Source organism: Momordica charantia (genome assembly GCF_013281855.1).
Source record: "Momordica charantia cultivar OHB3-1 chromosome 8 unlocalized genomic scaffold, Mcharantia_2.0 BLBB01000008.1, whole genome shotgun sequence".
Taxonomy (NCBI): Eukaryota; Viridiplantae; Streptophyta; class Magnoliopsida; order Cucurbitales; family Cucurbitaceae; genus Momordica; species Momordica charantia.
In genome coordinates, this window is record NW_028275166.1 from 11,953,744 (window position 1) to 12,012,429 (window position 58,686).

Here is a 58,686-nt window from a genome sequence, read left to right on the forward strand (position 1 = left end):
TCGTCCTTGAAAGAGTGTGTAATAACTCATTAATCGAGTGTTATTGTGTCAAAGATAAACGGGACTCTTTATACATTACAAATACTTCGTCATTGTGCGATGAAAATCCAAATTTAATTTTGATGACGGAATTGACTAAATTGGTACAAATTTTAAACTACATGGATAAAATTGTTACCAAAATGAAAATACAGGGACTAAATTGATACCATATTTTTTTACTTGTTTTTTTTAGTTCATAGGGTGGTGATCAAACTAGTAATGTATGTTCTTATCATCTTTGGTCGTGCTCTGATTGGTTGCTAAATATATGTTTTAGTTTATAATGCTAAATATATGTTTTAGTTTATAATGTTGGAGTATTTCTTCAAATTTTTATGTAATTTTAACATTTTCCAATTTAATCATCCTATTTGGTAAATACAAAAATGTACACATGATGTAATTGGAAAATATGACATTTATTGTGGTTTTTTTTATAACGTTCCGTTATAATTTCAAAGAAATTTGTAGATTTCATCTCGACCTTTCTTATCATCTAAATTTCTGATAACTTAAGTATGTATGCTATAAATTTATCATCAACAAATTTTAACATTCACCACCAACTAGAAATTAAATTTTGAAAGTTTAAAACGTAAAGAACCACTTTGTATTTTTTTTAGATACCACATAGAATAAAAAAACCATCCAAATATTAGGGATTAAAACATGCATAGAAATTAAAAAAAAAAAACTACCCAAATATTACGGATTAAAATATGTATAATTTTTGTCGTTTGAATTGTGACGGATGGCTATGTGGGAGTGGATTGTGTACTTATGCACGACTGACTCGTGGACATCGGGAGCCATTGAAGGGCTCGGAACACCCGGTTGCCTTTCCGGATAATATCATTGGTTGTACAATTTGAATCCAGATCATTCCGGTTTCCGGTCGGCACTTTAAATTTTAAAGTTAATAAAATCACATTCACTATATTTTATATACATTGGCATCAAACCTTTATTTTTAGCCCAAACAAAGTGATGCAGCGTAGATTTGGACCAACATTTATTAGAGGTTAATAATTTCTTACGTTAACCAATTGAGTTACTCCCACCTATATTAGTTATATTAGTCCGAGGATAATTTAATGGATAAGACACATGTTGTTATGTTAAAGATGGATGGTTCGATCATTTGTCTCATAATCATTGAAATAAAGAAATGTTAAAAATACACATCTGGTCCATGTACTTTCGCTGAAATAACAATTTAGTCCTTAAATTTTAATATGTAACGAAACAATTTAGTTTTTAAATTTTAGTATATAACAACTTAGTCTCTGTAATTTAAACTTTGTAACAAGTTAGTCCATATTGTGAAAAATCTTATCAAAATTAAGTGTAGTTTTCATCCTATAACGATTTAGTTTTTATAAGTTATAAATTCGGTTGATCTATATTGATCTACATATTTAAGTTAACAAAAAAATTTCACAAGGACTGAATCTTTACAAAAGTTTAAACTACGGATAAACTTTAGGCTAAACTTCAGGTCCTATTCTCACGGACTAATGTGTTACCACCAATGTAAAAATATAGAGACTTGATTGTTACAGGCTAAAGTTCAGGGACTACATCGTTATTTCAATAAAAGTACAAGAACAAGAACAAAAAAATATATTTTAACATAAATAAAATATGTTATAGTATTTATATAAACTAATTATGTCAACGTGATTATCTATCAAACTAAAAGATTATAGATTCGAATTCTCACGCACGTCATGTTCTATAAAAAATAAAAGAAAATTTTGAAAAAACTAATTATTTATACGTGAGGTTTTTTTTTTTTAACATGTGTCTATCTCACACATAAAAGCTCAATTAATACAACTAGGGAGTTAATTAACGATGTGGTCCAAATTCAATGATTAAAGAAAAAGGAAATCAAAGGGGCAAACCAAACTTCTTTTTGTGGTTTCTAAAATTTGGACTTCGTTTTTTAAACATTTATCAAACTTTAGAAAACAAGAAATGGGATGAGTTACCAAATAGTTTTTCAAATAATGAGAAAAATGAAAAAAAAATAGAAATTGAATGTTACCAAAAGGGTATTTATAGACTAAAATAGTATCGTCTTATAATTACATGAACAAAATTGACGCTTCAAAATAATATTTAAACCAACTATTTATTATACTTATAATCAGGTATACACTTAAATACCATCCATAGAATATCGACATGACATATTCATGTTTAGGTGCATGTTACATCGTGTTTAACTCAATGACATTTATCTACTCATTTTTGTACATAACTCACGTTCTAATAGTGTATCAACTAATTAAATTGTGGGCATTGTAGAAAACGGGAGAAATCATACAAAAATGTTTAATTGTAATGTGTTAAGTTCACTTACTTATTTTCTTATTCCCGAGGCCCGAGATAACATGGGGCATTAAACAAACTTTAATAGGAGGTCCTAATATAGAATATAAGATTTTCAACCGCTATAATTCTTGTTAATATTTTATTCCAATGATATATTTTTATTAATTAATTCTTGAACATCTTTATCAATTGTTTTATTTTTCAACGATGTAATTTTTAAATCAATCCAAACATTTATGTTAAATATGTTATCATTACTTGGATTCATGACTTTTCGGCGACAACTGAGGCTTTTCCAATCTTTAACTCCTTAATTTCTCCATTGAACTGTGTTAGATTTAGTGCCAAATAACTCACCACAAAAACAATAAAATTTATCAAAAATAACGAGCTAATTTCTATCCTTATAACTTTTTAGTATAGCGAATATAAAATGCTTAAAATTTTCATCTTTTGGAAAAATTATAGACCTTCTCTAATGAGACATTTTTCTACCAATAAATCAATTAATTTAGAATCAATATTTTTTCATCTTCTTGTTTTATATATATTATAATCAGAATGAATATATTCTAATTTCTAAGTAAAATTTTCATATATATTACCATCAATTTTTCTAATTCATCTTTTCTTATTTTCTACTTAAGCTTTAGTATCCTTATTCATTTTTTTTTAGACATTCTGATATTCTGACTAAGCAAATCTAAACAAATATATTAAGATATTGAACAATCAACAATATAAAATATTAAAAAAAAAAGTAAAATAATTTGAATGAAAAAGACATGAAACTTTAAAACCGCTAGATTGATTTGAGCAAATAATATTTTATTTATATTTTAGCAATTGTAAGACACGCCGATCATCAAGATAAAAAGTTGAGACTTACGAGAGACTCTAGAGGAGGGAGAGGATTAAAGTTAAAATTAGTTTAAACTACCTAATATATATTTATGGAGTTTATTAAGAGGGGTTAAAAAGTTTTAGTTGTGGAAAAAAAATAGAATGTCTCCCAACCTAAGCTCATTTTAAGAATGTTATATTAATGGTTGGGATTTTTTTAAGGAAATTTAAAGGAATTGTGAAGAAAATATTAATTAATTTCAAATGTCAATCAAAACCGAGAGAAATTTATGAGCTATTGATTATGAATTTTTCATTTTCAAGAGAATTATATATGTTATTAGTTTGTATTTTCAATATTATAAGAAAAAACTAAAATAAATAGATAACTTTATATATATTATATATTATATGAAAAAATATGAGGTCCTATTAAAATTGGGGGTATTATATGATAGTCTCACCCGTCTGTAGCTTAAACTGGCCCTACGTATATATTTAACATGCCTAACCTGTATTGTCATTTTTATATAATAAATTATTAATTCCATGTAAATGTTTATTAATAAAACAAATGTAGTGATTTTAAAAAATAAAGTTTAAATACTATTTTGGTCATTGTACTTTTAAAATGTCTATTTTGATCATTCTATTCGCAATTTTTATTTTTTTAGTCTTTGTAATTTGAAAACATCCATTTTTATTCATGTGCTTTCAAAAAGTGATCAAGTTGGTCTCTACTTACAAAATTTTAATATAAATTTTATACATAATGGAAACCCTTCAATACAAATTAATTTATGATTATATTTCAAGAAATTGAGTGTCATGCTAAGACCGTGATAGCAGAAAATGAGATAAAATTTAAAAATAAAATGACCAATATTGTCCATTAAAAGTACATGAACAATGAACGTTTTGAAATTACAACTATAGGGATCAAAATGAACGAGAATTGAAGTACATGAGCCAAAAGATGTTTTTGATATTATAAAAACCAAAATAAACCAAAATGAAAAGTACTGAAAACAAGTTTTGTTAGAGGTAGATTTTAGCGTACACGTGGCAGGTGATGAGTGGATGCGAAATGTGACAAGTGGCTCATGGATTCATTCCACACAGAAGCTAAGTATATATGTCTCGACTCATTCCCTTGGCCGAGTCGATTATCCTTAGTGGCCAAGCCGAACAAGTCTGCTAAAGATCGCGCTCCCATACTACTGGCTGAGCCGGTTGACTTATCTAAGCTCGGTCACACCTCTAACATACTCCACAACAACACGCCACGTTTCACGGTAACCTTAAAGAGTCGTTGAGGCCTTGTCGGGAACACTGTCGGGTGTTTCGCCTATAAATAGAATCATTTCGTTCATTTTAAGGTATGCGAATAATTCGATTCTCTCTCTATTTAGTTCGAACTTTTGCTAACTTTGGCATCAGAGTGCTCACTCTGTTTTGCAGGTCTGCTACCTAACGTTTGAAGCTCACTACCCAGCTCATCTAGTCCGAGCCGACGTTCGCGAAGTTAGTAGATTTCTTGATTCAACATTTGGCGCCGTTTGTGGGAACATTGCTTTAACATTTTCAAGCCGTTTTCCTACCGAACAACTGAAGCAAGCAATGGCAGGTCGAACACGTTTGTAGCTGTCCCACACTCCTAACCCTGCTGAGGGGTGGGAGGGAGAGCGCCGAATCTATGCCCGATGGACTTACTCCCAAGTGGCGGGTACCTCTAACGATCGCGTTCTGGATGGTGAGCAACGCAACAATGCGGAGCATCCCCCAGCTGGTGACAAGCCGAATGGCCCGCCCGTTCCTGATAACCGGGGAGAGTTCCCCCCTCTTCCCCCATGCCCATCGACTGTCCCGGGGTGGGGGCATGTCTGCGCTCGCTCGGGTCAGAGCGTCGACCCAAGCATAGTAGCCAACGCTTGTGAGACACACCGATCATCAAAGAATAGTAGCCAACGGTTCTCTATGGAGCTATATACTTCTCGACTCATTCCCTTGGCTGAGTCGATTATCCTTAGTGGCCGAGCCGAACAAGTCTGCTAAAGATCGCGCTCCCATACTACTGGTTGAGCCGGTTGACTTACATCAGCTCGGTCACATCTCCGACATACTCCACGACAACACTCCACGTTTCACGGTAACCTTAAAGAGTCGTTGAGGCCTTGTCGGGAACATTGTCGGGTGCTTTGTCTATAAATAGAATCATTTCGTTCATTTTGAGGTATGCGAACAATTCGATTCTCTCTCGATTTAGTTCGGACTTTTGCTGACTTTGGCATCAGAGTGCTCACTCTGTTTTGCAGTTCTGCTACCTGACGTTTGAAGCTCACTACCCAGCTCATCTAGTTCAAGCCGACATTCGCGAAGCTAGTAGATTTCTTGATTCAACATTTGACGCCGTCTGTGGGAACATTGTTTTAACATTCTCAAGTCGTTTTCCTACCGAAAAACTGAAGCAAGCAATGACAGGTTTATGGCTGTCCCACATTCCTAACCCTGCTGAGAGGTGGGAGGGAGAGCGTCGAATCTATGCCCGATGGACTTACTCCCAAGTGGCGGGTACCTCTAACGATCGCGTTCTGGCTGGTGAGCAACGCAACAATGCGGAGCATCCCCCAGCTGGTGACAGGCTGAATGGCCCACCCGTTCCTGATAACCGGGGAGAGTTCCCCCCTCTTCCCCCATGCCCACCGACTGTCTCGGGGTGGGGGCATGTCTGCGCTCGCTCGGGTTAGAGCGTCGACCCAAGCATAGTAGCCAACGCAATAACTGAGATTGCGGAAGTCAAGGCTCGCCTCTCTGCAATGGAGCGAGCCGAAGGCGAGTTGACCCCCTTCATCGTCCGCGACCCGCATAAGGGGAAAGGTCCTACTAACCCGAACCCTAAGAATCGGGAGAGAGGATTGCCTGATCTGCTAGGGGCTACATCAACCCCCCTCGCCGTCCCGAAGGAATCCATATTGGTACTTCACCACCTGTGGCATGTCGGGGAGGAGAGAGTCTCACCTATAGGGACAGGGCCAAGGACCGTACCGATCGTTACCGTCCGGCTCAACGTCCAAGGATGAAACTCCCTAAGATTTTTCCTGAAGACTCCATAGGGAGCCATGATCTGCGTGGCGTACTCAAGGTGTTGTAGGATCGAATGAGAATACTAGAGGGGGTGAATAGGGTTGCTTGCCAGTTCTTAAAAATTAAAAATAAATTCAAAGTAATGAACAATTATGCAATCAATAATAGAAGATTAACCAGAAGCGGAAATATTGAACAAAATATTTAAGTAAACCTATATGCAAACTACCAAGATTAAAAATAGATAAATACTGAATTTAAAAGAGAGTGGTTACATCGAGAATTTTTATAGTGGTTCGGAAATTCCTACTCCATTCCCCAAGACTTCTTCTTGGGTATTTTACTGCAGTGGCCCTCTTACGGGTGAAAACAAAATCGATCAACCCTCTTTTTGTCCTAGGCTAAAGAGAAACCCAAAATCTTTTTTTACTAGTTTATGATCCAACCAATTTACTTTTCTCACAACCCAAGGTTTACCCACACCTTAATACAAAACCCAATTTGAAAATAAAGAATTCAAAAACAAAGTGGATTACACAAATTTTGCACCAAAGTAATGGCTAAAATGCCACACTCTAATGAATCTCTCACAAAAAAAATGAGCAAGTTATGTGTGGGAGAGAATTAAGATTTTGCAAAAGTTGAGAGGAGAATTTGAAAGCAAAAGACTTTGCTTTGATAGTTGGTGTGTAGAATCGTGAAATTTGGTAGCTTTAAATAGAGTTTCAATGATGAATTTTGGTCATTGGATTTATGGCAACAAAGGATGAATGATGTAGATTAAGAGGTAAGGTAAGAAAATGAAATAAAAACATAATTATGGTGATTAAAAGAAATTGGTGGAGATTGAGAAATCATTGAGATTGGGAGTGATTGAGGAGATTGAGAGTGATTGAGGAGATTGAGGAGATTGTTAGAGATTGAAAGTGCCACATGTCATCTTCTCATTGTTCGATAGTTGGATGCCACATCAGCATAAATATGTCATCTTGATGAAATATGTCATCTTAATGCCACATGTCAACTTCTGAGTGGTCCACTTGTCTATGTCACCCACCATGTAGGATTTGTCCACTTGTCCATGTCACCTGCCACGTAGGATTTTTTTCTTCACTTGTTTTGACCATAACTTCTTTGTTTAGACTCTGATTTGAGTGATTTGACAGGCATTGGTTTTGTCTTTTCGAGCTCTATGCTATGAACACTTTGAAACACTCAAATTGTTAGTTTATACTTGGTTTGTGATCATCAAAATATTTGGTTTGATTGAAGCTATAAAGCTAAAACGTCACTCCGACCTGGAGGCCTTGCGCCACAAGAAAAAGGCTCCGGGTGACTTGAGGTACCTATCGCCTGATGTGGCAGACTCGAAGTGAGGAGGTCAAAGATCATCGGGGTCAGTCCCGAATCGACTCATGCATCAGGTCCAAGATGGACCAGCTCAGGGAGATGATGCAGAAGGAAATCGAATACCTCGAAAATAACTATAAGGCTCCTCGCCAGGTTGACTTCTCAGAACGGGAGAAGCCCCAGTTCACTCAGGACATCCTGGACGAACCGATCCCCCACAAATTTAATGCCCCTATTATAAACCTGTATGATGGGTTGGGAGATCCTATCTCATACGTGGAGGTATTCGAAGGAAAGATGGAGTTTCTCGCAGCAAGTGATGCCATCAAGTGCCGAGCCTTCCAGATCGCTCTAGAAGGCTCGGCTCGGTTATGGTACTAGCAGTTGAAACCGAAGTCTATCAACAGCCACCAGCAGCTCGAAAGATGTTCATCAATCAGTTCTCTGTGAGACAGTTGATGAAGCTTCCAGCCTCTCATCTTGGAATGGTTAAACAGCAAGATCGTGAGTTCCTGGCCGACTACGTCACGCGGTTCATGGACGACATATCAAGGTGGTTAACTGCACCAACTAGATGGCAATAATATACTTTACCATCGGGTTGAATGAAAGAAACATGGTGATAAAGCTCGACAGCAAACTAGCCACCTCCTTGAATGAGCTACTCATTGGGGCAAGGTGGTACATTGATGGCCTCGAGCTATGGCAGGCCAATGGCGGGAAGCGGTATAATGGCCGAGACGACAAAACTCAAAAGAAATGGGAAGATGACCGTATTTCTAGTCGCCGATCCGATGAGAAGTCTTCCGAATAGCAAAGTGATGCCTAGAAGCCGAAGAAGCCAAGGTTCGACAAGTACACTCTGACGAATAAACCTATAGCTGAGATTCTTGTAGCCGTGGAGGAAGGTGAGTTGGAGAATTTACTCTCACCACCATGGAAGATGCGCAAGCCGAGCGACAAGAAGGACAGAACAAAGTACTGTCGCTTCCATAAAGACCACAGCTTGGACATCTCGGCTTGCTGCGCATTGAAAGACCAGATCGAGGACCTCATTCGACGTGGTTACCTTAAAAGGTACGTTGCCTCTCGTAACAGAGACGAGCCGACCACATCAACCAAAGACAACAGGGAGAGGTCCCAAACGCCACTTCGGTGCACGGGTGACCGAACCCTAATAATCAACACCATCGCGGGAGGGCCTAAAGATGGGCAGTCGGGTCAGAAGTGCAAGGCGCTGATCCGAGAGGCAGCACATTGTTGGGTGTGTTGCCCTAAACTCGTAGTTTGTATTTATGTAAAAACAAATGTATATTCAATAAAGTTTTATTCAATAAATTTGTTGTTGAATTCATAGCATTGCAATGTCCAAAATCCAATAAACTAAACATCTGAGGTTATTTTAGTGCATCGGGACAGTATATGTACTGGGTATATATTTGATATACTCCTGATATACAAGGTATATATTTGATATACCCTGATATACAAGTGGATAATGTCCCGTGAATAACCTAAAGGGTCTATAGTATATGGATAAGGCTGGGTACCTTATCCTGACAACACTATGGATACGGCCCACTCTGTAAAGGTTATAGACGACTCGATCCAGGTCGTTCGTGTGGAGACATGCGAGTGGGGGTATCCTATACAATGAGTTTGTATAAGACCGAACCACGAAATAGCCAATCTTTAGATGTAACACCGTTAACTAATAGATTGCTGTTTCTTAGGATGACCAGACAACTCATTTTCAATCCTGAGTGAGTTATGGACTCCTGCCCGTGAGGGCTTGTCCTTTGATCTATATGGGTGAGAATGACCCAAGTTGCAGACTCAACATTCCTACCATTTTGGGGACGAGACCGAGTGGGGAGCTGGGAACATAACTTCACAAGATGGAATTCACTTCTCTCCGACTTTAAGGGAGTAGATGAGTGTTCCCTTAAATGCTGACTCCGGGACTTGAACAAGGGGCCCCACCCTCTCATTGGCCCGAGAGGGACTTCCGGTTATTGGTCGGACCATAACCGAGTTGTTCATTAGAGGAGCAGTGATTTTTAAGGAGTAAGATGTAACTTAGGGGTAAAACGGTAATTTGACCCAACTTGAGTTACGAGCACTCGTGAAGGATTGAATCGTCATTAATGGTCATATATCCATGGACATGAAAACATTCTGCAGTGAGAAGAGTGCAACTGCGGGTCTTTAGTGGAATGACCCGTAGTTACCGATTAATCTTGCATCGTTGGAGCTTCTGATCTGTAGATCCATTAGGTCCCCTTGCTAGCTCATAACGGGTAAAACGAGGATCAAGTTTTTGAAAAATTTTGAATTGTTCAAATTACTTAAAGGATTATATGTATATTGATACATTATAATATATAGTTAATTATAAATTAAAACTATATATTATGAGTGAAATTATTTGAATGAGATTCAAATAAAATTAATATGAATAAGATTCATATTAAAACTATAGGTTAAAAATAATGTACATAAGATGTACATTAGAACTATAGGTTATACGATAGAAATGTTATAAAATATGATTCTATTCATGTGATAAATAATTAAGGGTTAATTACTCAATCAAGCTCTCTCCCTCAACTCTCCTTCACATTCCAAATCGGTGCTCCCACAAGCACGCTCTCGAGACCCAAGAGGATAGCGAGGAAGACTCGGTGGTGGTGTTCGGGTGGAAACCGTTGAAGAAAAGTTCTTCAAAGGTAATGGTTTTCCTCTGTATTTTCTTCTTACTGGTTTTGATTTTATTTCCCAAATTTCACGAACAACGGTCCGCTTCCGCTCCGGGATTCACATCCCTTCACTCTCTATGTCAATGGTTCCTCCAACGACAAAAGTAGTGGGGCTGGTATGCTCAGGTGGCCCGGGTGACCTAAGGTTCGAGTATGCACTTCGATTCAGCTTCAGGACCTCAAACAATGAAGCGGAGTATAAAGCCCTGATAGATGGGTTGAGAGTTGCGAGGGGAATGGGAGTGAGTCACCTCCTCATTCTTAGTGACTCGCAACTCATTGTTAATCAAATTAATGACGAGTACTAAGCGAAGGATGGTCGCATGGAGCGTTACCTAAGCAAGGGGAATGAACTATTCGGCCAGTTCGAGGAGTGCGCAGTCTGCCAAGTGCTGAGGTCGGAAAATTTGAATGCCGATGCGCTCGCCCGACTAGCTTCCGCATACGAGACTGAACTCTCCCGCTTGGTCCCTATGGAAATGCTTAATGAGCCCTTCATCGACCAGACCAAGCTGGTAAATGTCGAGCCAGCCACTCTCACGTGGATGGACCCTATCAGGACTACTTGAATGGGAAAATCCCCGAAGACCCAGTCTGAGGAAAGGAAGTTGAGCTGCAAAGTCGTCTACTATATCATCCAGCAAGGGAAACTCTACAAACGAGGTTTCTCCCTTCCTCTCCTCAGGTGCCTCGACTCAGACGAAGCTGACTATGTTTTGAGGGGAATGCATGAAGGAGTGTCTGAAAGCCACTCCGGTGCTCGGTCCATGGCGTTCAAAATAATTAGGCAAGGCTACTATTGGCCTAGCCTAGACCGCGACATGAAGCAGTTTGTCAAAAAGTGTGACAAGTACCAACGCTTCGCCATCATACCGCACCGACCTCCGGAGCTGCTCACACCCATTTCGAGCCCATGGCCTTTTACTAAGTGGGGCCTGGACCTCATTGGACCTCTCTCCACCGACAAGGGTCAGGTCAACCATGCAATTGTAGCCACGGTTACTTCACCAAATGGGTCAAGGTCGAGCACCTGACGAAGATAACCGAGTAGAATATCATGAGTTTCACCTGGAAAAGTATTGTCTGTCGGTTCGGCATACTGTATGCTCTGATCACTGCCAACAGCAAACAATTTGACAAGCTCGTTTCAACAAATTTTGCGAGACCTCAGCATCAGGCACTTCAGCTCGTCCTCTGCTCATCCCAGGCTAACGGGCAGGTTGAGACCATCAACAAAATCATAAAATGAGGGTTGAAGACGAAGCTGGAGGCGCTGAAGGGTCGTTGGGCCGAAGAGCTCCTAGAGGTCCTTTGGTCGTATCGAATTACGACCCGAGGATGAACTAGAGAGACCCCATTCAGCCTCGCGTTCGGCTTGGAAGCAGTGGTACCAGTGGAGATCGGCCTACCAACGTTAAAAGTGGAAAACTTTGACCAAATGGTAAATGACGAAGCGTTTCTGCTTAATTTGGATCTCCTAGAGGAAAAACGCACTCAAGCCCAGCTTAGTAGGTCAGAGTACCAAAACCGAATGCTTCGATACCATAATGCCAAAGTCAAGCCGCGCTCGTTCAAGCATGGAGACCTCTTCCTCAAAAAGGTACTAACGCATGTGGGAGCATTGGAGCCAAACTAGGCAGGCCCATACAAGGTTCACGAGATAGTTTGGCCCGGTAAATACATTATTGCCGACCTGAACGACAATAAGCTACCTCACCCTTGGGACGCTCAACATCTACGTGTTTATTATCAATAAATGTAAAACAATCTAAGTATAACTAGGTTGTATGTATCAATAAACACTGACCTGTTTTGATCTAAGTCTACCTCGTCTTAAAAGAAGCTGAGCTAAACTTAAATGGGGTCGAGCAGTGATATTAGAGTTTCAAGTAAAATTATTCACTAAGCGACTCAGATCATGCTTCCCTCATTCATTAGTGGCATCATAAAAATTACATACATATAAACTTTTTCACGTGCTAAGGATTCAAACAAGTTGGTTAAGGCAAAGAGACGAACAAAAATAGCAACAATTCAGTTTCATTAATTTTTTTTTTCAAAATGAGGCTGAGGCGTGTGTACCTCAGCCATTACAAGATTGAGCTGAAGCAGTATCGCTTTGACTCGACAAAATTAGAAAAAAAAAAGGTCAAAAGAGATGGCAGCGGGTGAGGCACTTCATTCTTTGGGGTTCGGGTCAGACTGGCCGACTACCGGGTCAACCACCTCAACTTCTTCTTCATCCTCAGCCTCATATTCCTGGTATATTGAGGTGAGGTCCAAGTCAAGCGCCAAATTCCGCACGACATCGGTGGCGAAGTCAAAGCCCTTGTTGGCCAGCACTTTCACCACCTCATTAAATTCTGGCATCATCTTAATCGCGTTCTCCAGGTCGGGATAACTCGACCATTTCTTCTGGTGCTCAGCCACTTTGGCCGCCAGGTCCGCCTTCGCCTTGAACCGTAGGTCCACCTCATTTTTGGTTTGAGCTTCGGCGTCCTTCACAGCAAACGAGCTCGGCTCAGGTGATTTTTCATCGCAGTACGCTTCTTCTCTTCCACGACCTTCTCCACCTTGAGCTTAGCAACCTCAACTGTGAAAGCCTCTATAATCTTGGCGGCCTCGTGCCCCGTGAAAGGCTGATCTTCTTCGCGGTGAGCTCCTTGCTGATCAGGGAGCCAGTGAAGCAAGTTGTGAAGTGCAGGTCGACTAGCTGGTCGATCAGGGCCTGCACGTAGTCAGCAGGCTTCTCCAGGAAGGACCCCTCACTCCGCTTCAGCGAACGAGCCGTGCTGTTGTGAACGACCGTGACATCACTCTCCCGAAGACACTGGCAGAGAAGCTGAACTTGAAAGGATAGTCAAAATCCCTCTTCGGAGCAGAGAGAGGAACCTCATTTTCCGATGTGATGTGGATTGGAGGAGGAGACCGAGATGAAGCTTCATCCGACCTGCGCGTCCTTTGACTCGAGTGTTGCCCTTTCTGGTGAGACCCCGAACGAGTTGACGCCAGGGTCTGTAGAGGCTCAGCTCGGAGTGGCAAAGATGATCCTGCCGATGCACGTGCCCCCTGGGCCGATGTTCCTTCACCTTTAAGCGTTTTTTCATCATTGCTGGCGGTAGGAGCATCTCCGGCACGCTTTTTGCCCAAAGAGCTGAAGAATTTGGACACCATTTTATAGAGTCTGGATGCTTGGCTCGATTCAAGGCACGAAAGGCCGCAGTGGTGCAAGTTCACCTCGTCCAAGATTCCGTCGTACCAGATCTTTCCATAGCACTCTACGCGCTCTTTGATCTTTGTTGAGGTTTGGTTGAGCCGAGGAGCGGGACGGGACACAGCTGTAAAAAAAACGTCAATTCGAGTCTAAAACGGAAGTAGACGAAGCCAAAATCCTATCATAAGACCGACCAGAGGTAAAACATACCTAACTCCCCGAACTCGCTAGGGACCTGGCAGAAAGGCTCTCCATTCCTAATGACAAGCCACTCACCCGAGATGGGGAACCATTTATCTCGCCAGTGCTTATTGGCAGAGGGGGAGTCAACAATCTTACAGAAAGAATTCCGAGCCAATATGTAATACTGACCTGGATGCTCTTTATAAGGTTTTATTATATGGGTGGCGAAGAACTGACCTACACTTAGGAAGAGATCTTCATCACCCGAGCTAAAGCTTCACTAGGTGAACCACAAACCAAGGAGAGTGGCCCACCCGTTGGGCACCAGCTGAGCTGGGGCCAGGTTGGTGGCAAACAAAAACCTCTGGATAAAAGGGTGGAGTGGAAGCCGAACTCCATGGTCGAACATTTGAGGGTAGAAGCCGACCCACCCAGGAGGAGGTTTATCTAGACTTTCATCTACCTGAGGCAGCCTCATTAGGATGTTGTCAGGAATTCTAAATTCTTCCCTAAGTTTAGATAGGTCGGACTCTCTACAAATGGAAGGAGGAGGCTCATTCACAATATTAGGTCTTCCCGAGGTGGTGGCTTCATCCAAGTGTGGCTCGGTGAGGTCAGGATTGGTTTCGTCTAAGGTCGGTTCGTCCCTATAGAGATATAAGTCTATGCTAGAAACCGATACATTATCCTCACAGCTTGTGCAAGCTAGGATAATTCCCCCCAGACTTAGATGATGAAGCCATACAATAGAATTAAACGAGCAATAGAAAAACACCTTATGACTGACCTAAAGGCAGGTTCTGTGCCGAGGCGATCCGAAAGTTGAGAGAATTTTGGGAAAATTTCAAAGCAAAAGCAGAAGAAATGAAAGAGATGGAGCTACATATTTATAGAAAAGGACAACCTCATCGTAGCCGTTCGTGCAATCCGAATTACCCGACGGCCACAATTCGATCCCGCCCAAAAGAAAGCTAACGATGACTTCATCCTACATCAGCCCTAACTGAAAACTTGTCATTTATAACGACGAACCAGGTCAGCCATTCACTTCAACTATGGCACTGAGCTGAGCCGATGTTGCGCCACAGCATAGTGGGGGCCAGTGTTAGTGGTAGATTTCAGCGTACACATGGCAAATGATGAGTGGATGCGAAATGTGACAAGTGCCTCATGGATTCATTCCACAGAGAAGTTAAGTATATACGTCTCGGCTCATTCCCTTGGCCGAACCGATTATCCTTAGTTGCCGAGCCGAACAAGTCTGCTAAAGATCGCACTCCCATACTACTGGCTGAACCGGTTGACTTACCTCAGCTCGGTCACACCTCCGACATACTCCACGACAACACGACGTGTTTCACGGTAACCTTAATGATTCGTTGAGGCCTTGTTAGGAACACTGCCGGGGGCTTCGCCTATAAATAGAATCATTTCGTTCATTTTAAGGTATGCGAACATTTCGATTCTCTCTCGATTTAGTTCGGACTTTTGCTGACTTTGGCATCAGAGTGCTCACTCTGTTTTGTAGGTCTGCTACCTTACGTTTGAAGCTCACTACCCAGCTCATCCAGTTCGAGTCGACGTTCGCAGAATTGGTTGATTTCTTGATTCAACAGGTTTACTTAAAAGGTATAATGACCTCAATTTTTATATGTAATTAATAATATAATATTGAGATAATTACTCATAAAACATAATTTCATTAAAAATAAAATAAGATATTAAAAATAAAATAAGATAAAAACTTGTTCTTTCATATAAAAATGAAACGATAACTTAATAAAACTTAGCTTATAAATCTCTAGCAGCAGAAATCACAAAATTATTATCTTTAAATAAAACAAGTAAAAATGTGATATAGTCATAATTAAAAGTATAGGTTATAAATAAAATTCAACTGTGTCTCATATCTCCTTCTCGTCAATGCCAAGGTCATCTTCAACGTTGTTCTCGTCAGCTACATAACTATCTGTAAAAAAAAGTGAAACAACATGGCATGAGTATAAAAATACCCAGTAAGTAGTTCCCATCATAAGGAACCTTTCATGCTCAGACACACACATCATGCTTATATGCATGTCTACCTCAACCTAACCTATAAACCAATGAACAACCTAACTTAACATACTTGTGCTTGCTATCATAAATTTACATATCTAAATCCTTAATTTGGCGACATGCTATGCAGAAATACCCTATGTCATAACCGTAAATTCCGCACGTAATATAATTACCCCCCCCCCCATAGATACCATTGAGATGAACTAATTTGTTTCCTACAGCCCAGCATTTAGCAGAAACCATACATGTCATATCATACATCTAGCTGCATAACATAACTACTTAATTTGGATATTTCATACATAACATTAATCTTACCTAAATCCATGACACATAAGACTACTAACTTAATTACAAATGCAATGTGTCACACATATGTCATACTTTACCTAAACATGCTTTGTTATATGATAAAACCATATAATCATAACATGATTTGCAATACATCAAATTTAAGCACAACAACCATTCAATAACAGAATATGTTTAAACAACATGAATAACATAATTTAATGACAACCCAAGGTACAAATAACATAATTAAGTTACAGTCAACCACTAATACAACAAAAGATACAAGGCGGTAACTTATGATAGAATCTAAACTTCGTAAACTAAAGGTAATTCCTTAAAGCTTCCTAATAACAATTAACACAACTAAAATTAGGACTCAATTACGTAAACTAAGCTTTCTCCAATAAGTTCTCATAATTATAATGGTTCGTTATTATACTAGTGTAAATTCCATAATAATTAACCTAGTCCATAATAATAATAAAATTAATATTTAAATTTGTGAAAATTAATTTTAAGTCTTCGTATTAGCCTCTGATTTTTATAATATAATATCTAGAAAATAATTTACTGATTTTGAAAATTTACAAAAAAAAAAAAAAACTAGAGAAAACACATAACACTAGTTTTTTCACAATTTTAAGCCATGTGTAAAACTAATCATAAAAATCAATTGTAATATATTAAAATACATTTTAAGCTAGTTTAAACGTATTGGTCATGGTCTAAAAAATTCGGAATTAACAGTCCAAATTTTGATAATAAACAAGCTAAAATTATGAAAATAACATAAATCGTTAAAACCGTTATGAAGAAATTTTATGAACATTCATAGGATCTTTTTAATTCTGATTTTTAGACCTCAAATTAACAAAAATAAGGTCTAAAAAGTACCCTAAAAATAATTTACACAAGTAAGAATGATGTTTATCGTTGGTGCGTTTTCCTTCCTACCGTAAAGAGTAAAAAGAGAAATTTTTTCAGCAACTAAGAGAGCTTAAAATGATGATGGAAACCTTAGAAAATGGATATGAACATGTTTAGGTTCTATAAAAGTTATTAGGAAAAATCTACTTACAAAACAAAACTAAAAGAAACCGTTCTTACCGAAAAGACAAAACCGCAATGAACGATCCTTGAAGGGACTTGGAAAAGCAACCACAACTCCCCTTAGGTTGATTTAAAACATAAGATTGATGATTGAGAGGAAATTTTCAGATTTGTTTACAAATATTCTTGGAGGAAGATGAAAGAAATATACATAAGAAACCTAAAGAGGAAAATCTAGGAAGATGAAACAAACTCTCCTCTCTCTCCTCATTGCATTGGCCAAATACTTTAATGGGGAAGAGGAGAAATTTTTTGTATTCCCAACGAACTTAGTTAATTAATGGTGAAAGATGGGTTATATTGCCTAATCATGGTTAGTGGAAGGTAAAACTCACTATATTCCCCCAATTAAATTAATTTAATTAAGGTAGAAAAATAAATAGTAAAATAAAGGTAATGTGTGGTTTTACTTGGTTAATTACCTTATAATAAAACTTTGGCTAAAATGTGTGAAACTTTATAAATACTCAAATAATTCTACCATTACAATTACCATAATTCACAACATTTATCTAATTACTAAAGTATTATTGTTAATTTTGTTACTTAAATACAATTATAATCTTGCTAATCTTATTAGATTTGTCTAGCTTAGCTAAAAGACAATATTAATATAAAGTTACGAAAATATTCTTAAAGTAGTAATGCAGGGCATTACAAAAGGTTTTATCAATAAAAACTAAAGGCTTATTATATCACAATACACTAAAAAATAGCATTTAAATTTTTTAGGAAAAAAAGTTTTGTCCCTAAAATTGGCTGGGTATAAAGTCTAAATATAAATTTACCATTTAATTTGCCCATAGATCTAGATAAATGTTACAAATTTTACTTTTTCATTTTTTATAATTCACCCACCAATTTTAGCCCAAAAAAATATAACAAAAATCACAAAATTAAATTAAAATCAACTTTTGCAAAAAATAATTAAGTTTGACCAATGCACCATAGAATAATTATGTCAGAACTCACAATTTTTAAATAAAAATTATAGGGTCATTTTGCTCCAAAATCATATCACTTTCATACCTGACATATATTTTATAAATCATTAAATCCATATGAGAATTTTTTTTGAGTGATTTTTCAAATGAAAAATCTTTCAAAGGTAAATATTACAATTTTTATTCAAGTTAAGGTGTAACTAAATTAAATTGAAAATTTAAAGTAAAAATTTATAATCATAGAAGTTGACAAGTAAAATTTGATTATCTTTGCCCTAAAATTTATCAACCAAATCAAGATCTAGATTTTTTCTTTCTTTCTTCATTTGGGAAAGACATATTTATTTATGGTATTTAAAATTAAAAAAGAAGAAAAGGAAAAAAAAAATATTATGTGGGTAGGATATTTCATGATCATCATCACAATCACGAGGGCTAGCTTGGGGTTTCCATAAATGCATAAAAACAAATCATAAATTGCGAGGACGGCGGTGCGTGCATTTACATCGCCGTCACGCGCGAGTATGGCGGGTCTATCTTGGATGCCTTAATATTCGCGGCAGCCGGAGCGCGACGTGACTTGGAAAATGACGTAATTACCCATGTGATCAAGCCTTCATAAAAAACGGATATTTTCCCCCAACAAATAGATTTTTGTTTTATTTTATATGTCATATGTTTTGCTAATATACTATTTTCGTCCTTTCGAAACTTTTTTTAGTTATATACTTTCAAATATATATTTGTTTTTATTACAATAGGTAAAGATGTAGATTTAAATTCAAATCGGAGATAGGTATCATAAACCGTAAACGGTTGAATTAATATCAGGTTGGTTTCAAATATTTAAATTTATTCAACGTACTTGACACTTTTTTCAATCAATTTTAGGTTAAATTACAAGTTTAATCTTTGAGCTTTCAAGTTTGTATTTGCCCTTGAGGGACATGTTTAGTTCGCAATTGCTTGGGGTCTATTGATAGTACTGATTCAAAGGTCTCAAATTCGAACCTTTCGGTGAGCTCAGTCTGAGCCTTGAGGCGGGCGCAGGTGCCTCTAGGTATAGAGGATCAAGTTTGTATTTGATAGATCTATGAACTTTTAATTTCGTATCTAATAGGTTTTTAAGATTATAAACAATATCTAACAAGTCCTTGAGCTTTAAATTTTGTATATAATAGGTAATTGAAATTTCAATTTTGTATCTAATAGATCCCTAACTTAATTGACAATTTTTTTTTAAATTCATAGATTTATTGGACACAAATTGAAAATTGAGGATCTTATTAGACACCAAATTAATTTTTATGTCTGTATATATTTTTGAAAAAATGTTAAATATGTCAATGACCTATTAGACAAAAAAAAAATTGAAATCGGGAGATGAACAAAAACTCAGGGGTAATTAGCGTATGCTCTGACCTCGAAGAAGGCTCGATCTACCCCATCTCAAATTATCGTATTCAAAAGAAAATATATATTCCTAAATTATTGTATTCAAAAGAAAATATATATTCCTTTGAATTTTCTTTCAAATGTGATGTATCTTATCATATGTTTTCAAATTATATTATTTCATTTTATAACAATTTAATATTTTGTTTTAAAAGCTAATTTTGAAAATTTAGCCGATTATAAAAGTAAAACATATGTTTTTTTTTGTTTTTTTTTTGTTTGTCGAGATTTCAATAATATTTTAATTTAACTTCGTTTTATTTCTAAAACATAAATATTAATTTTATTTAATTAAACTTTAAAATAATATTGATCTCATTACTTGATTTTTTTAAAATTAAATAATATTTGTGTTTTATAATTTTTCTCATTACTTCATTAAAATTAAAAAAATAATATTTATGTTTCAGAAGTAAAATGAATAATGTTAAATTAATATATTATTGAAATATCGATTACAAATTTAAATTAAAAAACATATATTTTACTTTTCAAATCAGCTAAAATTTCAAAAATATCTTTTAAAACAAAATATAAAATCGTTATTAAATAAAATAAAATAATTTAAAAACATATGTTTAGATAAATTTCTTAAAAGAGTGGATGTCAATAAAAATGTTAATTATTAAAATAATTGTTTTCTAAAGCATTTAAAGATTTACACAAACATTTTAAAAATTTGATGGCTAAATAGAATATATTTTAAGTTTCACGGATCAAAATGAAATTTAAATCGATTATTTTACTTTGAAGAGAAATTGTAATAGAAAATATTATTTGGAAATAGAAAATATATATTCTTCACATAATTAATGAGTATATATGCTCGAGATTGATTTTTTAAAGTTAAAATTTATATTTTAATCCATGAAGTTTCAATATTATTTCATTTTTGATCTATAAACTTCAGAAATATTAATTTTGGTCCTAAATACTAAAATATATTTCATATTTTAATCTGTGAAATAAATTTCTATTTACCTTTGTTCCCTTTAAGACTATATAATAGCACAAACAATATCTATAAATAAATAAACAAATAGAAAAGGGCCGAGAGTAAAACAAAGGCCCAACATACTGGCGAGGCCCAAGAGGAACCTCAAATCTCTATGGGCTGTATTAAGGCCTGCCAATTCTCTTAACAAGAGAGGGGAAATGGGGTAAATTACATATCTAGCCTATTTAATGAACCTAATTACACAAATGACATGAATCTTACTTTCGATCGCCCCAGCAGCCCGTCTCCTTCGTGCACGAGGACCTCTGGCTCTGATCAAGGCACAGATCTACAGTAACTGCACAACACCACTTAAACGACGGTGATTTTATGCCATGACCGTTGCAAATTTCTCGACCAAGTTCTCACTTTTAGTCATGCGTTTTTCCAGTGTGAATCAGTGGGTCGACAAATCTATTCGAGTCGCTGCTGGTCGTGGATCTTTTCAGAGAACGCCGAATTTGTTCGTGGGTTGCCGGATCTGTTTGTGAGTTGCCTTTTATCGCCGATCTCGCTGTCATATGCGTTCCACATGGTCTCATCGTCAGCCGTCAAATATATATTATACAAAGGCATATTATTATCATATAATTTAATTAAAAAGTATATACCTTTTAATTTAGTATATATTATTATATAATTACCGTTCGAAGGAGTATGTTTATCATATTGCATGTCAAAAGACAAAAATAAAAAATATATTAAATAATCCTAATAATTTAGTATATATCAACAAAAAGTATATATTATATAACATTTTAGAGGAGTATAAGTTTATCATACTATTAAAAGAAAAAGACGTGTCGAAAAAAAGGACGCTGGAAAAAATAATGGAAAAATTGAATAAAACTCAAATCTAATAATGAAAATTTTTTAATATATAGAATCTAAATATAGAAAAAGTTAAATAAAAATGAAATCTAATTATTTAGAAAAGTCAGAAACCCGATTAAATATAAAAGACGTCAAAATAAGAAAAAATGATAATAGTCTCAAAGGGATAGTTTCGGTGACTTGGGGCCTCAAGGAATAACCTTGAGGTTTTGGATTACATGGGACGCAACTTCCACGAAGCATTGACTTCTTGCGTATGTAAGGGTATGAAGACAATGTCTATATCCCGAGGTATTATAGGGGCATAAAGGCTAAAGGGTCGTCGACTCCTGGAGTGAGAAAATGTTAAAGAAATTCAATTGCTTTGATAAATCGGCTGTTAGAACACTGAATACGCAAAGATCATAGGTAGTGTTATCTTGATTAAAAAACATTGGAATGCTCTTCATCGTTTGTTTATTAAGATATCTGAGAGGTACAATGGATTGGGTTACAGATAACGAGGTAAACTTCACGTGAATATATGTTTATTTTAGGTGGATGAACTATATATCATCTAAGTCATCAAAACAAATTGGCATAGCACGTTCCACCATGGAATTTGAGTTTATAGCACTGAAACTAGCAGGGCAAGAGGCGGAATAACTTAGAAGTCTTCTTAGAGCCGTGTCATTGTGGGGGACATCTATACCAGTGTCCCTGCACTGTGATTCAGAAACTGTCATATGGATTGTAAAAAATAGTATGTATAATGGAAAGAGAAGACATATACGCCTGAGACATGAAGCCGTGAAACAATTGTTTGAGTAATCTCCTTGGAGTATGTGAGGTCCGTAAGAAACTTGATAGATCCTCTCACTAAAGGTTTGATAAGGAGAGTAATTCTTAGTCCTCAACATGTATGAGACTAAAACCTCAATGCATAATTTGTGAATCCATAGCCCTTGTTGGATGGTCTGTGTAGATTTGATGGATTATTGATAAGTTATGTAAATTCATAGCCCTTTCTTTGGGTGGTCTATTCATAGACTTGATGGATTATTTACAAAGTCTTCGTAGCTAAGTTTGAGTGGTTTATCTTTGATAAACTTGATGAAATATTTACGTGATTGTGAGGGTGAGATTACCTTCTATGAGAGAGTCAAGAGTCTCATTCTAAATCTTTCACATGATCCAAGATTTTATGTGCATGACTTTTAAAAACACCTGTTATATATCACAGAATCGAAATTAAGGATTAAAATGTGTTGTGAGAGTCTCAACCATAATTATTCAAAGTTCAAGAGATGACTCACTTTCATTACTTAGGTGGTTGTCTCACTCCTCTATGCATTAATTCAAATTGTAAGATATTAATGCTTAAGTTTTACCATTCTATTGCTTAAAAATTATTTTTCCAAATTTTTCCTTCAAAAGAGAAAGATGGTTTACAAAAATTGGTTTTGGTATTGGCCCATAAAAGATTTTGGAGTCAGAGAAAAAGGTTTATAATGGGAGGTTTTTTAGTGGGCTTATAAATGTTGTATTGGGTGAGCCCAAGACACCTCCCCATATGTGCATTGCCGCCACCATTTGTTCGAACGGGTGCCCGAAAGATAAAAAATAGTGTTAGTTACAAATTATCTTTTATTTTTTATTTTTGATATCGCGGCCCACGGACCCACAGCCTGCTAATGTCATGTTCCTTTTATTTGCAAAACACACTTCTTTTACTTCTCTCTCGATTTTCTTTTCTGCTTTTCAAGTTCTATTCTAAGCTAATTCCAATCCGTTTTCTGGTAAGTGCACGTTTGAATTCGGGTGTTGTATTAATCTTGGAAAGCAGCTGGCAACTAACGATTTAGCATCATGATCGTGTGAAATTTTGCTTTGAAGCCAGTAAGTTCCATGGCACAACAATATATTTTCTAGATCGTGTTCTTCCTCATTTTGCTCCTACATAACTCTAAAAGTATTATTTGCAAGTGTTTTTCTAGTACTACAAATATGAAATAGGTGCCTCATCTACTGAGTTATAAATTTTGTGAACTAAATATGTATGATAGGGGACGACACATATAATTAAATTCAATATAATAATAAGCATCATAATCTTAACAAGAGAACCAAGAGGCAAGATTCTGAAAATTAACAACATGGCGTTGCCATCTATGAATTAAATTAATACATTATACAAGGGACACATGCATATAAGACATACAAAAAATATAATAATAAACCATATGTTAACTAAACCAATAGTATAATAACATTGACAACATAAATAAGTTGTATGGGCCTCTCACCGACACTTTGAGGGTCATTTGTGGTGGAGGGGTCTTCCTTAGGCACAGGGTTTGGAATAGCCAACCATTTAGGGCCTATTCGGTCACCTTGCCCTTTTTTTTTCCTCGTTTTTATTGTTCAGAAACATAAGCATTTTACAATTATTTATAATTTTTATTTATCATATTTTAGAAACGTTCTCAAAATTGTATATAACTTTTGGAAACAACAAAAACAAGTTTCTTGTTTCTTGTTCTCGTTTTCAAAACAGAAACAAAAATATTATTTTGTCATTTTTTAATCCATGAGTGTTAGGGTCATGCAATTCTCTATTTTTCTTTGTTAACAAATAAAAACATAAACAATAAATGAGGATGTGACCAAACGTGCATCTTTAATATACTTAAATTTGTTTTCAATAAATATAGTGTAATTAGTCACACACATGGGCCCTTTCGTAATAGTATCATTTCTAGTGTCTAGTTTTTGAGAAACAAAAGTGTATGATAATGGTTTTGATTTATTATTTCTCATTTTAAGGAACGTTTCTAAATTTGTAGAAATTGTGGAGATAACAAAATCAAGTTTCTTGTTTATTGTTTCCGTTTGTTTTTTCAAAACATAAATAAAAGCATTGTTCTATATTATTAACTTATAACATGCATAATAAATATTTTAAAAGATAAATAAAACGTAAAAATTTTGAATTTTAATTTTAAAATTAATTTTCTTGTAAACTTTTACCTTTTTATTTTAAAATGATAGAGAATACAAGAAATAAGAAATGGTTACCAAATATATTTTTGTCTTTTCTAAAAAACATGAAATAATTACCCAATGCAGTTATGTTTTTCTTGATTAATAAACAATAAATAAAAACAATAAATATGAGGAACACTAATAAGTTATTAGAGACTGTCTAGTAATGATTCAGTATTTTCTGTTATTTATTTATTTATTTTAATACAATTCTATTATTTATTTATAGGTTTGAGAAACATAAAAAAAAAAAAACATAGTTTATAGTTTTTGTTTCGGTTTCCTTTCTAATTTTTCAAAAACATAAATAAAAAGTTTTTTTATTTTTCATTTTTTTTACTTATAAAATACATAACCGCTATTTAAAAATTAAATATAACATATCCATTTTGAATATTTTAATTTAAAAATCTTATTTTTATGCAAACCTTTGATTTTTTTTATATAGCTTGAAATTCAAGACAACAAGAAATAACAAAACACAGTTACCAAATGTATTTCAATGGTTTGAAAATAAAAATAAAAAAACAAAAACAATAAATAATTACGGAACATATTTTTCCTTTTTTTTTTGCAAAGGTAATCAGAAATCAAATATGAAGAATTAAAAATGGGATAGTTATCAAATGAGCCATGTCTCATTTTTGGATTAGAGTAATTAGTTGAAGATGGAAATACTTTTATTTTTATTTTTATTTTCAAATGTGTTTGAAATAAAAATTAATTAAATTTCATAAATGTAATTAAAACTTATTTTTTTATTGCTAAAAAACCATGCCATTTATATTTTTGTTATTTATTAGTTTAAAAATTGATTATGCACTAATATTTAATATTTAATAGTTTTTATTATATTATTATATACCTTTCGGTGCCTAAACTTTTTCTTTTTTTGTTCCACTCTGGTTGTTAATTTTTAAATATACGTACTTAATTCATTCAACTTTTTAAAAAGCCTCCAATATATTCATAATATTTATTTTATTCCCTGAACTTAAAAAGAAAGAAAGAAAAAAACAAACTGTGTCTAGAATATTTTGTTCCACTTTAACTTTTTAATTTTTAAATATTTATTTTAGTAATTCAACTTTTAAAAATAGTCATTTTGATATTCCAATATTGATAGGTTTATTAGTAATTTCAAGACTTAAACTTGATATTGATAGGTACATTTTGAATGTTTAGAAATCCAAATATAAAAAGTTTAAGGTTTATGGATCAAAAGAGACCTTTTAGAAGTTATAATATTTAAATTAAGTTATTTTAGTAAATAATTTGAATAACACAACTGATTTTTTTAATATGTTTTTTATCATAATAACACAACTAATTAAGACTTATATTCTTGAGGTTTCAATATTCGGTCCATATTTTGTGGAATTATATTATAAAATTATTATGTAAAAAAAAAGTTTAAAATAGACAAGATAATAATTGATAAATATTGAGATTGGATAAGGTGGGTGTAATTTTGTTGTAAATGAGGATGGTGGGGCCGGACCTTCTGATAACTCAATCCATTTTTTATTATTGAACTTAGAAGTTTGTTTAATCTATGAATTTTTAAAATATTCATTTCGATACTTACACTTTACTCTACATTTTATTTTAGTCTTTAAAATCTAAAAATATCGATTTCCGTCCCTACTCTTTAAAAAATAACTCTTTTTAGTTTTTGCTATATTATATTTTCAAATAATATTTGTTTATCCAATCCAATGTTAACTTCCAACCTACAAAATTTGGTACATGTTTACATCTCAGTAGTTTTTGAAGTTATGCTATAATTTGGTTTGTAAATTGAATATAATATATATATATATATATATATATATATATATATATATAAGAGATGTCTAACATTTTTTTAATATTTTTTTAAACTTCAAGTGGAAATTTTAATATTAAAAATAAGAATTATGAATAGCATGAAAGAAAATGCGAAATGCATTTCTATAGTTTTGAAGCCAGAAAAAGAGAGAGAATAATAGGTCTAAAGAACATAATTTCTAATCATAGAGCCCTTTGTTTAGGGGTAGTAAAACAAATTTTCAAAAAAAAAAAAAAAGCCAGTAAAACAATATATTTTATACGACAAAAAACGATTCTGATGTCGATTGGGACCCAAATCGTTTTGAAATGATCTCATTCTTAGACTTTTCTCCGAGAATAATACTTATCTGTCAACACTCATTTTCGTGTTGACATCAGTACAAATTTGAAAAATATTTTTATTTTTTTAAAAGAAAATATACATTTAAAAAAAGTTTAATAGTGTAAAAGACGAAGGTAGACAGGTAAAGACCTATATATATATATTTTCTCTCTCTATCTTGCTAAGGACTTTCAGTATGGTAAAAAAAGATAAATATTTCCCATCACATATGGTATAATTTGATTTTAACCAAAAAAACAAATGGAAACAAAAGAATAATTAATCATAAAATATCATGCCATCCAGTTATTTATAGAATTAAAAAAATCTTTCAATTATTATTCAATAAAGACCATCCAATAAGAGTTAATTATCCTGAAAAACAATGATTGGTAAGGAAATTCAAATTCGAATTAAAATAATTAGAATTGAATTAATTAAGAAAACAAATTCCCCACCATAATTCCATAATAGAATTTCCACTTTTAAAGAGCGTCGAAAGCATCATTTCATTTTCGTTCGGCTCAAATTCCGGAAAAGCCCTTTTCTCCAACCTCAATTTTCAAATAAATACCTTATTTATTTATAAATTCAATTTTATCTTGGTATAACTTAATATCATTGCAAATATATGATTTGTCTCAAAAAAAAAAAAAAAAAAACTAGCAACCATGAGAGATTAGAGATTAGGTATCGGTAGCCGCAAACCTTGAAAGAAAAATTGTTTCCATTCGGTTTCGACGACAAACTGATACTGATTGATTGTTGAACATCCTTAGTTGTGATAAATTGGACTCATGACCTCAAGAGAATAAGTTTTTTTTTAATATAATATATGGGGTGGGTTTCGAACTCATGATCTCTAGGTCAGAGATTTGTGTAAATTACCGTTGAGCTATGTTCGCTTTGACTCAAAAAAATAAATTATATACATTTGTTGTTGCTATGTTTATGTTGGCATGTCATTAATAGACACCTCAACAAAATTCACGATAACCCTCTTTTGAACGGTTAATTACCATCATTCACGATGTACTTGTAGGTTGACTATCTTCTTTAGTTTATTTGTTGATCTCTAAGTCAAGATAGAGAGTAAGGTTAGCTAAGCCTAACCTATATTTGTTTGACAATTTATTTATAAATTCAGGTTTACTACAATAAATACTATTATTCCCTCAATTTCTACCATAAATACTATTCTGCCCCTTGTACTTAATTACAGTACCTTATCCCTTCAAGTTGCTACCATACTTTATCCCCACTCTTTAGAATTACTAGGATGCATAGTCTCCTCTAAAACACATTAGTTTTTTTTTTAATGAAATATATTAGTTTAATAGGAAACTTAATTAATTATAATTTTAGTAATAAATAAGTAAATGAATTTAATTGAATTCCAAGTAATAAATAATTAATTTATATATGGACAATTTTTTCATAATTGTAAACTTCATGAGTAAAAGCTAGGATTAAAAAATAAAGAAATTAGCCAAATCGAGTTAGCTAGATCGGTTGTAACCATGACGTCCATTTAGTTTTGTTATTGGTGAAAAAAATCCCTATTTTATATAATTTGAATTCCCCGAATTTAAAAGGAGAAGATATACTGATGGTGTTAGGATTTCTCAGGAGAATATTTCCAATATTCGAAAGATAAATACTCATAATGAATGGATGTTACAAATCTCTACTCTTTGTTACGCTGAAATACCCTATTCTTCAAACTCGACTTAAGTCAAATTTCTGCATCAACAAATTTAATTTTCTTAAATTTATATTTCGAGTTTGACAAAAACTAACCTAACCCAAAATTCATTTATACCCCGTTATAAACTTCATGTTCTAGAGCAATTATAATGTTAAATTTATATGCAATAATTTATATACAATTTGTTTACGCTTTATACATGTATTTTTAAAAATTCATTATAACACTAATTAAATTTTTATTTCATAAAATAATTATTCAAAAAGAATTTAGATTAATAATTGTATTAAAAATAAATTATCAGGTTTAAAATATTAGTTACTAAATAAATATTATTACATTTTTAATCACACGTATATAAATAATCTAAATTATTTTACTTTAAATTTCAAAATAAGTTCATCTCTTTGAATCTATAGTTTTGTCCGACTCTTTTTATGAGTGGAATGTAAAAGTTAAATTAGCATAATTAATTAATAAAGAAATGTATTTTATACAATTGATTAATTTCACTCTTGATTTGTTTGTGTTGGATTTTTTTAAATAATATTTTATGAAAAACAAATGACAGAAATGGTGTAGGTTTGAAACTATTGTCAAAATTAGGTTAGCTAAATCGCAGTCATTTATTGCGATTTAAGGATATCGCGGCTAGTGGCTACGAATTATCCCCAAATCACAAGCACCATCTGCGATTTAGGACACCTGCACATCATACATCGTCGTACGCGTCTATATGGGTAGAACTCTCATATATTGTAGGCAAGTTCGATGGAAGTCACGTACATCTACACAGGCATAACTATCGTACATCGTATGCGATTTTTGACTTTTACTTCAGCCTACCTTATTTTTGTCAATAGTTTGAAATGTTACCTTAGTTCTTTAGTTCTGAAATTATTTATCAAGCTACATTTATTCTGCTGATAAATGATAATTTTGAGGATAATTAGTAAATAAATTTAGGTAGCGTATCAAGAAATTAACAAATAATTAAATAAACTACTAATAACACTTCTTTTGTTTTGCGTAAATTACATGTTGGATAAATTTGTATAAAATAAATAAATACTTATTTCATTAAATAATTATGGAAAAAAATTGGGCTAACAAGTGTATTACAATTTTTATTTATACAGAAAGGTACTTCCTAATTTTGTTAGAAAACAATTTTTTTAGTATATTTTTTACTATTTCAATCAAATAATTAATATATGAACCATCTATTATTTATTTATAAATTCATAATCTACCAATAAATATAGTTTTGATAAATACAAGTTTAAGAAACTAACATCGAAAAACAGGTTTAACAAACTCAGATTTATTATTTATTTAAAAAATGTCTCGTAAGCTAGAGATCTAGTAAATAACTTTCATGGTCATTATAATTTTTTTGGTCCATATACTTTCAATCTTAACTAGTTATGTCCAGGTTGACTCTAATTCTAAATTTTAATACATGTCTACATTAACGTATTACTACCATCTATTAGACAGTTGATAACATGATAATGATAAAGTTCAGAGCCTAAGTAGGAGACAATGATATCATTGTAAAGGTCATGTGGAGTCGTGGAATCATATTGGATCATAAATACTCTCAAGTCTAATAATTTATTCGGAAGGTTTTAATAAGGGTCCGTTTGATAACATTTCTATTATTTTTTATTTTTGTTTCTTCATTTTTAATAAAGAAAAATAGTTGTATGACGATGATAAAACAATGTTTCCATTTATGTTTTGGAACAAATTGGAAACGATAAAAAGAAATAAGAAATTTTCCGTTCTTATCATTTTTTTCTTGTTGAGCGCAACAATTCGGGAATATGGGGATCAAACCTCCAACTTCATGGGAAGCAGTACATGTCAATTACCGGTGAGCTATAATCATGTTGGCCGTTTCTTGTCTTTTATTTATTGTTTTTGGAAATATAAGCCCTTGATGAATGTTTTTGTTTTTTATTTCTTATTTTAAAGAAAATTTTTAAATTTTGAAAACACAAAATCTAAGTTCATTATTGACTTATAAAATGGACAATAAATATTTTCAGAAAATAAATATAACATACATAATTGAATATTTAATTCAAAAATTAAAATTTTATATAAAATATACTTTATTTTAATTTAAAATTTTAAAGAACGAGAAACAAGGACTAGTTACTCGACATATTTCTATTTTATTTTACAATAGAAAAAGAAAGAACAAGAAACATAAAATAATATTGCCAAACACGATTCTGCTTTCATTTGTTGAAAAAGAAAAAAACGAAAAAACAAATAAAAACGTTACCAAACGAGTCTTCAATGAATTACTAGCCACAAGACTAGACTAGCATGGTGTGATGACACTCTTTATACGAGATTTCCAGAGAAATTATAACTCGTCGACTAAATACAATTTGTATTGATATTTGAGAGGTTCGTACAATCTCTAATATTTATCTTCTGATTCTGTCCCTTGAGTTTTTGGCGGCTTGTTGATCTTAATTGGCCTCTTGGCGGCTTGTTCATCTTGATCGACCTATCGGCGGTTTGTTCATCTTGATCAGTCTATCGACGGCTTGTTGATCTTGATCGGCCTATCGACGGCTTTGTTGATCTTGATCGGCCTATCGGTAGCTTGATGGTGATCTTGATCGGCCTCAGGCTCGATGATGATCTTGATCGGGCTCGGGCTTGATGGTGATCTTGATCGGCCTCGGGCTTGATGATGATCTTGATCAGCCTCGGACTTGATGGTGATCTTGATCGACCTCGGGCTTGATGATGATCTGGATCGGCCTCTGACTTCTCCTTGATCTCCAGAGGGCCTTAGACGGACTTGGAACCATCTGATTATAAGTTCATTGCCACGTGACACAATCCAATTGGGTCAGCTTATGTCATCAAATAGATCTGGTAAATTTTGATTGGACCAATTTATGTCATATATGACTCAATCTTATTAGATCAACTTATGTCATTATAACATAATTTGATTGGTCGGTGAAATTATTTAATTGGCCTCAATTTAAGGATATATATATATATATATATTTTAAGAAATTTAAGGACATATATTTTATCATTATAATTACGTGGGAATCTGTGATTCGCAAATTTATCGGTCAACAACAGACACGAAGATTGAACATTTCAACACTACTACTTTAAAGCCATTTGATTGAAAAAGGTTAAAATTTACCGTTGACTCAACCCCAATTAGAAAGTTTGAAAGGGAGAGAAAAATAAAAAATAAATTCAACCACTATTTATATTGTGTGGTTGTTGACCAAAACTAAAAAAGGAAATACAATACTGATTTATTTCAAAAAAGAAATACAATAATCATCATTCGATATATTTCCATAAATTAAATGATTTGTATTGATATCACAAATCAACCAATATTTACCACAAATAGTATAAATATCGATTAAATATTTAATGTCAATACTAAAATTTTAAAATCCATTCCGAAGAAGATGGAAGCAGCATGAGTAATGAGTTCAAATCTCACCGTAGCTGTAGTAACCACCTAGTTATGATATTAAAATTTTACGAGTTTTCTAAGTTAACATGTTTATAATATATTGTTCAAATATATATTCTAATAACTTCTAGGTGGTCAATTTAGTTCAACGGGATAGACTAAAAGTTGTGAGTTTGATTCTTGACCCACATATTGATGTACTAAAAAAAACTTTATAGTGGTAGGACAGTAACCGATCGATATGACCTTAAGATATCATTCTCGTGACACTTACTAAAGTGGTGGCAGGTGAAAAAAAGAATTATTAAAGATCAACTTTAGGGAGGGAGCTTCAGCGAAGAAACATATAGCACAATCGAAATAATTTGAGGTGCACCTAAATCGGTCTAAATACTTCAAATATTTCGATCAAAATACTATTTTTACCCTTTTGTCTTAATAATTTCAAATTCAATTATACTTCCAAAATTTTTGTCTTAGTCTCAGTAATGACCAAATTTTTAATACAATTATAATTATATTTCAATAAATATATTAAATATATTTTCATGTTAAAATTGTGATAAAAAAATATAAAACAATCGCTTTTTTGAAGTACAAGAGATAAAATGAACAACTACAATAAATAAAATAGACATTTCGAAACTGTATAGAGATTAAACTAGACAAAATTCGTAAGTACCAACATTAAAACCAACTACTATGGAAAGAATAGCTACCAAAATATTACTTGAACCAAATATTTAAAAGAAGAAAAAAGGGAGAGAGAATTATCTCAAAAAAAAAAAAGGAAGAGAGAAAATTCTAAGTGCAGTAAGTAATTAATGGTGGATACGAACAAGATCAGGTGGTCAAAATGGGATAAGGAAAGAGAGTGGCAGAGGGAGAAAATTGGGCAGAAATGGAGGGACAGGATCGGAATCCGGAAATATAGGAAGGAACAGTAAATTGATTTCCATGGGCGAGGGCGGGGTCACATCACGTGCTCTCCCCCTGCCTTTGCCGGCCAAGCTCCGCTTCATTTCCCGTCACTGCCACTCTCTCGCCGGTTATTAATCTCTGTTTCTCTCTCTCTCTCTGTACCCATTTCCTCAGAAAGCAGCAGCAGCACTTCCGCGGTTGATCGCCATTACCCAGTTGTCTAATTTGATCATCTTTCTCTGGTAAACTCTAACTACTTTCTTTCGTCTTCTTTTGATTTGGGTTTCTGTTCTTTTTCTTGTTTAAGTTGTTTCCTTAATTGGGTTTGAAGTTGAATTGTAATGTGGACTTGCTACAGTATCGATTGCAATTCTTGATGCCTCATGGTCCAGATCTTGTGCCCTTTTTGCTAACTCACTCTTTAGAACTGTGGTTGCCTGGATCTTCTCCATTTCCACTTCTGTTTGGCCGATTTTGAAGTTTTGCTATTTATCTTGGCAGGATATATTGCTGATTTTCTCTTTGTTTGTTCTATAGTTTCTTCTGATTATTGGGTTTCACAACGCGGGGATTTTGATGAAGGAGATGGGATAAGTGATTATTGTGAGTGTAATCCATAAGAGAGATAGTAGGGTAAGTGAAGGGTGGGGTTTTGTTCGATTGTGTCTTGGAGTTGCTAAGTTTGAATGAATTTGAGGGCTGATCAAGTAATTGACTGATGTTCAGAGATCCAGTATTTTGATAATTTAATGAATATCATTACCACAGAGCTTGAGATTCTATTGAAGTATGTGTTTTTCTTTTCCTAAGTTGAACTATGAGCTTCAGATTAATGTTGCATATCAGCGTGCATAGCAGTGAGTTCCATTGTTTTATCTTCGAAGGATTTGCTTCTGTCTTTCAGGTTGGAATTGTAGATTCGTTTAGTTACTGCTGATGAAAATGGAAATGTTTATTTGAGGTGTAATGTTTTAGACCGTAGAAGAGGTTATGGAGATTAGAGATCTGAAAATTCCAATATTTTTGGGATCAGAATACGAAATATTATTTTAGATTGCATCAATCTGAAGATATGGATGAGAACTTATATTTGGAAATAGCTACGTATATTAGCACGATAACGGTAATTTTGTAAGGGCTTCTTATCTGGTATTTCATTAATGTGGATTTCATACAACTTTTCTTTTTTCTTCTTAGGCTGTGAGCATATCATTAAGTCTAATTATTTTATGATATATTGCTTCTGATGGTTGTGGTGCTCCTCAACAGCCATGTCAGAGAAAGCTCTTAAAGCACTTAACACAGTGCCTGGATTGGAAGGGAACAGTGAAAGTTCTTGTAAAGGGGATCTTAGTAAACAAGGTATAGGAACTGCTAATGGGAATGTTGAAGAATTGAAGATTAAAAGCTCTGCTTCTATCAGACCTCAAGTAAATGGTGAAAATAGTAATCCTGGTGCTGAGATTGGTAGTTCAGAAGTAGAATACATTGAATCTGAGAATTTGGCTGATCTAGAAGATGTTTCGTCAAGCCTTAAGGTATTAATATTATTAGACTTGCCCCATGGAGTTTTTATTTTTCAGTTATTTCTGGAATTTAACATATATTTTTGGGGATATCTGTGAGTATCTGTGCCACTCAAGAATATCAGTTGTAGTTGATAATTTTTTAACAGTTGTGGTTGATCGTTATTGATGATGCATGTTGAGTTTTGTGATATACAGAGCTAAATGGTGTGGGAAGAACTATTAGATAATTAGTTTAATAACTTTTATTTAGTTAATTATTTAAGTTGTTAATTTTTTTATAAGAGTTAAGTTGTTAATTTAGTTAATTACTTTTATTAATTTTTCAATTAGCATTTAGGGCTTAATAGCAATTTCTATTATTTTTGTAAAGGTTGAAATTGGAGAACTTTGAAACTTTTTATGAATTGAAATTATGAACCTTCTTTCACCTTAGCGAGTTCGTGCTTGTTCTCTGAATGGATTTCCCACGTACTATGGACTCGTTTCCATCCTATCAAAACCCGCTGCATCATAACTTAAAGAATATTAGCCCGAGATTGGCAAGCTGTAATGTGGTAGTCTTTTTGGGGAGGGCTTCCACGGCCCTTGCCCTTAGGCTGTACTCTTTTCTTGGCTCAATACAAGATGTTTCTTATCAGGGAAAAAAAAGAAACAAACTTAAAGAATATGTTTACTTGTTTTAAAATTTCAGGTGCTCTTAGCTGGACTAGACTCCAAAGACTGGGTTTTGGTCTGTGAAGCACTGAACAATACGAGAAGACTAGCAATATATCACAGGGAAGACATGCTTGATATGCTGTAAGTCTTCAATGCTTTTATGCCGACTCGAATTCAGTTGATTTGGTCCTTTTTTTGTTTGCGGGAATTAAATATTTTCAATAAGTCGTTTCTTATAAGAAAAATTATGCATTGGAGTTACTTCGTTTTATGATTCATCTTAGGCTATGTATTTTTGTGACAGGGGAGATGTGATTTCACTTTTGGTGAAATCAATGAAAAATCCTAGAAGTGCTGTATGTAAAACTGCACTTATGACAACTGCAGACATTTTCAGTGCTTATAATGACAAGATGATTGAATCATTAGATCCCATGGTAACTTCAACTTGGACTGTTTGATTCTACTGTTTTTATCCAGTTATCTTTTTCTTCAATGGAGGAGATCCCTTTTCTGAACTCTGCATGCAATGGACTGCAGCTGGTGCAGCTTCTTCTGAAGTCTTCCCAAGACAAACGTTTCGTGTGCGAAGCGGCTGAGAAAGCTTTGGTAGCAATGACTTCTTCGTTTTCCCCTGGTTTATTGCTACCAAAACTGGAACCATATCTTAAGAATCGAAACCCACGAATTCGAGCCAAGGCTTCAATGTGCTTCTGTCGAAGTGTTCCACGACTGGTGAGGATTTAACATCTTAATTTGCAATTCTTTGGATGGAAATTATAATTTGTCATAACCTTCTTACCTGGGCAACATCCTTATAAGGAAGAAATTCATGGTAACATTTATTTGGTTTGTCCTTCATGTTTCCATTTTCATTTAGCTTTGGACTCTCACCTCCTATCTTTTAATATTTCGAAAAAGAATTTATGTCTGAGAAAGAAAATTCTCGATTTCCAAACCAATTGTTCAGCAAAAGTCAGTCCCCATATTGCTCAGCTATATGTTTACCGTTAAATTTTCTTCCATCTCATTTTCTCCTTTGTTGATTTATCGCTACACATTCCCTCGTTCTGATTTCCAATGGAATCCATGATTGGGAGTTACATGCCGTGGGATTTCATTGTTTTGCCAGTTGTGCTTGAACAGGGTTCTTTTAAAAAAAACATAAAAATAAAATAAAAATTTTCCCCAAAAAGCCAAATGTAGAGGTCAATGTCTGGAATCTTTCATTATCTGTTCTGCTTACATGATTAACGAATATTTGTTGATAGGGTGTTGAAGGGATAAGAGCATATGGGATTGACAAATTGATCCGAACAGCGGCATCCCAGCTTAGTGACCAGCTTCCTGAGTCAAGGGAGGCAGCTCGAATCCTCCTTTTGGAGCTGCAATCTGTGTACGAGAAGTTTCCCGACCTCCCAACTGCGACACCTGAAGATCCAGAGAAGGGCTCTTGGGAAGATTTTTGTCAGTCAGAGCTGTCCCCTTTAAGTGCACAAGCTGTCCTTCGTGTCACGAATGTTGCCCGGGAAGGTATTGTTTCGAGTTCTTGATGCCTAGTAATGTTGATAATATTGAAACTTCAAAATGTACCCCATCGTCCTCGAACCTCGAGCTTTTAGCTGCTAGCGTATAGGCCATGATAGCTATTATTCTTTCTTTTCCTTCTGGGTTGCTCTGTCAGATTTCCTTGTAAATTCTTTGAAACTTTTGAGGTACTGACAATACGTTTGAAGCGTGTAGTTTTTGCTATTTCTGCTTATAGCTTATAGTAAGTGCAATATTCTTTCAGATTTTCTTGAAACTCTGACATTTGATGGTGTGAATATTACCAATACAAAAATTGGAAGTTTAGGGAATAAGACATTCGATGCATATACTTGATATATACACATATATTCTTTCTAAACTGTTTTGTGTCTGATTGGATAATCTTTGATTGATATTTGTTGGAATAATCATAGTATGTTATAGATTATTTGGTTAATTTGTTCTTTGGGATTGACCTCTGTTTTGCTACACATGATATCACCTCCAAAATCCATCTACAGATTTGTTAAGGTGGAGCCTACTCCTCTAGTTGTGTAAACCAACCTCGGGGCGCTTCGCTCATGGGTTAGGCTTGTGTAACTTGACATTACGCAGTTGAGCTTGTGTGTGGATGTAGGCTTGTTTATAATAAGCTACGAGTTTGTTAATCCCATAAGTTATAACTATCGTTATTAAACTTAGGCTTACGAAACCTATTTTATATATATACTAATCTTTACCTATAAAAAATCTCCAAACAGAACACATTACACAAATTAAGGTTTCTATATTGTACCATCTCAACATCGTCCAAACATCCCTATAATGTCACACTCATATAGTACAAATCGAAAATAATCAATCTTTTATATGATGAGAGGGAAAAAGAAAGAAAGAAAGAAAGAAGAGAATTTTGCACTATAATAAAATGTAATTAGCACTACTAATCTACAAGTAACTTTACATGGGCTTTGTTAATTTTCTTTTTCTAACTAGTGTTTTTGTCAACATTTTTGTTTTAGAGTTTAGTTTATAATTTATATGATGACTAAACACCTCATCTACATAGAAAAATCAGGTTCATCTGGTTTAAACAACTTTGGCATTTTCAAACTTGAAGGTTTGGATGATTGGCCTTTGTGATTAACTCCTTTTCTAGTGTTGGCAGCAAACTTTGAAGCCAAAATTGTGGCCCCAAGATGTTGAGTTTTGTTCGGGTAGTCTGCAGAAGACATATCGTCGTCGTCGTAATTTTCTTCGGCTAGCTCGATATCGTAGTCGTGATCTTCTTCTATGGAATCTAAATAGCATAAGCTCTCTCTCATTGCCAATGTCTTTGCCAATTTTCTCTTCTGCAGCCTCCTCCAAGCTACTTGAATTAAGCAAGCACCCCATGTCCTCCATTGATGAGAATAATACCTAAAGGCATGTTGCAGTTTCTTGCTATGTAAGCGCTTGAATTGACTGGCGACAAACTTGAGGTCCTCTGCTCGAAGGGCGAAAGCTTCGACTTCGGTGAGTGCTCGGACGGTTCGAGTAGAAGAAGGCATGTTTAGACTGGAACTTGGCATCAAGGCCCATGTCAATAGTTCTTCACCACAAAAGTCACCTGGTTTTAGTGTGATGGAGTTGAAGAACCCAGATCGACCGCCATTTGTTGTGGAGCTCTCGAGTTGGCCTCTTATAATAAATAACATTTCGTTAACTGGGTCATCCTCTCGCACTATATAGGTTCCTTGGGTACACAAAGATGAGATGAGACGTTCACATATGGCATCCAGAAGCTGATCGTCCATTTGTGAGAAGAAAGGAACCTATAAACTCAAACAATTCAATTGGACATTCTAATTTGTAAAGAAATATCGCAAACAAGTAGTATGGACAATACGCACACGGCGAACAAGTGACAAACACAAATGTTGTTGAATCTCTCGACGAAGGTCTATAGGCAATGAACGCAATATGGATTCTTCATTAACTCCTCTCGTAGCTTGCCATTTATATTGAACGAATCGACGAACTCGTTCTTGCAAATCAGGAGGCAATTGTCGACGTCTCATCCATTCTTCAGTGTCTCTTCGCTTTATCCTCCATTCTTCAAGTCTTAATGTCATTGATTGCAGACATGTCTTCAACATGAACCAAAATTGGGAGGGGAAATAGAAACCAGTTAGATCAAAATGTGTCTTCAAAAACATCAAACAAAATTGCTTAAAGTGAGAATTCTGATGCACAAGCAGGAAGAAAATTTACCTGCATGTTGCCAATGAGTTGTGAAAATAATATCAAGCCAAATATGCAGGTTGATATGCAAAATAAAGTCTCGCCTATATACGTCGTCGTATCCAAAGTTTGCCCATATGAACTGTTAAAAAATACAAAATATTGGCATCAATTTGAAAAAGATGGAAACCTCTTTAAGAAGAATAGTAGATGCATTAACTGCTAAGCTATTCTCATGTTGGCTCTAATAATATCTTTCTAACAATCGAACTGATGACAAAATATAGTCGAATGCAGCAAAATTGAATAAGTAACCAAACTAAACCAAATGGGTACGATTACAAATTATATTCGAATAAGTAACCAAACAAATCTAGTTGCAACCAAAATCTACATTGAGTTTATAAGTAAAGACAACATCTCAATAGATATCGATACCTCAAATTCCTGAGACCCCACCAAAGACAATAGAAGTACTTTGCAATGAAGTGTGAGGAGGCAACATCATTGGTAAAAGCATCGGAAAACATTCCGAACTTGAACTTTACATTTTCGTTCCTCGGATCGCAGTTGGCAGTGACATGGGTGACGTTGAGCCAGTATTGTCGTTCGGGTCGATCCAAACTGTTACAATCCAAGTAACTGGGGAAGCAAGATAGAACTTTTGATGCATTTTCCTTCGCACATATTGATTTCCAACAAGAGAACTGTCGCCCTATGGCTAGAAGATACCACGTAGATCCCAACACCTATGATAGAAGGAACATTGGAGACACATTTTGAGGCTATATTAGAAGTAAAACCAGAAAAAGAAACATAGAAAATTTAAAATTATACGCTCATTAAACATTGATGTAATGAGTATGTTATGTCAGTCTAACGTTAATAATGTTAATAGTCGAGACTAAACGTAAACGTAATTAATAGTTTAGGGATGGTAGTTGAAAATTTTAAAAGTTGATTGACACACAGTAATGCTAAAGTACAAAGATTCATATTGTAATTTAATCCAAAGACAAATTATGTTTTAGTCCTTAATATTTGAATGTTTTTTTTCAATTTAACCCCTATGGTTTAGAAAATTTCAATTTAGTTCCCTTATGTGGTAATATTTGTAAAAACCGCTATTTTAGTCAATATTAAAATTATTAGATGATAAATTTACACGTCATGGTATTTAGTGAGTTAGTAGAAATTTAGAGGAATAAAACTATCCAAAGAGAATTCATCTTCTAAATTTTTAAGAAATTATCCATTTTTTCTCACTAAAATATCCTAATTTTTCTTCTAAATTTCTGTTAAACTCATTAAGAACATGTTCGGGAGTGATTTTAACATAACTAAAATCATTTTTGCCATTTTCTAAAGTCACAAGTATACCAATGTAAAGTAATTACTATTTTGACAAAAACATGTCTTAAGTATCATGCCACGCACGATTATCATAATTCAACTTCAACCTTCACCAACAAAAAGAGTATAGTTGAAAAATGTTAAAACATATCAAACTAAATCGAAACTAAACATACTAAAACACTAAGAGGCTAAAACATATATTCAGCCAAACGAAAGTAATAAACAAAGAGGGATGGAATAGAATCGACACAAACGTAAAAGTAGAGACATGAAACTAAAAACACCCAAATCGAACATGTCCTAAGTATCATGCGATACACGATTATCATAAGTCAACTTCAATATTCATCAACTTGAAAGAGTATAACTGAAAAATTTTAAAACACGAGATCAAACTAAACCGAAACTAAAAACACTCAAACATTAGGAGATTAAAACACATATCCAGCCAAACGAAAGTTATAAACGAAGACGGACAATAAAATTGATGCAAACGCAAAAGTAGAGAGACACGAAACTAAAAACACCCAAATCGAAACACATCCTAAGTATCATGCGACATTTACCAACAGAAAGAGTATAACAAAACATAAGATCAACATTACGAGACTAAAATATATACGCAGTGAAACGAAAGTCATAACCGTGGAAAGACGGAATAGGATCCACACAAAGGTGACGGTAGAGAGGTTTACATGGCTAGCAAGCATGTAAAGGATGAGATTGTAGGCAGCACCAGCCCAGGCAGTTTTGACAATGACACCAGTGGTTTTGATGATTCTTTGGTTTAGAGGGAAGATGACGAACAGCCTTGGAACATATTGGAACAGAACTAGGAGAGCTACTGCGTTGTTGGCGTGATCCACCCTTGAGTGTCTTGTGGCTGGAATCACCAACCATATCACTATCTGATACAAAATTTCAACTCCAAACTTCATTATATTTGGCCCAACAAACAAAAAATAACAAAATATAACTTCGTCCAACACGACGTGCCCGAGTCTGACACGTGGTACTTACTCCGACGCTCTGACACTTGTTAGTCGTTAAAGTTGAGAGTGAGTTCGAGACTTGTTAGATATGTATTGGACACTAGACATAAATAGTACTATAGGACAAAGTGAACGATAAATAAAATATCTAAACCATGTGTATAGATAAGTTTATTAAATAAACGTGTCCTTACCATGACAGTCTGTGTCGTAGATTTTAAGAAAATAAAGTATAGTTGTGTTTGACTAGGACCTTACTTTTGCTCGTTTGAGACTCTCAATTCTTCAATTTGGTTTGATTTTTTTATTTTGATCAATTTTGTTGGGTGCATCCATAGTTAAAGACACTGGTATCCGAAGATCAATGATTCAGATTCCCTCGTTATTCTTCGTTACACTCCATTAAAAAGTCCAACTAGAAAATTAAATTTTGAAAAATTTACCAACTTGATACGAATTCTCGCGGTTTCAACTCAAACCCAAATTTGAGAGAGAGAGAGAGAGAGAGAGAGAGAGAGAGAGAGAGAGAGAGAGAGATTGGAGCATACCTGTGGGAGGGGGAGGGTAGCGGCGAGATCAATCACAAAATCAGACTTCAAATAGCGCGTAGCAATGGCTCTGGCATCCATAACCAGTTCTCCTCTTCCAAAAACCCTAGAGCTCGGAGCCACATACGCCGTCCGAAACTTCAGCACCATGTGCAGCAAGAAGAACAGGTCCGTCACCGTCCGGAAGCACGTGATCGCCACTCCCAGCCCCGTCTCCGTCGTCAGGCACGCCGGCCCCCCCACCGACGACGTGTAGAAGAACAGAGGATCGATGAACAGGGCGATTAGGGATGTCACCAGAAACACGCGGTTCCATTGCGCGACGATGTCGCTGTCAGGATCGAGGATCTGGTACCGGAGGAGGATGTAATTCGGGTGTTCATCGGCGGCGGCGGTGGCGGCGGGGGCGGAATCGGACGAGGGCCCGAGTAATTGTCGCCGAAAGGGGCGGAACTTGGACGCCGGCGATTGGATGATTCTATTCATCTTCCATGGCGGATTCCGGGGTTTTGTCGAGTTCCCCGGCGAGAAATGAGAGACAGAGGGTTGATGGAGAGAGGAAGAACAAAGAAGAACATGAGAAGTTTTGGAGGAAAAAGGGGATATAATTGGGTTGGTGCTAGCAAAATGGGGGAGCGGCCAACTGGTGGTGTAATAGCCAACGACAATGATGCTTGGCCATGGCGGTTTTGTCTGTAAAATGCCTAAAAATAGGTGGTCTTCATGAAGGGTTAGATTGAATTTACTCTAAATTACAACGATTATTTTGAATTAAACCAATCCCTTTCATATGTTCATTATATTCCAATGTTTATCATCTTGCTACAATGGCAGGAGGGAGTTTCTCTTGCTTCTACAACCGAGTAGAACAGAGCTTCTAAACTCCAATTTTGCAGGCTTCCATGGCGGAATGAGAAGGTGAAGGAGATACCCTTTATGTTTCTCGACTATTCTTAAGTGAACTTGCAAATGAAGAATAAACTTCTATTATTTTTGGCAAGGAATTGGAGGTAACTTGAAACATGTTTTCTCACAGAACTAAATACACAACATCAAAGATGGATATTGAGCTTCTGGATGTGACAGAACTCTACTAAATGATCTCCATTCGATTTCAGTGCCAGATTTAGATGGCACCAAAATCAATGTTGAACTCGATTCAACTCATATGGTATTATGTGATCCAAATATGCAACTCGATTCAATTCAATTCATTGTTGAACATGAACTTGGACGGCCACAGTAGCTTTCCCATGATTCTCCAAATCAATCTTCTTCTCCAGAAATTGCCTTTTGCAGTCATAAAAATAGACCGTAAGAACAACCCACATTACAACATTTCCCACACAGCTCAAACTCACAGACACCACATTCCCCAAAACCCCACAACTCCCCTCATTCCACAAAGCACAGAGACATGGCAGCCCCAAAGCCACCTTCAAAGCGAAGAAAACCAGGATCAAACTGAACCCTAACTTCCTGCTGCCTCTGCTTAGATATGCTGCCACCCCAATTGCTATGTAGCCCTGGTTCTTATACAAGATTGAGATAACAATTCCCATGTTCCAAACAGCACTCCACTCTATGTTTTGTCAACAAAACTACAAAGAGTGGCCCAAAGATAAATGAACATTTTGGCATCAAATTCATGTTTGTTGACAAAGCAACCAAACCCAGTAGAGTGAGCGAAGCTAACAAAAGAGCATATAGAGATGTTGCCAATGACCCTCTCAGTCTCAGAGCCACCAGCTTTCTGACTTCAACCAACATCTCTTTGAACCCCATTTGGGAGTCTCCTCCATATAATGCTCTGCCGATATGGAGACTGTTGAGATTGTGGAGAGAAGGTCAAGAATGAAGATGAATGCTGTGGAGGGAAGAGTTGAGATCAGAAACCACTGCCTCTGTGAGAGAGTCGCTTTGAAGCTGTCGTTAATGGAGGGATGCTGCTGCGAGAAGCAGTCTGTGGCAGCACCTAATCGACATCTGATGATGTACCGGTGGGATGGACTAAAAGGATTTTCCTGAGAAAGAAGTTTGAGGAGTTGGATGAAGGGTGGGTGAAGGAGAATGTGGTGGGCAAGGAGAGAGGCGAGGAGAAGAAGATGATGAGAGAGACGAAGTTTGGATTACGATAGACAATTTTGAAGGCTTCTCGAAATGAAGCCGAGAAGCCGAGCGTGGGTATTGCCAGAATCTGGTGGCTATCCATCTTGAATCGTTGAATTCTCTGTAATGTTCATTGAAAGAATACAGCCTTGATGGTCTTCATCTTGTTGCCTTTTTCCCAAGTCATGTTGGTGTGCTTGTTGCTGACTTGTGCGGGCTCTCACATGCCGAAGCCAACTGTAAGTTTCTTAAAAAATTGTTAAAGAGTATCATTTTTTATTTTAGTATCTTTGAACTTTGACTTCAATCTTGTACAATTTTATTGGAAATTTCGTTATAATTCCTATGATTTTGATTATTTTATTTTTTTAAAAGTTTATCTGTGCTTCTTATGCTGTTTGTCTGTTTTCGATTCCTTTTTGTCCTTCTGTTTGTGGCTTTGCAACAGTTTTGGCTGGTCTAATGGGTTATTTTTTGCCTTGTTCTCATCTAACTTTTATTTATTATTTTAAAATTTCTGATAAGATGTCGAATACTTTCAATAGTCTTGTATCGTCTTTGCAGCATTTCTGGCAGGTCTAATGTGTTATTTTTTGCCTTGTTCTCATCGTTTTCTTTTAGTTTATTATTTTTAAATTTATGATAAGATTTCTAATACTTTATGATAAAACTTATTTATTATTTGTATTTAATGCTAGCTCAGGGTCTAAGAAAATAATTAACATATGATAATGATAGAGGCATTTTGAAAACTTTAACAAAATTATAGAGGGTATAATAAAATTTTAGTTTAAATGTTATTTTGATCTTTTTATTATAAAAATGACTCTTAGCTTTCGTATCATTTTTTTATTGCAATTTTAGCACAACACTCGAGATTTCTTCCAATATTGTCATAATTTTGCATTAAAGATTTTTTTGTGTGTATAAAATATTGTAAACAAGACCGAGCAATCAGTTTTCAAAGTAAATGATAAGTATAATAACTAAAATGTACGACTTAAGATGCTAAGTTGTAGAGAATTGATTATTCGTTCTTCACTCTCTTGTTGCTATTACGCAAGGAGCGATTGAACTCATCACTAAAACTCTTATGTAATATACAACTCAATTCAGTGCATTTTTGAGACACCTCAAGTTTGTAGACAATAGAAGAGGAAAAATTAACGGATGTTTGTTCAAAATATTTTTGAAACTTTTATAAAAGGTCAATGGTAATATTGAAATTTTTTAAAAGATAGAGATATTTTTTAAACAAAGGGCAAAGTTTTTCAGTATTTTTATAATTTATTTACGTTTATTGTCCTATTCAAAAAGATATTTGTTCAAAGTGAATTTTTGAATTTTAAACTTCTGAAAGGGTTGATGTATTTTTGAAATAAAGGGTAAAATTAAGCGGTAATTTTGCCTAAATTTTATTTTCATGTTTATACTTATGAAATTGTTCTAAGTTCATTTATTATTATTTTTTTATGATTGTTTGTTTACAATTTTAGCATGATACTACATTCAGCATATTTCTTCTAATATTGTGATAATTATGGAATACAGAATTCTCACTCCCTATAAAACTTTACAAATAGGACCTGAACGATTTCAAAGTATAGGGGAACAAGCATCTCTGAAATTTTATGTAGTACATGATCCAAATACACAACACAACTCAACTCATTCATTGTTGAACAACCTCAATAGATCTCCCATTATTCTCCAAATCAATCTTCTTCTCCAAGAACTCCCTTTTGCAGTCATAGAAGTAAACCATAAGAACAACCCACATCACAACATTCCCCACACAGTTCAAACTCAAAGTCACCACATTCCCCAAAACCCCACAACTTTTTCCCTCATTCCACAAGGAATAGAGACAAGGCATCCCAATAACCACCTTCAAAACAAAGAAAAACAGCATCAAACTGAACCCTAACTTCCTGCTGCCTCTGCTCAGAAATCCTGCCACCTCAATTGCTATATACCCCTGATTCTTATCCAAGATTGAGATAACAATTCCCATGTTCCAAACAGCACTCCACTCTATATACTTTGCCAACAAAACCACAAACATTGACCCAAAAATTAATGTGAAGATGGAAATGTCTATTGACATGAAAGAGATGCCTTCGGGCACAAAAAACATGTATGTTGACAGAGCAACCATACCCAAGAGAGTGAGTGAAGCCATCAAAACAGCAAATAGAGATGTTGTCAATGGCCCTTTGAGGCCCACCCTTTTGGCTTGAAGCAGCATTTCCTTGAAACCCATCTGGGGGATGTTTCCTCCATATAATGATGCTGATATGGAGACTGTTGCAATTGTGTTGAGAAGGTCGAGGAAGAAGACGAGCACCGACAGTAGAAGAGTCGAAATCAGAAACCTCAGGGAGAGAATTACCTTGAAGCTGTCATCAGTTATGGGAGACTGCTGCAGGGACAAGCAGTTGGTGTCATTGCTTGGACAGGCGATCAAGTGAACGACGAATGGATTGAAGGGATCATTGTGATAGAGAAGCTTGAGGATTTGAACGAAGGTCGGGTGAAGGAGAGTGTGGGAGGCGAAGAGGGGGAAGGAGAAGAGGATGATGAGAGAGATGAAGGTTGGATGATTAGAGAGGATGATTTTGAAGGCTTCTCGGAATGAAGATGAGAAGCCAAGCTTGGGTTTGGACAGAATCTGGTGGCTATCCATTTTCTTCAACATTGAATTCTTTCTCCAATCATTTAAAGGAAATGGAAGCTTTGGCAGAGACAAGTAAGTCAATTTGTTCCTGTTAACTGTGAAGTCTTGGTCTTCTTTTGGCTTTTCACAAATCAATATTGGTGTGCTGAGCTCTCTCTATCTCTCATAATTTATTCTAGGTATTCCATTGAATGGTCCTCCCTTCATGTGGCAAAGTCTTGCTCCATAGCTTTGTTTCTACAGAAATGGTTGAATTACCATTTTACTCTCTTAGTTTAGAGATGACAACGGGGTGTGACAGGATCATGGATGTCTTTCTACTCTCATCTCAATTGAGTTCGGGGATTTTGTTTTTGATCAAGTATCGAGTTTAATTTGGTTTATTTTGGTCTCTAAACTTTCAAAACATTTTCTACTTTCAACTTTAGTTCATTTTAGTTTCAAAGCATCTATTTTGGTTCATGTACTTTTAAAAAGTAATCATTTTTGTTCGTTTATTTTCAATTTATCTCATTTATTTCAGTCATAATTTGAGTCTGACAATTCAGTTTACTAATTTTTTGAAACGTAGTCATAAATTTGTATTAATAGGTTTCCATTGTGTATAAAATTTATGTTAAAATTTTGCAAATAGGCATCAAAATAGACGTTTTGAAATTATAGGGATTAAAATGAACAAAAGTTGGAAGTACGAGAAGGTTAAGGAAATACCCTTTTATGTTTCTCAACTATTCTTAAGTGAACTTGCAAATGAAGAAAAAACTTCTATTATTTTTGGAAAGGAATTGGAGGTAACTTGAAACATGTTTTCTCACAGAACTAAATACACAACATCAAAGATGGATATTGAGCTTCTGGATGTGAGAGAAATCTAAGCCAGATTTTAGATGGCAGGAAATATCTTCAACTCATATGATAGCATGTGATCCAAATACACAACTCGATTCAATTCAATTCATTGTTGAACTTGGACAGCCACAGCTTTCCCATTATTCTCCAAATCAATCTTCTTCTCCAGAAATTGCCTTTTGCAGTCATAGAAATAGACCGTAAGAACAACCCACATTACAACATTCCCCACACAGCTCAAACTCACAGACACCACATTCCCCAAAACCCCACAATTCCCCTCATTCCACAAAGCATAGAGACATGGCAGCCCCAAAGCCACCTTCAAAGCAAAGAAAACCAGCATCAAACTGAACCCTAACTTTCTACTGCCTCTGCTTAGATATGCTGCTACCCCAATTGCTATGTAGCCCTGGTTCTTATCCAAGATTGTTATAACAATTCCCATGTTCCAAACAGCACTCCACTCTATGTATTTTGTCAATAAAACTACAAAGAGTGGCCCAAAGATAAATGAACTTTTTGGCATCAAATTCATGTTTGTTGACAAAGCAACCAAACCCAGTAGAGTGAGTGAAGCTAACAAAAGAGCATATAGAGATGTTTCCAATGACCCTCTCAGTCTCAGAGCCACCAGCTTTCTGACTTCAACCAACATCTCTTTGAAACCCTTTTGGGAGTTTCCTCCATAAAATGCTGCAGATATGGAGACTGTTGAGATTGTGGACAGAATGTCAAGAAAGAAGATGACTGATGTGGAGAGAGGAGTTGAGATCAGAAACCACTGACTCTGTGAGAGAGTCACTTCGAAGATGTCGTTAATGGAGGGAAGCTGCTGCAAGAAGCAGTCTGTGGCAACACTTAATCGACATATGATGTTGTGAGAAAGAAGTTTGAGGAATTGGATGAAGGTTGGATGAAGGAGAGTGTGGTGGGCAAGGAGAGAGGCAAAGAGGGGGAAGGAGAAGAAGATGATGAGAGAGATGAAGTTTGAATGATGAGAGACAATTTTGAAGGCTTCTCGGAATGAAGTCGAGAAGCCGAGCTTGGGTTTCACCAGAATCTGGTGGCTATCCATCTTGAATCTTGAGTTCTCTGTAATGTTCATTGAAAGAATATAGCCTTGATGGTCTTCATCTTATGGCCTTTTCCCAAGTCATGTTGGTGTGCTTGTTGCCGACATGTGCGGGCTCTCACATGCCAAAGTCAACTGTAAGTTTCTTAGAAAATCGTTATAGTATCATTTTAGTCCATTTCCTTTCAACTCTAATTTCAATTTGGTCAAATGGTATTGAAAATTTCATTATAACTCCTACCATTTGATTAGATCTCTCAAAACATCTCTTTCATTATCAAATGTCTTGATGATAGTAATCAATAGCTAAAATAAATTGAAAGGTAAAAAGGATTACAATAATTCCCAAGTCATTGGAGGTACTTAGACCTTCTCCTTCCCCTTCCCCTCTTGAGATCGCTCAAGCCTGTGATTATTGCCTGCCTTCACATCCTTACCCTCGCACTCTATTTATAACACCTAACAACTTCTCTATCTAATTACTAACGTACAATTATTATTGTATTAATAATCCTAAATACCCCTAAAGGCAAATCCTACCCTATCATAAGATTTCTAATACTTCCAATAATCTTTCATTGAATGCTAGCTCACGATATCTCTCTACCACATCCAGAAAAACTAAGCTACATAAAAAATGATTAACATATGATAATGATTAAGACGCTTTGAAAGATTTATCAAAATCATAGAGATTGTAATAACATTTTAGTTTAAATTTTATTTGGATCTTTCTACTTTTAGGAATGGATTGTTTTAAGTTCGTTTATTATTTTGTTCCTATGATCTTTTTGTTTACAATTTTTAGCACAGCATTATATTCGACATATTTTTTCTAATATTGTTATAATTATGTAATACGGAATGCTCGAGATGTATAAAATTTTATTTTGCAAACAGGACCTGAACCATCATTTTTCCAAAGTATATGGGATCGAGTGGTGCCAAATTGTAGACGACTGAGATTGAACTCATCTCTGGAACACTTATGTAGTACGTGATCCAAATACACAATACAACTCAACTCATTCATTGTTGAACAACCTCAGTAGATTTCCCATTATTCTCCAAATCAATCTTCTTCTCCAAAAACTCCCTTTTGCAGTCATAGAAGTAAACCATAAGAACAACCCACATCACAACATTCCCCATACAGTTCAAACTCAAAGTCACCACATTCCCCAAAACCCCACAATTTTTTCCCTCATTCCACAAGGAATAGAGACAAGGAATCCCAAAAACCACTTTCAAGACAAAGAAAACCAGCATCAAACTGAACCCCAACTTCCTGCTGCCTCTGCTCAGAAATCCTGCCACCCCAATTGCTATGTAGCCCTGATTCTTATCCAAGATTGAGATAACAATCCCCATGTTCCAAACAGCACTCCACTCTATATACTTTGCTAACAAAACCACAAACATTGACCCAAAAAATAAAAGCTGTGAGATGAAAAAGATGTCTATTGACATAAAAGAGATGCCTTTAGTCACAAAAAACATGTTTGTTGACAGAGCAACCAATCCCAAGAGAATGAGTGAAGCCAGCAAAACAGCAAATAGATATGTTGTCAATGGCCCTTTGAGACCCAACCTTTTGGCTTGAAGCAGCATTTCCTTGAAACCCATCTGGGAGCTGTTTCCTCCATACAATGATGCTGATATGGAGACTGTTGCAATTGTGTTGAGAAGGTCGAGGAAGAAGACGAGCACCGACAGTAGAAGAGTCGAGATCAGAAACCTCAGGGAGAGAATTGCCTCGAAGCTGTCATCAATGCTGGGAGACTGCTGCAGGGACGAGCAGTTGGTGTCAGTGCTTCGACAGGCGATCAAGTGAACGACGTGTGGATTGAAGGGATCTTTTCGATAGAGAAGCTCGAGGATTTGAACGAAGGTCGGGTGAAGGAGAGTGTGGGAGGCGAAGAGGGGGAAGGAGAAGAGGATGATGAGAGAGATGAAGGTTGGATGATTAGAGAGGATGATTTTGAAGGCTTCTCGGAATGAAGCTGAGAAGCCAAGCTTGGGTTTGGACAGAATCTGGTGGCTATCCATTTTCTTCAATATTGAATTCTTTCTCCAATCATTTAAAGGAAATGGAAGCTTTGGCAGAGACAAGTCAGTCAATTTGCTACTGTTAACTGTGAAGTCTTGGTCTTCTTTTGGCTTTTCACAAGTCAATATTGGTGTGCTCAGCTCTCTTTCTCATAATTTATTCTAGGTGTTCCATTGAATGGTCCAGCTGCTGTTGGTTGGGGTCCTCCCTTCATGTGGCAAAGTCTTGCTCCATAAATTTGTTTCTATACAAATGGTTGAATTACCATTTTACTCCTTAGTTTAGATATGACAACGGGTCATGGATTTTGTTTTTGATTAATTATTGAGTTTACTTTGGTTCATTTTAGTTTCAAAATATCTATTTTGGTTACGTGCTTTTAAAAAGTGTTGGTTTATTTTCATTTTGTTTTTAATTTTAGCATGACAATTCACTATATTAATTTTTTGAAATGTCATCATAAATTTGTATTAATAGGTTTCCATCGTGTATAAAATTTATTTTAAAATTTTACAAATAGGTATCAAATAGACATTTTGAAATTATAGGGACTAAAATGAACATAAATTAGAAATACGAGAACTGTAAGAGATTAGGTATGAAAATAGTACTTGAACCTAAATATTAAATAACACATAAAATACACAGTTTAAAGTTAAAATCTAAAGGAAATTAATTTGCTTCGATTATGTATTATTTTTAGTAATTAATTTTTTTGCTAATATTCAATAAATATTATTAATTTATGAAGATCAAGTTTAATAATCAAATAAAAAATTATTAAAATTTAGGGGCAGGCTGGGAAAAGGAAAAATTGAAATCTATAATCGAGTTTCAATTTGGTTGCTGAGATGCCAGAAAGAGGTGATTGAAAGAGACGACAAATTTGCATTTAATATAAATAATAAACTTGTCTTATACTAAATAATGTTTATGATATTTGAGCCTCCGTGAACGTCTAATATATAAATTCGAAAATTTAACGGTCAATTTGACAGATAAGTTGGAACGGATTGTCGATATGCAATAAGGGTGGGGTTCAATGTTCTTAACAAAGAATTGAGTTAAAAACTCAAATTTTATTCCTCCAAAGTTGTTTTTCAAGTATACGAGATGAACTTTAAATAGCCTTCACCAAGAAAGGAAAATAACAAAGGAAGAATTTATACCTAAAAAAAATCAAAAGTAATTTTAAACATCTAGAAATAAATATTTTCTTATCTAATATAATTGTCAAAAGTGCCTCCACAAAACTACCAACAAGCTATGGAAATAACTATTTTGCAAAATTGGATATATATATATATTTTGTACCCTTAATTAGATAGTTTTACGTGATTCTCTTTTCCCCTTCGCATATCACTCATTTATGTCTATCATGTATATCATTGAAAGACACTATTAGCCATATACGTTTATTATTGATATAGTCTGTTTGGGGAAGAGAATACCCTGGACACGTGGAGGACCCTTATTGGTGCTCCAAGATGACTCATGAGTCATGCCCAGCTCGGACGGCCGAGATCACCATTACTGGCGTTGGCAGACGCTAAGTATGAGGGCCGAGGTGAATGTGGCCGAGGTCCAACCTACCGGGAAGCTCGGTGGGGGCCGAGGCGAACTACTGTCAGCGGCGTAATTATCGGGCATAATCGTCGGTCCCGAGATTACCGGGTGTAACCGACGATCCCGAGATTACCGGGTGTATCCTTTGCGAGATTAGCGGGACTACCACCCATAAGTAGAGGACTTCACTCCACGATCAGGTACGATGATTTCTGGCCTCGAACTAAACTAGGAATCCGACCTATACTGACTTGATCGTCGGAGTGCTCACCTTTTTGTGCAGGTCCGCCCAAGTGTTCAGATCGGTCCGGAGGCCGAGTTCGAGCTGCAATCTGAAATACACTGTTGTGCATATCCTTGCATAAACATTTGGCGCCGTCTGTGGGAAACTGACAATCTAAGTCATCCCAATCTTTTTAAACCATTACGCGAGCGAAAATGGTTCAACCCGCAAACTCGACCAATACAGCGGATCAGAGGACCCTAGCTGCCAGCGATGCCCACCAGAGGGAGGTCGGAGCAGCAGCGGTAGAGGGGCAAGGTCACGACGGCCTAGCAACAGAACCCCTCCGCAGGTCGGCACGGATCACCGCGCCTGCCCTACCTCCTGCACACCAGAGGACGTCCAAGGCCACCCGTGGCCGAGGTGGGACCTCTAAGAAGGGCGCCCGGGGTCCAGCCCCGGCTCCAACAAGTGAGAACTTTGATGCACTCCAGAGAGAGATGGAGGCAATGCGCGCACAAATGCGGTCCATGGAGGAAATGTATAACGAAATGATACTTGCCGCAGGTGCAGGGTCCCGATCTGAAAATCGAGTGACGCGCGTGGACGTACGCGAGCAAAGGGGTTCCCACCTCGGCCCAGCCGAGGAGGAACGTCCCGAAGACAACGAGAGCGAGGGGTACACTCGCCAGAGGGGAGACCTCCGTGAGCTTCTCAACAGAAAGAAAGGCTCGTCTCTCCGAAAAGGGCAGTCACCATCCCGCTCACACAGGAGCTCCAACCAGCAGGCTGAATCCTCTCACAATCCCGCAGGGGTGATCACAAGGGAGGAGTTCGACCAGCTGAGGGACAAGCTCCAATTGTACTTAGCAGTGTCAGATAGTGCCGTCAGCTCGGCCCTAATCAGGCAAGAGGAAGCGCGGCAAAACCCGGTCTACTACACAAGCAAGGCTATGACCGAAGTCGAGACTAGATACCCTCAGATGGAGAAGTTGGCTCTCGCTTTAGTCACCTCGGCCCGACGGCTTAGACCATACTTCCAAGCCCATACGGTGGTGGTGCTCACTAACTTGCCCCTAAAAAGCATCTTCCATAAGCCAGAAGCTTCTGGACGCCTAATGAAGTGAGCAATGGAGCTAAGTGAGTACGACATCCAGTTCGAACCCAGAACTGCGTTGAAAGGACAAGCAGCGGCAGATTTCATAGCCAAGCTCACACCACCTTCCGAGCTGAGCGAGTCCGACCTACCGTGGACAGTCTATGTCGACGGATCCTCCAATGAGAAGGGGTGCGGAGCCGGGGTCCTCTTGCTCGGACCAGGAGGCGAGCGATTTGAGTATGCCTTGCGGTTCGGCTTCCGGACTTCTAACAACGAGGCTGAGTATGAAGCATTTATTGCCGGCCTGCGAATCGCTAGAGCATTGGAGGCCTCTTGTGTTAAGGTCTTCAGTGACTCCCAGCTGGTTGTGAGCCAGATCAAGGAAGAGTACCAAGCCAAAGACTCCCGAATGAAGAAGTATTTGGGCAAGGTCAGATCGTACCTCGCCCAATTTCGAACATACGAAGTAAGCCGGGTTCCGCGAGTAGAAAATTCTAATGCGGACGCCTTGGCCAAGTTAGCATCGGCGTACGAGACCGACCTGGCCAGGTCGGTCCCCGTCGAGATCTTAGATAATCCCTCGATCTCAGAGCCAGATCTGCTGGAGATCGGCGCTCCAGAATCCTCATGGATGGACCCGATTGCGGACTTCATCAGGGGCAACTCACCACAAGACCCCAAGGAGCGCAGAAAGTTGGCAAGGCGAGCAGTTCGGTTCGTGGTTCGAGGTGGAGCATTGTACCGACGCGGCTTTTCCCTGCCCCTATTGAGATGCCTAACCCCTGAAGAAGGCATGTACGTCTTCAGAGAGATCCACAAAGGAGTGTGCGGCAATCACTCAGGCGCCCGGTCGCTGTCAGCCAAAGTGATCCGACAAGGATACTATTGGCCGACCCTCAGCTAGGACGCCAAGAAGTTCGTTAGAACTTGCGACAATTGCCAACGCTACGGAACCATAATCCACCAACCTCCCGAGCTGCTCACCCCCATCTCGGCCCCGTGGCCATTCGCGCAGTGGGGGGTAGATATCATTGGTCCTTTCCCTTTGGGCAAGGGCCAGACCAAGTTCGTTGTGGTTGCTGTGGATTACTTCACTAAGTGGGCCGAGACCGAGGCGCTCTCCCACATAACGGAATCTAGAGTCACGTCCTTCGTATGGACAAATATCATATGTCGCTTTGGTATACCGCAAGCCATTGTGACAGACAATGGGAAGCAGTTTGACAACGCCAAGTTCAAAGACTTTTGCAGCAAGCTTGGCATAAGTCACCTTAGTTCGTCCCCCGCACATCCGCAAGCAAATGGGCAGGTGGAGGCAGTCAACAAGATCATCAAGCGAGACATCAAACTTAGACTGGACTCCAAGAAAGGCAGGTGGGCCGAGGAGCTACCAGAGGTTCTATGGTCGTACCGGACCACCCAAAGAGAATCGACGGGTGAGACCCCGTTCTCCCTGGCCTTCGGCTCCGAAGCTGTAGTCCCGGTTGAGATCGGCATGCCATCTGACAGAGTAGAGCATTACGAGCCTACGGCAAATGAGGAAGAGCTGCTCCTCAACCTCGACTTGTTGGAAGAAAGAAGAGCAATGGCCCAGCTACGCCTGGCGGAATATCAGGGCAGAATGACCAGACATTACAATGCCCGCGTTCGACCTCAGGCCTTTCAGGTCGGACATCTAGTCTTAAGGAGGGTCCAAACACATGTGGGTGCCCTTGATCCGGCCTGGGAGGGCCCGTTTGAGGTCAAGGGCATAGTCCGACCAGGGACGTACGTATTGGCTGATCTGCAAGGAGACGTCCTCGCTCACCCGTGGAACGCGGAGCACCTGAAGCATTATTATCCTTGAAATGCCGGAAGGGTTTTCAATGGATCTGTAAACACTGTTTCAAAAGACTTATGATCGGAATAAATGTGATGATTTAATTTCATGATTCCGGGTTCGACCAGAAATTCAATGGGGGCCACGGACTCCCACACGGTCGCATTCCAGCAGTCGGTTCAAATTCAATCCTCCAAAGCCTAAGGGTACGAGGTGCGATGCCAAAACCGCTGATGAACTTAAAATTCAAACCTACCTTCAAGGTAGAGGGACGATGTGAAACACCTACCTTCAAGGTAAAGGGACGATGTGAAAAGTTCAAAATGGTCCAGCCTCCGAACTTGAGGGTACGAGGAGCGATGTGAAGAATAGCTACGGACTTAGGATTTTAGCCTTTTAACGTTTTCAAGTTAAGGGTGCGATGTTAAAAAATCCAGAGTTGGTGCAACGCATTGAATGCTAGACAGAGATTCAAATTCAAGCTTTCAAATTATTTTAATTAAAGGTGCGACCTCAAAAGTAAGAGGTGCGAGGTGACAGTTCAAAGAAAAAGCAAAGAAAAGATGTTGCCGACAACAAAGTAGAAACAAATGGGAGCCTCTTTATTAAATGGAGAGCAGAGCCAAGGCTTATAGACCTTGCAGCTCTGCCCTGACACTTACAAAGAGGAGAGGAAGAGAAGAGAGACAGAGAAAAGCCTCATGAAGGATGATCGCCTAAGAGTCCGCCTGAGGAGCGCCCTCCTGTGCGGTGCCGACCTGGTCCTCTTCAAGATCAGAGTAGTCAGAGTCCAGATCTCTGACATACTGATCCACCAACGCTTGGGGGCCAGGGGTGCCACCAGGCCCAGACGCCCACTTCTCGGCATACCTCTTTTTCAGACCGCTGAGATCGATCTGAAGGTCAGGCATGTCGGAAGCAATGCCCTTCATGAGGAACTTGAAGCCCGCGTTAGAGAAGTCCTTGGCAAATCCATCGAAGTCAGGATTCTGCCTAAACGACTCCTCCAGTAGGACTCCATTGCTGAGACGCTCCGTCGCCGTCTCCAGCTCGGCAGTCGCATGCTCCAGCTCCTTATCCTTCGCTTCAAGCGCCTGGAGCATGTCGTCCTTCTCCTTCAGGAGTTGGAACTTCTCCTTCTCCAAGCCCCTGGTGATAGCGTGGGCAGCTCGGAGTTGGGCCTTGCGCCTGTCCTCTTCCTTCTTCAGCAGCTCGGCCTGGGTCTCCACCTCGGCCTTCAAAATCTCCACCTCAGAGTGAGCCTTCAGCAGCTCATCCTTCATGGTGGAGGAAGCAACCTCCAAGGCAGCAGAGAACTCCTCTTTCTCCCTCGCTGCCAGAACTTCCCTCCCATCCAGCTCGGTCTTTACGGCCAGAGCCGATTGAATGGAAGCAACAAACGCCTGAGAAAAGGTACAAAGAAGAAAGTTAGACCGAGCTACCTGTTAGGTAAATTGAGCCAAAATGGACACTAGTCTTACCTCAGCGGCGTAGTCGATGGTCCTCTGCAGAACGGACCTTGGGTCGCTCACAAATTTGGACGCCCTCCTTAGGCAGCGGTCCAAACTTGCAGCCGAGATGCGGGACACCTGGTCCTTCACCCCGGCACTTGACGGCTGAACTCTGAACCGTGCCATCACGTCGGACGTCCCGCCCATCCTGGCCGCAGGATCGTCCACCCGATCTGCGAAACTCGCAGGCAAGACCCCGCAAGCTCCGACCTCCAAGTGGGAGATCGTCTTCTTTTTCTTCCTCCTTCGCTTCAGAGGGACTTCCTCCCTCACCTCCTCGCCCAACGGCAGGGCGTCCACCGCCTCGGTCTGATCCCTGGGGCGCTTCTCCCTCGAGGGACCCCCAGAAGACTCCAGCTCGATCACTGGGCTGGATCTTCCGAGGCAGGCCCTGCCGTGGCAGGGGTGGCAGGTTTCGAACTCTGGGCGGCCTCAAGAGCATGGGCTCGGCCCTTGGACTTGCGCTTCACGCTGCTTGCAAATCCGCAAACCATGGCTGCAAAATAAAAACAGGGGTCAACACAAGGTTAGAGGAAAAAGGGGGGATGCAAGCTCGGCATACCAAGTTCGGAGTTCGACCTTGAGGATTCGATGGGACGAACTGCAGGGTTGTAATCTAGCAGCCCGGACTCAAGTAGCAGCTCGTCGGTCACCAGGGTTCCGACCTTCCTACCCTTCGGAAAGCGCTCCTTGTAATATTTCAACGTGTCGAAGGAGGCTTGCGTAAGCTCGGGGACTGGTCGGATTGAAACTGCAGGAAGACAAAATCCGAGTTAGACCTGAATGACAGAAAAGAAAATTACAAAAAAGCAAGAACTACTCCGTACCTAGGTTCCCAAACCTAGTGGGGACGTCGAAGAAGGAACGACCTGACTCGTCCTTTGCGAGCCATTCCCCAGAAGCGTAGAACCACTTCCTCACCCATCCCTTGATGGAGGTCGGCCCCTTAACTATACCGCCTACGCCTTTCCTTGCGCACATATAGAACCGACCAGGCTTCTTAGCTATCCTTTTCGCTTCGAAGCACGCGAGTAGCTGGTCTACGTCCAACAGCTCGGCGTCCTCACTATCCCGAGCTCTTAGCCAAAAAAGGATGGCCAAAGCGAAAATGACACCCCACCCATTGGGGGCCACTTGAGCCGGAGCCAACCCAGTCCGAAAGAGAAATTCTTGGACAAAAGGGTGAAGGGGAAGTCTGAGGCCGTACTCAAACATTTTGAAGTAGAGAGTGACCCATCCCTCTGGAGGATTGTCAGCTCTCTCCCCCTCCTCCGGAAGCCTGAGGAGGATGTTCTCAGGGATAGCGACCCCCTACGAAGGGATCCGAGGTAGTGCTCGGGTATCCTAGAAGGGTATTCCAAACCCTGACCTGAGGTGGAGGCGTCACTGTCCTCCCCGTCATCGGAGAGTTTAAAGTTTTCTATCTCCTCGAGCTCGGACTCTAACCTACGAGCTAAGTCCTCATTGGATCCTAAGTTGCTGCTAAAAGAGGACGACATGGCAACTACGTTCGAAAGAGAAAGTGAGGGAAGAGACCGACCTACCAAGGGTTCGAGCTGCCTTCAGATCGAACTCCAAGAATTCAGGGAACGTAAGGTATGACCTGAAGGATTGGGGGCATTTATAGCCCGTCGGAAGAATTTCCCCACCGTACACGTGTAATCAGCGAGCGGCTAGGATCCTCCCTAAGATCCGAAACGTCGGAATATTTGAATATTCCGACGATAAATCTTCCGCGACGGTTATATTCTCCCACGAATAGGAAGTCGTCACGCGTCCAAAGCGAATCGAATGAACTTCTTTGCCAGGTCGAGATCGGACCAGACAGAGAGGGGGCCAATGTTTGGGGAAGAGAATACCCTGGACACGTGGAGGACCCCTATTGGTGCTCCAAGATGACTCATGAGTCATGCCCAGCTCGGACGGCCGAGATCACCACTACTGGCGTTGGCAGACGTTAAGTATGAGGGCCGAGGTGAATCTGGCCGAGGTCCGACCTACCGGGAAACTCGGTGGGGGCCGAGGCGAACTACTGTCAGCGGCGTAATTATCGGGCATAATCGTCGGTCCCGAGATT

The 58,686-nt window shown here is 37.1% G+C and overlaps 5 protein-coding genes and 1 pseudogene across 5 annotated transcripts; 1 reads left to right on the top strand and 5 right to left on the bottom strand.

The window, feature by feature from the left end:
• Positions 1–32,775: 32,775 nt before the first annotated feature.
• LOC111018391 (uncharacterized) lies at positions 32,776–36,773 on the top strand. Its single transcript, XM_022294448.2, has 6 exons — positions 32,776–33,038; positions 34,066–34,334; positions 35,017–35,123; positions 35,287–35,419; positions 35,523–35,717; positions 36,254–36,773. The coding sequence occupies exons 2-6, from the start codon at positions 34,068–34,070 to the stop codon at positions 36,533–36,535; spliced, it is 984 nt and encodes a 327-aa protein (XP_022150140.1). The 5' UTR covers positions 32,776–33,038; positions 34,066–34,067; the 3' UTR covers positions 36,536–36,773.
• Positions 36,774–37,411: 638 nt separating this feature from the next.
• On the bottom strand, positions 37,412–42,192 carry LOC111018354 (cyclic nucleotide-gated ion channel 18-like). The gene is made up of 6 exons (XM_088128120.1): positions 41,632–42,192; positions 40,787–40,999; positions 39,174–39,484; positions 38,766–38,877; positions 38,405–38,641; positions 37,412–38,326 (listed from the first exon to the last, which is right to left on the bottom strand). Exons 1-6 carry the CDS (start codon positions 42,115–42,117, stop codon positions 37,574–37,576), a joined length of 2,112 nt encoding a protein of 703 aa, XP_087984246.1. The 5' UTR covers positions 42,118–42,192; the 3' UTR covers positions 37,412–37,573.
• Positions 42,193–42,842: 650 nt separating this feature from the next.
• Positions 42,843–44,273, bottom strand: LOC148209522 (uncharacterized; annotated as a pseudogene).
• Positions 44,274–45,342: 1,069 nt separating this feature from the next.
• LOC111018355 (uncharacterized) lies at positions 45,343–46,480 on the bottom strand. The gene has a single exon (XM_022294403.2). It carries the CDS (start codon positions 46,436–46,438, stop codon positions 45,413–45,415), a length of 1,026 nt encoding a protein of 341 aa, XP_022150095.2. The 5' UTR covers positions 46,439–46,480; the 3' UTR covers positions 45,343–45,412.
• An 892-nt stretch (positions 46,481–47,372) lies between these two features.
• On the bottom strand, positions 47,373–48,359 carry LOC111018356 (uncharacterized). The gene has a single exon (XM_022294404.2). It carries the CDS (start codon positions 48,342–48,344, stop codon positions 47,373–47,375), a length of 972 nt encoding a protein of 323 aa, XP_022150096.1. The 5' UTR covers positions 48,345–48,359.
• An 847-nt stretch (positions 48,360–49,206) lies between these two features.
• LOC111018347 (uncharacterized) lies at positions 49,207–50,713 on the bottom strand. The gene has a single exon (XM_022294391.2). It carries the CDS (start codon positions 50,388–50,390, stop codon positions 49,371–49,373), a length of 1,020 nt encoding a protein of 339 aa, XP_022150083.2. The 5' UTR covers positions 50,391–50,713; the 3' UTR covers positions 49,207–49,370.
• Between the last annotated feature and the right edge of the window lie 7,973 nt (positions 50,714–58,686).

What these genes read in the sequence shown, in the direction of transcription:
- LOC111018347 (XM_022294391.2), bottom strand. Translation starts at nt 50,390, where the DNA reads ATGGATAGCCACCAGATTCTGTCCAAACCCAAGCTTGGCTTCTCAGCT.
- LOC111018391 (XM_022294448.2), top strand. Translation starts at nt 34,068, where the DNA reads ATGTCAGAGAAAGCTCTTAAAGCACTTAACACAGTGCCTGGATTGGAA. An exon ending in ATGTTTCGTCAAGCCTTAAG is followed by an intron (nt 34,335 to 35,016) that starts GTATTAATATTA and finishes TTAAAATTTCAG; the next exon opens with GTGCTCTTAGCTGGACTAGA. An exon ending in GTCGAAGTGTTCCACGACTG is followed by an intron (nt 35,718 to 36,253) that starts GTGAGGATTTAA and finishes ATTTGTTGATAG; the next exon opens with GGTGTTGAAGGGATAAGAGC.
- LOC111018355 (XM_022294403.2), bottom strand. Translation starts at nt 46,438, where the DNA reads ATGTTGAAGAAAATGGATAGCCACCAGATTCTGTCCAAACCCAAGCTT.
- LOC111018356 (XM_022294404.2), bottom strand. Translation starts at nt 48,344, where the DNA reads ATGGATAGCCACCAGATTCTGGTGAAACCCAAGCTCGGCTTCTCGACT.
- LOC111018354 (XM_088128120.1), bottom strand. Translation starts at nt 42,117, where the DNA reads ATGAATAGAATCATCCAATCGCCGGCGTCCAAGTTCCGCCCCTTTCGG. An exon ending in CTACCCTCCCCCTCCCACAG is followed by an intron (nt 41,000 to 41,631) that starts GTATGCTCCAAT and finishes ATTTTGTATCAG; the next exon opens with ATAGTGATATGGTTGGTGAT. An exon ending in AACTCATTGGCAACATGCAG is followed by an intron (nt 38,642 to 38,765) that starts GTAAATTTTCTT and finishes TTCATGTTGAAG; the next exon opens with ACATGTCTGCAATCAATGAC.